The sequence below is a fragment of the Carassius auratus genome, unplaced genomic scaffold (assembly GCF_003368295.1).
Source record: "Carassius auratus strain Wakin unplaced genomic scaffold, ASM336829v1 scaf_tig00013840, whole genome shotgun sequence".
In the NCBI taxonomy this organism is placed as follows: Eukaryota; Metazoa; Chordata; class Actinopteri; order Cypriniformes; family Cyprinidae; genus Carassius; species Carassius auratus.
Genome location: NW_020524452.1, coordinates 15270 through 85627, shown reverse-complemented (window position 1 = coordinate 85627; position 70358 = coordinate 15270). Strand labels below are relative to the sequence as shown.

Below are 70358 nucleotides of genomic sequence, written 5' to 3'. Positions count from 1 at the left end.
TTTTCTATCAATGCAAACAAGTGTCATTTGGTCATGACTTGTCTTTTGAATATTTAGGGATTGTGCTAAAAGGGTGCTCAACACATTCTTTTTATTATTATTTACAGGCCTCCAAAATACTCTTCCAGCATTTGTTGAGGTAACAGAAATGTTATCAATGATTTCCTCAGAGTTTGACTGTTTTGCTAATGCAGGGGATTTTAATTTTCACATAGACAATGCAGAAAACAAAACTACAAATGAAATGATAACAGTTCTAAATACCTTTGACTTGATTCAGCATGTGCATGGACCCACACAAAGGTGGACACACTCTAGATGTAATCATCAGTAGGGCTCTAAACATTTCATTCATTGTTATTAAGGACGTAGTACTATCTGATCACTTCTGTATTTTCTTTGATATATTGATCTCTGCTACCACTTATATGGAATATGCAAGGATATGCTTTCAAATGTAGCCGCACTTAATAACCAGAGCCGTAGTTTGCTGACAAGTGGTGCATTATTGCGTTCAAAATCGCAGAAGAATCTCATGCGGTTATGAACGTGATATTGCGTAGCTTGTCAGCGAACTACGGCTCTGTCTATTAAGTGCGGCTCCATTTGAAAGCAGGTTATTGACATCAACCGCTAATCACCGCTAATCACAGAACCAGCTTTACTGACGAGACATGCATGACAATTGCATGCAATTAATAGTGCAGCCCTAACAAGAACACTAGTGTACTATTTACGGAGGCCATATCTTTAACACCAAGTATTTTTTGCCGACTCTGTTGATATTCTCCTTGATTCCTTCAACTCAAAAGTTAAGAATGTTATTAATGATATTGCTCCAATAAAGAAAACAAACAACATTTTGGAAGACATAGTGCAGCAACTAAAATCATCAACTTGCTATATTGACACACTTCCCACATCTTTTTTAAAAAGTGTGCTTAACTGTTTAGAAGTAAATCTCTTTCTGGGACTTTTCCAAACTCCCTGAAAACTGTTAAGCCCCTCCTGAAAAAGAGCAATCTTGATAACACCATTTTGAGCAATTACAGACCAATATCTAATCTTACTTTTATAGGCAAAATTATAGAAAAGGTAGTTTTTAATCAGCTGAATAAATACTTAAACATCTGGTTTCAGACCGCATCACAGCACAGAGACAGCACTCATTAAGATAATAAATGATATTAACTTAAATTGTGACTCTGGCAATATATCAGTGCTGGTATTGCTAGATCTCAGTGCTGCGTTTGACACTGTCGATCATAACATACTACTAGAGAGACTGGAAAACTGGGTCGGGCTTTCTGGGATGGTACTCAAATGGTTCAGGTCATACTTAAAAAGGAGCGATCATTATGTGAGTCTAGGAGAGCATAAGTCTAAGTAGACATCCATGATATGTGGAGACCCACAAGGTTCAATTCTTGCACCGCTCTTGTTTAGCCTGTATATGCTTCCTCTAAGTAAAATAATGAGAAAGAACCTAATTGCCTATTACAGCTATGCTGATGATACCCAGATTTACCTAGCCTTATCTCCAAATGAATACAGCCCCACTGACTCCCTCTGCCAATGCATTGATGAAATTAATAGCTGGATGTGCCAGAACTTTCTTCAGTTAAACAAGGAAAAAACTGAAGTCATTGCATTTGGAAACAAAGATGAAGTTTTTAAGGTGAATGCATACTTTGACTCTAGGGGTCTAACAACTAAAAATCAAGACAGGAAACGTGGTGTGATTCTGGAGACAGACCTTAGTTTCAGTAGTCATGTCAAAGCAGTAACTAAATCAGCATACTATCATTTAAAAAACATTGCAAGAATTAGATGTTTTGTTTCCAGCCAAGACTTGGAGAAACTTGTTCATGCTTTATCACCAGCAGGGTGGACTATTGTAATAGGCTCCACACCGGCCTTCCCAAAAAGACCATTAGACAGCTGCAGCTCATCCAGAACACTGCTGCCAGGATTCTGACTAGAACATCTGAGCATATCACACCAGTCCTCATTAACTTCCAGTTACATTTAAGATTGATTTTAAAGTACTTCTACTTGTCTAGAAGTCACTCAAAGACCTAGGACCAAAATACATTGCTTCCAGAATCAGCCTCCAGAAGAGATCAGATGTGCTAAAACACTAGTCACATTTAAATCTAGACTCAAAACTCATCTGTTTAGCTGTGCATTTATTGAATGAGCACTGTGCGATGTCCGACCTGATTGCACTGTATTTTATGTATTAACTGTAAGATCATTTTCTATTTCTAACTGTTTTAAATTCAAGTCAATTTTTAAATAATTTCCAAAGTTTTAAAATTGCTTGTTTTAGTTTTGTTCTTCATGATTATTTTACTTAATTTTATGTAAAGCACTTTGAATTACCATTTTGTTCGAAATTTGCTATATAAATAAACTTGCCTTGCCTTGCTACAGCAACCTCCCCCACCACACACACACACGCAAAATTGTAGAGGGCCTCGCACATCAACTTTGCACAGGGCCTCTCACCCTCCTTGCGACGGCTCTGCTGGGGCATATTTTAAACAAAAGGCAGTGGCTGCTGCAGTATTTGCCCCGTCTCTTTTGATGTTTTCTGGACACTCTCTGTAAGAAATATTTGAATAAGAAAATGTGTAAGTATAGGATATGATGCACTATAGTAATCACTGAATGTAATCATTAACCACTTTTTTATGCCTTCCACAGAATACATTTAGACCACTTACACTATTGATTTGGTTTCTTAGAAAAAAATAAAAATCTACCCTAGCTTTAAGAGCCATGAATGTAAATTACATGCTATAAGTCATCAAAATATATTTCAGCTTGTGATGCAATTGACAAACACTAAGCAGACAATCTAGCAAAAGAAAACCATGACAACAAAGACACATTGCAGTATTTTTTTGCAGAGTGTCTTAAGGTAAATTAACATTTAATGTCTAATACATTAAATGCAAAAACAATTGTTAGAGAATGCAAAAACAATTGTTAGAGTTCTGAACAATAAAGATAGGCTGGCAACAGGAATGACCTGCCAATCAATAAGAAGTGTATATATGGAAGTTTGTGTGATTTCTGTGTGACAGATGAGTACCTACAATACGAGGTTACTGGTTTTCACTAAACCAACTAAAACAGAAACTAAACAACGCTGAATGTCACAATGATATTATGCTAATATTTGTATTATATGTTAATTTTGTTTTACCTGTGACAACAGTGTACAGATTGATCTTGGTGAAAGCAAGCTTCCCCTTCCCCCACTTCATACTGAAACAGGCCATGACCTCATTTTTCATCAACCTGTGGATACAAGAGTAATGCCCAAATAATTAATTATACATGACACATTATGAGGCAGGTGTTATAGTTTCTGTTACGTGTTCATCATATCTAGTATAATGCAGATATCATACAGGTCCTCCAGTTGGTACTAGATTAAAAGTCATAGGCTCACCCAAACTGGCAGGTTTTTATCTTATTGCAAACAACTGATATTGTGCAATTTCAAAATTTAAAACCAACACTATTTCAACAACTTGGCCTGTAAATATTAATTTCATTCATTTTCTCCTTGCTAGCAACTGTAAAGTGCAAAATTATAGGATAACAGAAGAGCACACAAGAAAACCAGAAGAATCAGATTAACTACCTTCAATCTATTAATATTTTAATCTAATTAATGTAATATATTAAAGCAGATTGTTCTAGCGGCTCTTTTATAAATGAACAAAAAAACATACCTTACAACAATATGGCTTCTTCAGAACATGGCAAAGAGATAAATGCAAAACAAAGCAAAAACAAAACAAAAGTTATAACCTCATATAGTATAGCCCCTAAATTCACACTATATTAAATACTATACCTTAGTGATAAACTTGAACCCCAAATATAAAACTAGAGCTTGTAGAAGAAAAGGCTGTTTTTGCTTAAAATAAATAAAAAAGGAGCCTCTTTACATCGTGTGTAGAAATCTGACAGCTAAAGGAGATCCAAAATTTATTAAACACAGCAGAATATTAAGTTACTATAAACACCTGTATAACTAATTCGCATGACACAATTGAAGAAAAAAAAGCGATGAATCGAACAAATTTCATGATGAAAAGCTTAACGTTAAATTATTCGAAACAATAATAATAATAATATAATAATTAAAAACATATGTCTCAAGTTTAAACTTTATTTGAACTGTTTTTCAGCGCTAACAGTTAGATGGCTTTAATGACTCAGGCGTTTTTATTTCAGGGATATAACAGTTAACGTTACCATTTTTTATTAATTATCTCTACCCATCGGTCTTGCAGCTAAAACACTTCGATGTATTTGATACGTATTACAAGTAATATCATTATATAGGGGGGCATAAACACTTTTACGTTATACATGATCTAATATCCAGATATACTCACCACAGTTTGAGCTGTAAGTGCACCGCAGGCCGCCTGATAAACTGATGCCTGCCGATCCAAAAAAGACCGCCAAGTAGTCGCAAAATGGCGCAATAGCGCGATGTCACCGTGTTGCATTATGTTTGGGCGTGGGATTATGGGGGGGGTGGCAAAAAAAATAAAAAAAATACAAATAATAATCATAATAATAATAAAAATCCAAATAAAATAAACAATAATATACTTTAAATTAACTTGTATTATTCTGTAGTGCTTATTCACAAAATCCATACACAGAAAAAGTTGAAGCATATTCATCATTGATGGATGAGATCAACATTTAAATATGAAATTTGTAATTTTAAATTTTTAACTAGAATGTACTTTAAATATGAAAAATGCAAGTAAGAAGCAGCAATCAATCTGATCAATTATTTTATATATTAAAAAAAAACATATATAAGAACAGACTAAATTATAGCAAAGGAATTAGACATTTATATTGCATAATTATAAGACTGTACAATAAACAGTAATGCTTGCATTGTCTGCATGCACTCACTTTACTTTCCAACACAAAGATCAACAAGTTTATGTTTTGATAAACAATGTTTCCAGCCCAGAATTAAGTAAGCAATACTGTTTTGATCCTCCTAAATATGTCTTAAAATGTTTGAGAGTGTTTGAATTGCATTATATTGCAAACAAGATTGTGTCACGGGCCAGCAAAGAAAGAACAGGGTCTGGGTCTAAATGCAGGGAAGATTAACTTTAACCCTCTGGAGTCTAAGAACAAAAAAGCCAACACGGCAAAAACAAAACCAAGATGCAAAAAAACACGAGAACCAGTAACACTTACAAGACGTTGAGGTGACAAGGTGGGCGGGGTCAGAAAAGAGACAGGACAAAAGCACATGGCACCAAACAAACACAACACTCACAGAAGACTGTGACAGAAAGACATAAGACTGTGACAGAAAGACAGAAAACTGTGACAGATTGGATATCAATTTATATAAACTGTTATGGTTCATGAATGGTCATGGGTCAAATTAAAGTCATAACACTTTATTTTCATAGTCCCTTTTGAATATTCTATTGACAATATAAGTATTGCACTTACATGTCAACTAACTCTCATTATAGTACTAATAGACTGTCTGCTTAATTTCTAATTCTGATGCTCTCCCAGAATATGTTTGACTGACTACAAGTAACTTTGCAAGAACATCAACTTATTCTAACACTCTAATGAAAGCAGGTACAGTCGTGGCCCAAAATATTGGCACCCTTTGTAAAAGTGACCAAAGAAGGTTGTGAAAATTCATTGTTAATCCTTTTGATATTTTATTTAAAAAAATATTCACAAAAATGTATCCTTTCATTGGATAATAAGAAATGAAAAGTTTTTTCTCAAATGCTCATTGGACACAATTATTGGCCCCCCTAGAAATTTTTATGAGTAAAATATCTCTGAAGTATATTCCCATTCAAATTCACAATTTTGAGCACTCAAGCTTGATTATAAACATGAAATTATCCAGCTATGGCTATGGCTACCTGTTTCACAGAAATATAAAGAGGAGGGAAAACAAAGCCCAAATTCCCTTTATCATTCATCACAATGAGAAAAACCAAAGAATGTATTTCTGATGTGATAATTGAGATAATTGAGCTTAACAAATTGGTGAAGTGGCTTTAAGAAAAGAGCTAGAGCAGTGAAAATTCCCATTTCCACCATCAGGGCAATAATTAAGAATCTCCAATCAACATAAAATGTTACAAAACTGCTTGGAAGAGGACTTGTCTATATCGTCCTAATGTGTGGTGAGAAGGAGAGTTTGAGTAGCTAAAGACTCGCCAAAGGTCACAGCTGGAGAACTGCAGCAAATAGCGGAGTCTCTGGTTCAGAAAACCTTTTAAAAAAAGTCAAACAGAACCTACATCAACACATGTTGTTTGGGAGGGTTACAAGAAAAATTATCCTAGCTCATTCAAAAACAAACTAAAGCATAATTCAGTTATCAGCCAAGACTGGAACTTTAAATGTGAATGGCTTCTATGATCAGATGAAACCAAAAAAATGAGATTTTTTTAGCAGCAAACACTCAAGATGGGTTAGGTGAACACAGAGAGAAAAAAGTAACCCATGTGCACAATGAAATATACTGCTGTATTTGTTTTTTTCTGGGCCTATATTTCTGCTGGAGGCCCTAGACATCTTGTTTAGAAACATGGCATCATGGATTCTATCAAATACCAACAGATAAAAAATCAGCAAGTGACTGTTAGAAATCTTATAATGGTCCATGTTTTGATCTTTCAACCATACAATAATCCAAACACAAACCTCGAAAACAACACAGAAATGGGTCACTGAGCTCAAAACCAAGCTTCTGCTATAGCCATTCCAGTCCTCTGACCTGAACCTTACAGAACATGAGAGGAGTGAACTGAAGAAGCACCAACATGGAGCTGGGAATCTAAAGGGTCTGGAGTGATTCTGGATGAAAGAATGGTCTCTGATCTCTTGTCAGGTGTTCTCTAACCTCATCAGGCATTATAGAAAAAAAAATAGACCTGTTAATCTGGCAAATGGAGGTTTCAAAAAGTACTGAATAAAAGGGTGCCATTAATTGTGGCCAATGTGTATTAGAAAAAAAAAAAAAACATTTATTTCATAATGATATTTCCCCTGTTTTAAATTCTTATTATCCAATGAAAGGATACATTTTTGTGAATTTTTTATATAAAAGTGCAAAACGATTAAAGCAGATGAATTTTCACACCCTTCTTTGATCATATTTACCAAGGGTGCTGATATTTTTGGCCACGACTGTAGGTGCAACAACGCAACAACATAAATTTCAAAAGGAACCATAACAATAAAGTGAAACCACTATATTAAATAACAATTAAAAAAAATAAAATAAATTGATGTTATAATTTGACGTTGTTTGGATGTTACCATTATGACGCCTTGAAAACACTGGATTATGGTTGCCATACCTGATGACTAAATATCAGTATTTGATGTCAATCTGACGTTGGTTTAAGAGGTTGACTCGACGTTGGATTTTGATTTGCTAATGCCACAACCTAAAACTAACTACAGATAAACATCAAATGATGTTTTAATTTGAAGTTGTGTGGACGTTGCCATTATGACGTCTAGAAAACGTTGGATTATGGTTGCCATACCTGACGACTTAATATCAGTATTTGATGTCAATGTGACGTTGGCCTGAGACGTTGGCTCGACGTTGGGTTTAGGTTAGTTAATGTCACAACCTAAAAACAAACTAAAGATCAAAGTCAAATGGCGTTATAATTTGACGTTGTTTCGACATTAACATTATGACGTCTTGAAGACGTTGGATTTTGGTTGCCATACCTGACGACTAAACATCAGTTTTTGATGTCAATGTGACATTGGCTTGAGATGTTGGCTCGACGGTGGATTTTGGTTAGTTAATGTCACAACCTAAAACTAACTACAGATCAACGTCAAATTATGTTTTAATTTTACGTTGTTTGGACGTTGCCATTATGACGTCTAGAAAATGTTGGATTTTGGTTGCCATACCTGACGACTTAATATCAGTATTTGATGTCAGTGTGACGTTGGCTTGAGACGTTGGCTCGACGTTGGATTTTAGTTAGTTAATGCCACAACCTAAAACTAACTACAGATCAACGTCAAATGTATTTTAATTTGACGTTGTTTGGACGTTGCCATTATGACGTCTAGATAACGTTGGATTTTGGTTGCCATACATGACGACTTAATATCAGTATTTGATGTCAGTCTGACGTTGGCTTGAGACGTTGGCTCGACGTTGGATTTTGGTTAGTTAATGTCACAACCTAAAAACAAACTAAAGATCAAAGTCAAATGACGTTAGAATTTGACGTTGTTTGGACATTAACATTATGACTTTTGGTTGCCATACCTGGCGACTAAATATCAGTATTTGATGTCAACCTGACGTTGGCTTGAGACGTTGTCTTGACGCTGGATTTTGGTTGGTTAATGCCACAGCTTAAAACTAACTACAGATCAACGTCAAATGATGTTTTAATTTAACGTTGTTTGGACGTTGCCATTATGACGTCTAGAAAACGTTGGATTTTGGTTACCATACCTGACAACTTAATATCAGTTTTTGATGTCAATGTGACGTTGGCTTGAGACATTGGCTCGACGTTGGATTTTGGTTAGTTAATGCCACAACCTAAAACTAACTACAGATCAACATCAAATGATGTTTTAATTGGACGTTGTGTGGACGTTGCCATTATGACGTCTAGAAAACGTTGGATTATGGTTGCCATACCTGACGACTAAATATCAGTATTTGATGTCAATGTGACGTTGGCCTGAGACGTTGGCTTGACGTTGGGTTTAGGTTAGTTAATATCACAACACAACCTAAAAACAAACTAAAGATCAAAGTCAAACAATGTTTTAATTTTACGTTGTTTGGACGTTGCCATTATGATGCTTTGTAGACGTTGGATTTTGGTTGCCATACCTGACGACTAAATATCATTATTTGATGTCAATCTGACGTTGGCTTGAGACATTGTCTTGATGTTGGATTTTGGTTAGTTAATGCCACAACCTAAAACTAACTACAGATCAACGTCAAATGATGTTTTAATTTGACGTTGTTTGGACGTTGCAATTATGACGTCTAGAAAATTTTGGATTGTGGTTGCCATACCTGACGACTTAATATCAGTATTTGATGTCAGTGTGACGTTGGCTTGAGACGTTGGCTCGACGTTGGATTTTGGTTAGTTAATGTCACAACCTACAACTAACTACAGATCCACGTCAAATGATGTTTTAACTTGACGTTGTTTGGACGTTGTCATTATGACGTCTAGAAAACGTTGGATTTTGGTTGCCATACCTGACGACTTAAAATCAGTATTTGATGTCAGTGTGACATTGGCTTGAGACGTTGGCTCGACGTTGGATTTTGGTTAGTTAATGCCACAACCTAAAACTAACTACAGATCAACGTCAAATGATGTTTTAATTTGACGTTGTTTGGACGTTGCCATTATGACGTCTAGAAAACATTGGATTTTGGTTGCCATACCTGACGACTAAACATCAGTTTTTGATGTCAGTGTGACATTGGCTTGAGACGTTGGCTCGACGTTGGATTTTGGTTAATTAATGCCACAACCTAAAACTAACTACAGATCAACGTCAAATGATGTTTTAATTTGACGTTGTTTGGACGTTGCCATTATGAAGTCTAGAAAATTTTGGATTGTGGTTGCCATACCTGACGACTTAATATCAGTATTTGATGTCAGTGTGACGTTGGCTTGAGACGTTGGCTCGACGTTGGATTTTAGTTAGTTAATGCCACAACCTAAAACTAACTACAGATCAACGTCAAATGATGTTTTAATTTGACGTTGTTTGGACGTTGCCATTATGACTGCTAGAAAACGGTGGAGTTTGGTTGCCATCCCTGACGACTAAACATCAGTTTTTGATGTCAATGTGACGTTGGCCTGAGACGTTGGCTTGACGTTGGGTTTAGGTTAGTTAATATCACAACACAACCTAAAAACAAACTAAAGATCAAAGTCAAACAATGTTTTAATTTTACGTTGTTTGGACGTTGCCATTATGATGCTTTGTAGACGTTGGATTTTGGTTGCCATACCTGACGACTAAATATCATTATTTGATGTCAATCTGACGTTGGCTTGAGACATTGTCTTGATGTTGGATTTTGGTTAGTTAATGCCACAACCTAAAACTAACTACAGATCAACGTCAAATGATGTTTTAATTTGACGTTGTTTGGACGTTGCAATTATGACGTCTAGAAAATTTTGGATTGTGGTTGCCATACCTGACGACTTAATATCAGTATTTGATGTCAGTGTGACGTTGGCTTGAGACGTTGGCTCGACGTTGGATTTTGGTTAGTTAATGTCACAACCTACAACTAACTACAGATCCACGTCAAATGATGTTTTAACTTGACGTTGTTCGGACGTTGTCATTATGACGTCTAGAAAACGTTGGATTTTGGTTGCCATACCTGACGACTTAAAATCAGTATTTGATGTCAGTGTGACATTGGCTTGAGACGTTGGATTTTGGTTATTTAATGCCACAACCTAAAACTAACTACAGATCAACGTCAAATGATGTTTTAATTTGACGTTGTTTGGACGTTGCCATTATGACGTCTAGAAAACATTGGATTTTGGTTGCCATACCTGACGACTAAACATCAGTTTTTGATGTCAGTGTGACATTGGCTTGAGACGTTGGCTCGACGTTGGATTTTGGTTAGTTAATGCCACAACCTAAAACTAACTACAGATCAACGTCAAATGATGTTTTAATTTGACGTTGTTTGGACGTTGCCATTATGACTGCTAGAAAACTTTGGATTTTGGTTGCAATACCTGACATCTTAATATCAGTATTTGATGTCAGTGTGACATTGGCTTGAGACGTTGGCTCGACGTTGGATTTTGGTTAGTTAATGCCACAACCTAAAACTAACTACAGATCAACGTCAAATGATGTTTTAATTTGACGTTGTTTGGACGTTGCCATTATGACGTCTAGAAAACATTGGATTTTGGTTGCCATACCTGACGACTAAACATCAGTTTTTGATGTCAGTGTGACATTGGCTTGAGACGTTGGCTCGACGTTGGATTTTGGTTAATTAATGCCACAACCTAAAACTAACTACAGATCAACGTCAAATGATGTTTTAATTTGACGTTGTTTGGACGTTGCCATTATGAAGTCTAGAAAACGTTGGATTTTGGTTGCCATACCTGACGACTTAATATCAGTATTTGATGTCAGTGTGACGTTGGCTTGAGACGTTGGCTCGACGTTGGATTTTAGTTAGTTAATGCCACAACCTAAAACTAACTACAAATCACCGTCAAATGATGTTTTAATTTGACGTTTTTTGGACGTTGCCATTATGACTGCTAGAAAACGTTGGATTTTGGTTGCCATACCTGACATCTTAATATCAGTATTTGATGTCAGTGTGACATTGGCTTGAGACGTTGGCTCGACGTTGGATTTTGGTTAGTTAATGCCACAACCTAAAACTAACTACAGATCAACGTCAAATGATGTTTTAATTTGACGTTGTTTGGACGTTGCAATTATGACGTCTAGAAGATTTTGGATTGTGGTTGCCATACCTGACGACTTAATATCAGTATTTGATGTCAGTGTGACGTTGGCTTGAGACGTTGGCTCGACGTTGGATTTTAGTTAGTTAATGCCACAACCTAAAACTAACTACAGATCAACGTCAAATGATGTTTTAATTTGACGTTGTTTGGACGTTGCCATTATGACTGCTAGAAAACGGTGGAGTTTGGTTGCCATCCCTGACGACTAAACATCAGTTTTTGATGTCAATGTGACATTGGCTTAAGACGTTGGCTCGACGTTGGATTTTGGTTAGTTAATGCCACAACCTAAAACTAACTACAGATCAACGTCAAATGATGTTTTAATTTGACGTTGTTTGGATGTTGCCAATTTGACGTCTAAACAACGTTGGATTTTGGTTGCCATACCTGACGACTTAATATCAGTATTTGATGTCAATGTGACGTTGCCTTGAGACGTTGGATTTTAACTAACTAAAATCCAACGTCGAGCCAACGTCTCAAGCCAACGTCACACTGACATCAAATACTGATATTAAGTCGTCAGGTATGGCAACCAAAATCCAACGTTTTCTAGACGTCATAACGGCAACGTCGAAACAACGTCAAATTAAAACATCATTTGACGTTGATCTGTAGTTAGTTTTAGGTTGTGGCATTAAATTATGGTTGCCATACCTGACGACTAAACATCAGTATTTGATGTCAATGTGACGTTGGCTTGAGACGTTGGCTAGACGTTGGGTTTAGGTTAGTTAATGCCACAACCTAAAAAAAACTACAGATCAACGTCAAATGATGTTTTAATTTGACGTTGTTTGGACGTTGCCATTATGACGTCTAGATAACGTTGGATTTTGGTTGCCATACCTGACATCTTAATATCAGTATTTGATGTCAGTGTGACGTTGGCTTGAGACGTTGGCTCGACGTTGGATTTTGGTTAATTAATGCCACAACCTAAAACTAACTACAGATCAACGTCAAATGATGTTTTAATTTGACGTTGTTTGGACGTTGCCATTATGAAGTCTAGAAAACGTTGGATTTTGGTTGCCATACCTGACGACTTAATATCAGTATTTGATGTCAGTGTGACGTTGGCTTGAGACGTTGGCTCGACGTTGGATTTTAGTTAGTTAATGCCACAACCTAAAACTAACTACAAATCACCGTCAAATGATGTTTTAATTTGACGTTTTTTGGACGTTGCCATTATGACTGCTAGAAAACGTTGGATTTTGGTTGCCATACCTGACATCTTAATATCAGTATTTGATGTCAGTGTGACATTGGCTTGAGACGTTGGCTCGACGTTGGATTTTGGTTAGTTAATGCCACAACCTAAAACTAACTACAGATCAACGTCAAATGATGTTTTAATTTGACGTTGTTTGGACGTTGCAATTATGACGTCTAGAAGATTTTGGATTGTGGTTGCCATACCTGACGACTTAATATCAGTATTTGATGTCAGTGTGACGTTGGCTTGAGACGTTGGCTCGACGTTGGATTTTAGTTAGTTAATGCCACAACCTAAAACTAACTACAGATCAACGTCAAATGATGTTTTAATTTGACGTTGTTTGGACGTTGCCATTATGACTGCTAGAAAACGGTGGAGTTTGGTTGCCATCCCTGACGACTAAACATCAGTTTTTGATGTCAATGTGACATTGGCTTAAGACGTTGGCTCGACGTTGGATTTTGGTTAGTTAATGCCACAACCTAAAACTAACTACAGATCAACGTCAAATGATGTTTTAATTTGACGTTGTTTGGATGTTGCCAATTTGACGTCTAAACAACGTTGGATTTTGGTTGCCATACCTGACGACTTAATATCAGTATTTGATGTCAATGTGACGTTGCCTTGAGACGTTGGCTCGACGTTGGATTTTGGTTAGTTAATGCCACAACCTAAAACTAACTACAGATCAACGTCAAATGATGTTTTAATTTGACGTTGTTTCGACGTTGCCGTTATGACGTCTAGAAAACGTTGGATTTTGGTTGCCATACCTGACGACTTAATATCAGTATTTGATGTCAGTGTGACGTTGGCTTGAGACGTTGGCTCGACGTTGGATTTTAGTTAGTTAATGCCACAACCTAAAACTAACTACAGATCAACGTCAAATGATGTTTTAATTTGACGTTGTTTGGACGTTGCCATTATGACGTCTAGAAAACGTTGGATTATGGTTGCCATACCTGACGACTAAACATCAGTATTTGATGTCAATGTGACGTTGGCTTGAGACGTTGGCTAGACGTTGGGTTTAGGTTAGTTAATGCCACAACCTAAAAAAAACTACAGATCAACGTCAAATGATGTTTTAATTTGACGTTGTTTGGACGTTGCCATTATGACGTCTAGATAACGTTGGATTTTGGTTGCCATACCTGACATCTTAATATCAGTATTTGATGTCAGTGTGACGTTGGCTTGAGACGTTGGCTCGACGTTGGATTTTGGTTAGTTAATGCCACAACCTAAAACTAACTACAGATCAACGTCAAATGATGTTTTAATTTGACGTTGTTTGGACGTTGCCATTATGACTGCTAGAAAACGGTGGAGTTTGGTTGCCATCCCTGACGACTAAACATCAGTATTTGATGTCAATGTGACATTGGCTTGAGACGTTGGCTAGACGTTGGGTTTAGGTTAGTTAATGCCACAACCTAAAAAAAACTACAGATCAACGTCAAATGATGTTTTAATTTGACGTTGTTTGGACGTTGCCATTATGACGTCTAGATAACGTTGGATTTTGGTTGCCATACCTGACATCTTAATATCAGTATTTGATGTCAGTGTGACGTTGGCTTGAGACGTTGGCTCGACGTTGGATTTTGGTTAGTTAATGCCACAACCTAAAACTAACTACAGATCAACGTCAAATGATGTTTTAATTTGACGTTGTTTCGACGTTGCCATTATGACGTCTAGAAAACGTTGGATTTTGGTTGCCATACCTGACGACTTAAGATCAGTATTTGATGTCAGTGTGACATTGGCTTGAGACGTTGGCTCGACGTTGGATTTTGGTTAGTTAATGCCACAACCTAAAACTAACTACAGATCAACGTCAAATGATGTTTTAATTTGACGTTGTTTGGACGTTGCCATTATGACGTCTAGAAAACGTTGGATTATGGTTGCCATACCTGACGACTAAACATCAGTTTTTGATGTCAGTGTGACATTGGCTTGAGACGTTGGCTCGACGTTGGGTTTTGGTTAGTTAATGCCACAACCAAAACTAACTACAGATCAACGTCAAATGATGTTTTAATTTGACGTTGTTTGGACGTTGCCATTAGGACGTCTAGATAACGTTGGATTTTGGTTGCCATACCTGACGACTTAATATCAGTATTTGATGTCAGTGTGACATTGGCTTGAGACGTTGGCTCGACGTTGGATTTTGGTTAGTTAATGCCACAACCTAAAACTAACTACAGATCAACGTCAAATGATGTTTTAATTTGACGTTGTTTGGACGTTGCAATTATGACGTCTAGAAGATTTTGGATTGTGGTTGCCATACCTGACGACTTAATATCAGTATTTGATGTCAGTGTGACGTTGGCTTGAGACGTTGGCTCGACGTTGGATTTTAGTTAGTTAATGCCACAACCTAAAACTAACTACAGATCAACGTCAAATGATGTTTTAATTTGACGTTGTTTGGACGTTGCCATTATGACTGCTAGAAAACGGTGGAGTTTGGTTGCCATCCCTGACGACTAAACATCAGTTTTTGATGTCAATGTGACATTGGCTTAAGACGTTGGCTCGACGTTGGATTTTGGTTAGTTAATGCCACAACCTAAAACTAACTACAGATCAACGTCAAATGATGTTTTAATTTGACGTTGTTTCGATGTTGCCGTTATGACGTCTAGAAAACGTTGGATTTTGGTTGCCATACCTGACGACTTAATATCAGTATTTGATGTCAGTGTGACGTTGGCTTGAGACGTTGGCTCGACGTTGGATTTTAGTTAGTTAATGCCACAACCTAAAACTAACTACAGATCAACGTCAAATGATGTTTTAATTTGACGTTGTTTGGACGTTGCCATTATGACGTCTAGAAAACGTTGGATTATGGTTGCCATACCTGACGACTAAACATCAGTATTTGATGTCAATGTGACATTGGCTTGAGACGTTGGCTAGACGTTGGGTTTAGGTTAGTTAATGCCACAACCTAAAAAAAACTACAGATCAACGTCAAATGATGTTTTAATTTGACGTTGTTTGGACGTTGCCATTATGACGTCTAGATAACGTTGGATTTTGGTTGCCATACCTGACATCTTAATATCAGTATTTGATGTCAGTGTGACGTTGGCTTGAGACGTTGGCTCGACGTTGGATTTTGGTTAGTTAATGCCACAACCTAAAACTAACTACAGATCAACGTCAAATGATGTTTTAATTTGACGTTGTTTCGACGTTGCCATTATGACGTCTAGAAAACGTTGGATTTTGGTTGCCATACCTGACGACTTAAGATCAGTATTTGATGTCAGTGTGACATTGGCTTGAGACGTTGGCTCGACGTTGGATTTTGGTTAGTTAATGCCACAACCTAAAACTAACTACAGATCAACGTCAAATGATGTTTTAATTTGACGTTGTTTGGACGTTGCCATTATGACGTCTAGAAAACGTTGGATTATGGTTGCCATACCTGACGACTAAACATCAGTTTTTGATGTCAGTGTGACATTGGCTTGAGACGTTGGCTCGACGTTGGGTTTTGGTTAGTTAATGCCACAACCAAAACTAACTACAGATCAACGTCAAATGATGTTTTAATTTGACGTTGTTTGGACGTTGCCATTAGGACGTCTAGATAACGTTGGATTTTGGTTGCCATACCTGACGACTTAATATCAGTATTTGATGTCAGTGTGACGTTGGCTTGAGACGTTGGCTCGACGTTGGATTTTGGTTAGTTAATGCCACAACCTAAAACTAACTACAGATCAACGACAAATGATGTTTTAATTTGACGTTGTTTCGACGTTGCCATTATGACGTCTAGAAAACGTTGGATTTTGGTTGCCATACCTGACGACTTAAGATCAGTATTTGATGTCAGTGTGACATTGGCTTGAGACGTTGGCTCGACGTTGGATTTTGGTTAGTTAATGCCACAACCTAAAACTAACTACAGATCAACGTCAAATGATGTTTTAATTTGACGTTGTTTGGACGTTGCCATTATGACGTCTAGAAAACGTTGGATTATGGTTGCCATACCTGACGACTAAACATCAGTTTTTGATGTCAGTGTGACATTGGCTTGAGACGTTGGCTCGACGTTGGATTTTGGTTAGTTAATGCCACAACCAAAACTAACTACAGATCAACGTCAAATGATGTTTTAATTTGACGTTGTTTGGACGTTGCCATTAGGACGTCTAGAAAACGTTGGATTTTGGTTGCCATTCCTGACGACTTGATATCAGTATTTGATGTCAATGTGACGTTGGCTTGAGACGTTGGCTCGACGTTGGATTTTGGTTAGTTAATGCCACAACCTAAAACTAACTACAGATCAACGTCAAATGATGTTTTAATTTGACGTTGTTTCGACGTTGCCGTTATGACGTCTAGAAAACGTTGGATTTTGGTTGCCATACCTGACGACTTAAGATCAGTATTTGATGTCAGTGTGACATTGGCTTGAGACGTTGGCTCGACGTTGGATTTTGGTTAGTTAATGCCACAACCTAAAACTAACTACAGATCAACGTCAAATTATGTTTTAATTTGACGTTGTTTGGACGTTGCCATTATGACGTCTAGAAAACGTTGGATTATGGTTGCCATACCTGACGACTAAACATCAGTTTTTGATGTCAGTGTGACATTGGCTTGAGACGTTGGCTCGACGTTGGATTTTGGTTAGTTAATGCCACAACCAAAACTAACTACAGATCAACGTCAAATGATGTTTTAATTTGACGTTGTTTGGACGTTGCCATTAGGACGTCTAGAAAACGTTGGATTTTGGTTGCCATACCTGACGACTTAGTATCAGTATTTGATGTCAATGTGACGTTGGCTTGAGACGTTGGCTCGACGTTGGGTTTAGGTTAGTTAATGTCACAACCTAAAACAAACTACAGATCAACGTCAAATGATGTTTTAATTTGACGTTGTTTGGACGTTGCCATTATGACGTCTAGGTAACGTTGGATTTTGGTTGCCATACCTGACGACTAAATATCAGTATTCGATGTCAATGTGACGTTGGCTTGAGACGTTGGCTAGACGTTGGATTTTGGTTATTTTATAACACAACCTAAAAACAACCTAATATCATCGTCAGATGATGTTGGTCTTGGACGTCAATTTAACGTTGTCATTAGACGTTGGCTTGACATTGAATTTTGGTTACCTGACGTCGCGACCTAAATCTAATCTAATATTAACGTCATATGACGTTGTGTGCCTGCTGGGTATCCACTCTGCTGTTATTTCAGTTACTTTTTTGATCAAGTGAAGAGGATCTTTTTCATCTTTATGTGAATGCGTGTAAAGTACAAGTCTAGTTTACATCATAAATAATAGTTTAACATTCAGATACATTGCGAATATGGAAACAACGCCGAAGGAAGCGGTTCTCTGACTGCGCAGCACTGCCACACGAGCCACAGTTACATTTGGGATCATTTTATTTTAAATGCCATAATTTATTTTGAAAACTTTGCAATTGTGTTTTAAAATACAACAATGAGCACCAGGAAACCATTTAAAGAGGTGCTTTCAGCGGTCTCGGTGCCGGGATAGAGAACGGTCAACAAAGCTCTAAATACAGCTCGTTCTGGATCCATGGTAAGAAGTGACGTCACGGTGCGAAGTGACGTTCCAACCATTTGCATATGACCGCCTCCAGCACAAGACAACTACGCTCATTTCAGATCGTTGTCGCGCTGCGCGCCTCACAAGTGTTCAGTCGACGGACAGCGAGTGGGTCTGTGTACAGGAAAATTACAATGCCACGTAGATGTGCTGTTGTGGACAAACAACATCTTTGAATACGCTGCCGAAAGATCCTGACGTCAGGGAAAAATGGATGCAGTTTATTTGTATAAGAGAATCTTGAAAATATGTCGCCTTTCTAGTAGGCCTACATGTAATAGAAGATTAAAAATGTTGCCTTATCAATGCTGCATCTTCAAATATGGCCTGTGCATGCATTTTTGTCCGCAGTACACCCTATCATTTCATTGAAATTAGGTAAATAATGTTGAACTGTTAGAATATTAAACTATAGAATAATAATGCAACAATAATCCATTTTCAAGTGTCTCGGGTTACAATTTTTTTATTAATTCAAAATAGTTTCACTTTCCATGTGGACACGGGCTGATCCAGTCTTCGTTGTTGTGGTGGTGGTTCATTTTCCTCTGATTCCGGCTCAAACATATAAGGTTTTATCATTGCAAAAGCCATCGCTTCGAATGCATCACTCGCTACTAAACAGTTACGCTCAATCCGCAAATGTTCCGTCAAATGTCGTTAGCCAATCATAACAGTGGGCGTTAACACTGAACTCTTAAAGGGGAAACAACTCAAAACAGACTGTTTGAATCAAAGGATGAGAAACAGGGTGGGAAAATGTCATAATTCACTACAATTTAAAAGTTTTTTTTTTTTTACTATAGTAATACTATAATTGCACTTAGGGGACCATAATAATAAAATTAAAAAACCCATGTCATGACCCCATTAATACAAGTAAAAGGAGTTAAAAAAATATATATATATAATTCTGAGGTGGTTTTGCACATCCTGTCATACCGGTGACTGCGTGCTGTGTGCTGGTTAAGGTTAACAATTAATCAATTAATTGATCGTAATTTAAATGACGATCGATCATGAAAATTATCGAACATTTACATCCCTAGTAGGCATATGTTTTATCAGGGTTTTGTTAAAAGGCCTGTTTTATAAGGGTTGTTCAATAAATCCATGTAATTACTTGGTTTTGATACTTTATTTGAAACAATTATTATTGTTGTTTTTCACTTCGGCCTATTTGTATTACTAAAAAAAAGTCAGATTACTCAATTGTCAAAATAATCAGTAGATTACTTGATTACTAAAACAATTATTAGTTACAGCCCTAGATTACAATATTTGAAAATACAACTGCATTGTTTTGATTTGTGATTAAAAGACACATATTTTTTCATTTAAACAAAATCTTAAACATAGTATTAAAATATTGTCTCGTTCTAGTGAACAAAGTATCTGTATTTTGTCTTCTCACGAGCTAAGTGTATTGTAACACACCCTAGTGTTCATAAGTGGTAATATAGCTCATAAGTGTATAATACAGTTTTCATTCTTCAGGTCAATTATATTCATATGAAAAATCAGTGTGAATAAGGAAAGCGATAACCTTGCCATAATATCCTTTCAAGTTGCCACAGTAATTGCATGCTTTTGTGCTACACTTTATAGGTGCCATTTAGTTTTATTAATTTATTAGAATTTGAAAGAAAATAAAAAAATTGTTTGATTTGTAAGGTCTCTGATTTTAGTCCTTGAAAACCAAAACTTTGCTTAAATTCATTGAAACTCCTGGAATTTAATTTTGCAGTTTCTGTACGAACCCTGATAGGAGATTGAGGGGGGAAATACCTGTCATGATAATTGCTATGAGCTCTGTAAGCTCCATCCACAGAGAGAGACAAGTATCTGAGTGTGTGCGCTTACCTGCGTCTGTCCTTCTTCAGGTTAAGTCGTATATTCTTGAAACAGTTTGCCATCAGTTGTCAAAAAATGAAAGCAAAGGGCTGGAATGAAAGTGCTGATGCTGCTGAAATAACTGTAGTTTTGGAAAGTCTCTATATATAGCATAATAATATAGTTAATATTGATATTGATCCACTAAAAATCACTGCCAGCAAAGTTTCCTGATGAAAGTCCTCTGCAAACCGGTACAAGTGATGGCAGTACCTACCTCTGTGAGCAGATTTAGGCCTAATCCCAATTCTACCCCTTTGCCCTTCCCCTTTCATCTACCCCTCCATTTTGTGCGCTCATGTGAAGCGGTAGGGATGTCTCGTATAGCATTTTTCTCTAAGAAGGAATATAATTATAAGGATACCACATTTTCTAGTATCTTGGACAGAAAAGGGAGATTTGAGATTGGTCTATAATTAATTAGTTCTTTGGGGTCAAGTTGTGTTTTTTTGATGAGAGGCTTAATAACAGACAGTTTGAAGGTTTTGGGGACTATGTTCTGTGAGCACAGAGAGGAGAAATGCAACCTTCACAGAATACATAACCACCCAGTCATTAAACAAATTTGGCCCAGATTTGGCAGACATCTGGCACAGCTGGATTTCATCCGGCACTGGCATACAGCATGTGGGCCAAAGGTGGCCTGTGTTTGGCTGGGTTTGGCAGGGATGGCACTGGATTAAAGACAGCACCCAAGATGTCAAATGGAGTATTTGGCCGAGATGTCAAATATAGATATGTGGGCCACATAAGTATAGCCGATTTTGAGCTGCATTTCAAAATCCATTTAAAATATTTTAATATATGCACCAATATGAAAATTTTGGCCTATAAATGATAATTATTTAAATATGACAGCCGATAACCGATATGTTGGCCAATAAATATAAATCCACATTTTTACATATTTTTTGAGACCCTGATTACCAAAAAAGTCTAATCATTAAAATGCATTAAACACTTCAACATAAATCATAAAGCAGCCTGTTTATTCTACAGTACACATTTTTTTATATTTTATTCTTATATTTTTATTGTTTACTTTTATTTCAATCTTTCATAGCTATATTTATGTATATTTTCACCTGTGTTGTTTTCTTTGATAATTGCACTGTCCATGGAGCAGACCTCACTCACATTTCACTGCTGGTTATATATGCTGTATACAGTGGTGTCAAAAGTATTGGCATTCATTACTCAAGTAGAAGTATAGATACTAGGATTTAAAAAGACTTTTGTAGAAGTTGAAGTATCAACTCAAGCTTTTTACTCAAGTAAAAGTGTAAAAGTAATGGTTTAAAAAACTACTTAAAGTATAAAAGTAAAAGTAATGTAAGGGAAAAAATGCCATTAAGAACAAAAGCTTAGGCCGCGCCACAGGGGCCTATTGTGTACTACCCCACCTCCTCAAAAAAAAAAAAAATTCTAAAGGCCATAATGACTATAATGTTAAATTAAAATGTTCATGTTGAAAAATTTGCGATGCACTAGGCTACCTGTTTCAACCGTATATATGCCCATTGAAAATGAATGCATTTTAGTACAATGCAAATACATTAAAGAGCTAGAGATATGATGACTAGTTGCCTATAAGTATTGTTATGGTGCAAAAAGTCAAACTTCAGAGGCATGTCATCAATAACCTTTAATGGAATGTAAATGTACATCCAAGTTTAGCTGCAGGAATCTGTGCGGGCAATGGACAAGACAGGTGCAGGCTTAGTAACAATTACACTTGTATGGTTGTTTATATAAAACAATGGGTGGGTCATTAATGAACTGGTAGAGGATATGCAATTAAATGGGTATAGTGTGATCCCAGTGGTTACATTAGGAGTGAATCCGATCTGCATGTTACTGCAACCAGAGATAGATTTGTTCTTGCTGGAACAAAGAAAAGAAAAAGGTCAGGACATATCAGAAGCAGAATTTACAAAATATTATATAAGCAGTAAGTATGATCAGTATGTACAGGTGTATACAGATGCGTCCAAAGACCCACAAAGTGGCCAAGTGGGGGTTACATATGTCATCCCAGGAATGGAAGTGGAAAGGTGTGAAAGAATAACTAATCACGTGTCAGTGTTTACAGGAGAATTAACAGCAATAATGATAGCAATAAATAAAGTTAGTAAAATGGAAATAAATAAATCCCTAATATGTTCCGATTCAAGTTCTGTGCTGATATGTTTGGAGGCACAAAAGTCAGAAACAAGACAAGATCTGGTATTAGAAATCCTACAGGTTTTATTAACGATGCGAGAGACAAATAAGAGGGTTACGTTTTTGTGGGTTCCAGCACACACTGGAGTGTTAGGGAATGAAGAAGCTGACAAATTAGCAAAGCAAGCCATGGCAAAAGAAAATATAGATATGGACATTAAGCATAGTAAAGAAGAAATCAAATCAATCATTAAAAGGGAGATAAATAAAAAATGGCAAAATTATTGGGACAATGAAAGTAAAGGAAGACTGCTTCATTCAATTCAACCACTGGTAGGAAGGGTAAGGAGTTCGAGTAGGAAAAGGAAAGAGGATTGCATTATATCAAGATTGAGATTAGGGCATACAGGTCTTAACTCAACAATGCATTTAATAGGAAAACATCCTAATGGTATGTGTGACAAGTGTGGAGTAAGAGAAACAGTGGAACATGTAATTACAGACTGTAGTAAATATGGAGAAGAAGGAAAGACATTAATGGGAGAAATGCAGAAGGAAAGTGATCAACTGGTAGCATTAGAGGATATTCTGAATCCGGGAGGAGGATATAGTATATTAATACAATTTCTGAAGGCAACCAAGTTAATTCATAGAATATAGGAATACGTTTTTTTATTTTTATTTATTTATTTATTTATTTTTATTATTATTATAATTAGCGTGGGTGGAAGGGAATTGGGGTTTTCATGGAGGAGCTGAAACTCGCAGCAACATAAAGGGCAGGCACTCCCAACTAGCCACTATAGTGAGGAATTAAGTCTCTGATCCATTGCCTACAGTAGATGGCGGTAATGCTCTGAAAAAGAATGCGAACCGCCAATAAGCACGAAGAAGAAGAAGAAGAAGAAGAACTGCAAGCGCTGCGTTCAGCTGTGACGCGCGTGCACGCTAAGAGAGCGATTTGTCCGGGGAGTCAGATTTCGGAAATAGTATTAAAGATGGGCGTGGGCTGCCGTCTTGCCCAGACTTCAGAAACGACCATTTGCAGTGAACCAGGAAAGAGTTGGTAAGTGAAAACATGTACCATTTAAGTTTACTTGAGTAAAGTTACTTTTACGGACTTAATGATTAATTGATGTGTGCACGTGTGAAATGATAGTAAATCTTTATAATAAAAAGTTGCCCGCGAGTGACCATGTTTAAACACAGTTTAAATCTAGGTGTTGTGTTAAATATAATAAGCTAACATGTCCAAAAAGTCAGTCATTGTCTTATGTCACTGATATTGAATCGTCTTTGGCAGATTAAGCAAGTTAGGGTTGTAACCGTTGATGTTATGGTATTTGTGGTTGGAACAAATGTCTGTAAAACTATGTATTACATGTTAAAATAACAACTTTGTTTGACCAATATTTTGGAATTTCATTAGTGGTGTATGTCATGTTGAAATTAAGTAAAAGCTTGAATGTTATAAGCAATAATAAGTATTTGAAATTAACTAAACAATTTTTAAATCGATAATAAACCTTATACTGCATGGTCAATACAGTCCAAATGTTACAAGAATTAGTGTCAAAAGGTGGTATTAAGTCGTGACCAAAATGATCATAAAAACCAGTAAATAATTTCATGTTTAAAACAAACAAACAAAAAATTGAATTACTTTTTGTTTGCATAAACATAATCAGTAATGTGCACATATTTCATATCTAGCATATATGAAATGTTAAAAAAATAATTATAGATATTTTGTATGCTCCATAGATGACTATTATCAGTTTTCTTTAATCTGTAGAATTCACTTAAGGTTGTTTTTCTTAATGCATTTAAAATGTATAACTGGATAGAAACTAGATTACATTTTTGGCCTGACAACAACAGCGCACCGAGAGATTTCCAGGTAACCTCCATGAAAAAAGGAGCAGCATTTCACGTAGGGCTGGATGATTATGGTTAAAGTACAATTGTTTTGGTCCTGTTTAAATTTTCTTTTTTTATATGTACATTTTCCTAGCTCACGAAACAGTAACTATGGTGTTACTTATTTCATTCCATCTTATTAAATAATTTTTATGTCGTGTAGAATGTGTAAATCCTTGTGTTATCAAGCTGGCTGCATGGCAGACTCTCTCTGTCCTATTAAAGTCACGCACAGATCATTTGATAACTTGAATGTGATGTGATAGTGCTTATTTTGGGATTATTTATTTTTAAATTGTTCAAAACACAGAAATCTAAGGTGGTTTTAATGATAATTAACAGAGGGGTTACCAGGATGTCATGTTTGGGGGGGGGGGGGGGGGCAACATAAACAACTGAAAAAATATATCTATAGCCTACTACACACAATCTGTTTTAGTGCATATCTTTTTCTAAGCCAGGAACCCAGAGATGGGTACAGAGCCCCTATTAGACTATAAGGCTGTCACATAAAAGTTAGTTAAACCCGGTCAACAGTAATAATATGATGATGATATTATTATTATTATTCACAGATTCATATATAGAACAGATCACAGTGACTGCCTGATGATGAGTGACAGGTGTTTGCTTGTGAGAAGACTTGCTACACGAGTAGGCTTTTTAAAAATGAATCTGAAGTCACGTTTGTATAGACAAGATGTAAATTAATTTGTTTCTTCTAAGCTGTTCCAGACGTAGGTGCTACCATAAATTCGCCAGTTAGCCTCTTATAAGTTTCTTTGAGAATGCGGCCCCAGGTGAAAAAAAATAAAATAAAATGCATATGCTCATTTGAACAGTATGAGAACAGTATTTGAATGGTATTCTCTGGTTGTAAGTGGCTTTGGATAAAAGTGTCTGCTAAATGAATAAATGTAAACATGTAGGTCTAGATAAAAGGGAACATATTAGGCTACAGGGGGTAAGGAGACTTAGAGAGTTGAAATAAAAGATATTTTTGTGAAACTATAAGAATTGAATTTATGATCTCATTAGCAGAGGCAACATAACTATTTTTTAATATTTTTTAATTTTTATTTTATTTGTTTATTAAATTTTATTTATTATTAGTGGTGCTTGACATAGGCAAATATTATTACTATTTTACAGGGGTGTGGAGTCTGTATGGGTTTGTTCTCCCTCAGGGGGTGGGTGATATAATAAAAATCTAATAAATCAGTTTTTTTTTTTTGTTGTTTTTTTTTTTTTTTTTTAGAAATCATGATTTTATCCTGATTCTTTGTCATGTTGTTTTTTTTTATTTTGGAAGCTGTTTGAGCATCACAGCCAAACCAATTTCCCTATTATAAAGCATTTTAAGGTAACAAAATATGAAAAAGTATGGGGGATATTTAGGCCAAAATGCATGGGTGAAGATAAAAATCTTTGTAATTATTTTATCTTTGTTATTAAAAAATTAGAACAAAGATATACATTAATAATACAGATAATATACAAATAAAGTGTTTTATTTTCAGGTACAAGAGATGTATTTAGCAGGAGCATTAAAAAAATTAATGAACAAATATAAAAATAAAACACTATATACACTGATTCCTATTAAAGCAACTGTATTATTATTTTTTTTTTTTCAGTCAAGAGTATTGAGTGATTTTCCTCTGTGGGTTTGGTGTTTTATTAACATTAAAGGAATAATTCACCCTAAAATTTTAATAGTGAAGAAAAAAACCTGAATGAGTTTCTTTCTTCTGCTAAACATAAGCATTATTTTGAAGAAAACCAAACAGTTGCTGGTTCACATTGACTTCCAGAGTATGTTTTACTCAGGGTTTGAAATGAGGGGGGTCTGGGGGGGTCCCGGACCCACCATAAGTCGTTAGGGACCCCCCATAAGAATTTTTTTTTTGGATTTTGGGGGGGTCCCCGACAAATATATTTTAACATTAAAAATTATTGTGAAAATTATAGGTTTTCGTGACGTTTTGTATTTATAAAGATAATTAATTGATTTCTTATTAGCCGATGAGTTATTTACAGCGTCACAGATCGTTGTGGTGCTCCCGCAGACACATACTAGATGAACGCGGCAAAAAGAGACATCAAAAAGAGTGAAATCCTGAATGAAAATCCTGTAAGTGCTTCGATTGTGTTTATATCTCCATAATTGCTTATAGTAAAATATTAGGAGTTGGAGTCTCCATATCAAAAGTTGCATTAACTAAGCCCCTTTCACACTGCACGTCGGACCCGCAATATTCCCGTAACATTGCCTGGTCGCCTTCTGTGTGAAAGCAACCACGTCCCGGAATTGATTACCGAATCGAACCCGGGTTGAGGACATAGTAACATTGCGGTAATCGATCCGGAACGAGCGCTGTGTGAACAAAAGCCAGATCTAATTCCGTATCGAAGTGATGACTCTTTTACCGGCTGTTTTGAAGGAAGATCAACATTCGCGACGAAAACATATGTGAAAACTGTAATGAAGCAGAGATCAGTTAGTTCCTCACTTTACGCGCTGACGCAGAGATTGTTTGCTTGCTTCAGTTAAAGTATAACGTGCCAAGCGTTGTCGACTCGTACATTACACGTCACGCGCTGATGTCACGTGTCGTTACGGGATCTTCAAGGGTTGTGTGTGAAAGCACGCACATATACCGGGTCATCACTGGCAGTGTGAAAGTGCCATATCTAGCGTCCAGGGAACAATTACAGGAACACTTTACCCCTGTATTTGCCGGAATGGCAGTGTGAAAGGGGCTCTAGAGATACCCAGTGTAATGTAGAAGAGTACGTTTGTCAACATTTCTTGCTAGCTGTATTGCTAGCTGTATTTTATGTGTATGAAGCCAAATGATCTGCCAGCTAACAGCAGAACGAGCAGCTAGACTAGTTATTCAAAGCAAGCTTAACAACCTAACGTTACTCGTCCAGTCAGTTATTACGAAAGATAACCAGGAATTAATTAAAGTCTGTGAGTTGATTAAAGTGAATGTGATTTGAGCATGACTGCAAATAAGAGCTTGGTAAGCAATATAGGAAGCTAATATTCTTTTTCTTAATTTGGAATACTGCGCATGGAGAGGAAAATAGGAAAAGGAAAGATCACCGACTTTTTTCAAAAGTAAATTGCTGCATCAAATTCTCATCAAATTCGGCTTTAAAAAAAACTTCCTGTCAATGCTAAAACGAAATATGCTGTAGCCTATTTTTTTGCCGTCAATACTGCCGACGTTGTCTTTGCTGTATCTGTAGGCTTTATGTTAAACATCCAAATGTAGACTCGTCTGTCTGTCTGCGCACAAAGCCACGCAGTCGCAGACAGAAGTTCGTGAACACCGAACACCGTCTTTTCTTAAAAAAAAAATAAGTAAATAATAGAACGATGTGTTTGGAAAAATAAGTCTCAGTGCCCGTCTCAACGAGTTTCCCCGTAAACGCAGCCAGAGAAAGAAAACTAATGCGTGTCATTACCGGTATTAGATACATGCATTCGTCTTAAAGGGACAGCAACCCAATATATCTGCAGCTGTTTGTGTCACCAAAGTTAATCAAACGACAAAAGAGAAAGAGAAAATACACGTTTGAAGCTAAATATGAACTGTATTAATTATATGAATCTTATTTAATGTATACATTGAATGCAGTGTTATTTTACATTTGATTATTCGATTTCTGTAACCTAATACAGTTCATTTACCTGAAAAACCAAAAGCACTGCTTTATTTCACATGTATTTTTGTTCTATTGCGTTAATATATGCTTGTATTTTGTTTATTATTTTCTATGCAGAGGCACTAGGCCTGCCCTACAAAATTACACAAATCATCCTAGAACTTTACAAAAAGAGCTACTCAAATCATCAGATGAAATTGTTTTCGGGAAGTATTGGAAGGAGTAAAGCAAGAAGAAGTGATAGATAGTTTTTCAGAATTTCATTTTACCCTGTGTCTATATGGGTGGGCTGGGGATGTAAGTATCTAGATATTTGCAGCAGGGCGAGGGCTTCGATTACCTCTCTCTTTTTTGATCATACATTTGTTTGCTAATTAATTACATTTTTGGGGACCCCCCAAGAGTCCCAAGTCATTTCAAACCCTGGTTTTACTACTATCAAAGTCAATGTGAACCAGAAACAGTTTGGTTACACAGATTCTACAAAATATCTTCTTTTGTGTTCAGCACAAGAAAGAAGATAATATAGGTTTTGGACAACATGTGAGTGTATAAACAATGACAGAAATTAAATTTTAGGGTGAACTATCCCTTTAATTCACACGGCAGCATGTAGCCTACTGTCCCTTTAAGACCTGCATGCATACAGACATGCATCCTCTTTCAGTTGTTTACTTTCATTTTAGACATATCCAACTTAGTCTATACATAAAACTTGTGTGTTTTGACAGTATTAACACAGAACATAACTTAGAAATTAGGCACAGTTTTTTGTTTTCGTGCCGAGCTTTGTGCTTAGAAGAACCGAACGTCAGAAAAGCACACGAATGAAACTTTTAAATAAGCAGTAAGGATTTAAAGCAGATGCAAAAAAATAAGTGCAAAATAAGTGTGAATAAGTGCAGTATCCTGTTTGAGTAACTCTACCGCTTAGTTAACACTTATGTTAATGTATTATAATAATTCCGTGGCGCCAGCTGATAGAATATGCGCTGCTGCACAATGCACCAATATTTCTTCAAAACCAGATCGTGGAGACATTTTTATCGTCCACAACCAAAAACCCAGCAAACATGCCCCTTTGGGGCCCGCATGGGCCCACTGCGGGCAAAAAAATCTTGCCCGTGTGGGCAGCCCACTGTGGGCCCCAATACCGGCGTGAAATGTGGGGCACGTGTGGGGCCCGAGTGGGACAGCCCAAAAGTGTGGGTTGAGTGTGGGCTGGCCCACATAAATCTGAGTGGGCCCCCAATAGGACCAATTGTGTGCCCATAACATGACCACAGGTATGTACACAGTGTGGGCTGGGTGTGGGCACAGTGGGGTGAGTGTGGGGACAGTGTGGGCTGGGTGTGCGTCCAAAGTAGCGTCCCAGCTGAGAATGTGGACCTAGGGCCCCAGCAGTCCTCACAGTATGCCCACACTTTGGAGGGAAATGTGGACATAAATCTGTGTAGGGCCTTTGTGACCTAAACAAATAAAACTTTGTACCTGCAGAATGCTGCAATATTACTATTAAATCACATGAAGAATAATTGTTAGTAGAAGTCAAAGTAATAAATTAAAGAGTCATACATTTCAAATACTTTGATTTATTCACGGCCATGTAATAAATGAAGAAAAACACTGTTCAAAGTTAAGGATAGGTAAGATTTTTAAATGTTTTTGAAACAAGTCTCTTATGCTCACCAAAACATTTATTTGATAAGAAATACAGTTAAAGCAGTAACATTATGAAATATTTTTTTTTTAGAGAAATGAGTTCTGTTTTACTATGATGTTTAATTTTCACCAGCCATTACTCGTCTTCTGTGTCATACAATACAAAATAAATTATTAAAATATTCTGGTTTTGGTGCTCAATAAACTTTTTTTTTTTAGCATCTCAAAAACAGTTGTGCTGCTTCATTTCTGGAAACAGTAATATATATTTTTTTTCAGGTTACTTTAGAGGTTTTAAAAGAGCAGCATTTATTTTATTTTTTTTAATAGGATTTTTGTCCAACAATGTAAACGTTTTTACGGTTGCTTTTTATCAGTTTAATGCACCCTTGCTGAAAACAAGTAATATCTTAAAGAAAGAAAAAACTTTCTGACCCCAAACTATTGAACACTAGAAAATATTGAATAGATTTCTAAAACAGAATAATGACCAATTATAACTTCATTAGAAAATTAAGTAGATATTATAGATAATTATAGATAAATCAATCCTCTAAGGGGCATCAGTAGAGCTCTGCCTGATCTCTGATCTTCTGCTCCTTCCACTGTCCCAAGTCTCTTATGTTACAGAGCCACTTTAATAGAAGTCTCCATTTTAGATGCTGTAGCCTGGCTGCTTTTTATCCCAGCATCTACCTGAGAAAGAAAACAACATTTAAAATGTAAATATGTGTGTGTGTGTGTGTGTATATATATATATATATATATATATATATATATATATATATATATATATATATATATATATATATATATATATATATATATATATATATATTAGTGCTGTCAATCGATTAAAAAAAATTAACTAATTAATCGCACAATTTTTTTAAATTAATCGCAATTAAAAGACTGAAACTTTTTGGATATGTAAATGTAAAATGTAAATAATTAATGTAAACTCAAGACAAAGAAACTATTTAAATTCAAAATATGATTGTTTATTGGAATTTTTGTTTAACTTGTAACACAGATTTTCTCATGTAAACAACATACTTGCAATAAACCATCAATATCCTCCAAATTAACTGTTGCCTTGAAAGCCATATTTATTACAGAAATAAAAACACAGGCATGTAAGTACCATTTGAATTTCAAAACAACCAATGCCAATAAAAAACAAAAATGATTTCCATGTTGAATTCTAAGTGGACTGCAAAAAAATTCCAAAGTATAGTCATTGCCAGTGCTTTAAGTGGGCCGGTACGCACTGGTACTCAGTACCGCCACTTCCAAATATAGCTCTTGAGCGTACCGCCACCTCTCCATGCGCCCAGAACGTGCTTGTAGCGTACCGGTACGCTCATTTGGACATCTGTTTTAATAGAGGTTTTAATCTTTTACCTGCACTGCCGATTTTCAGAGCGCCCTTCGCAATGCAAGCTTCCTAATTCATCCCACCCAGAGCAGAAACTACATTACCCATTCACCCTTAAGTTATACAAGTGAATAGCGCATGTGTCGCTTTTCCCACTGTTAAGTGTCAACAACTCAACGTGGCCGGAGAAGGTGTGTGAAACTCGTTGTGAGTTATACTAAAGCAAAATCTTGAGTATTTATTGTCTGATAAACATTAAACACTGTCTGCGGAGGTTGAGTCGTCGTCCTGCAGCCCCCGCTGGCTGTTCATTGGATGCAGCATCTTTTTTCTAAGTTCTAAAAAAATACCGTAGACGGCAAGGCACAAATTTAGATATTCATTTATCTAATTAATCTATAGCCCATGCACAAAGACAATATGATCTTTTTGTCCCCTTTTTGTTTTAAAGCTTGATGAAGAGAGAGAGCGCAAGTTGCTGCAGCTGCGAGGAGGACAGTGATACACGTGTACAGGAGTGATTGACAGTTCGCGGCACTGTGTACAAAAAATACTCCGCTACACAATTATTTCGTTATTTTCTTTTAAGCTTATTAACGTTAGCGTTACAGAAAGGTCTGATTTACGCACTGTTACAGTCATTGTTTTTTTTTTTTTTTAAACAATGACATTTGAGTTCATGATTTTAATGTTGCTGTTTCTTGTGGCAGACTGAAGAGTAATCCGGCAGAGTTTTATACTGAAACTTTCCATCTAAAAGTCCTTCCTTGGTCTTATCCATATTTCTTTGCACGTTGAACACACATAGGCCACAACTGGAAATAAAAAAAAACTGCAACCGCGTTAATTGCGTTATTTTTTTTTTAACACGTTAAATATTTCAAATTAATCGAATGCGTTAACGCGCTAATTTTGACAGCACTAATATATATATATATATATATATTAGGGCTGTCAAATGATTAATTTTTTTTTATCAAATTAATCAGAATTTTCAGTGGATTAATCACTATTTGCAATTACACCTGAATCCTAACCATTTTTTTTTCTGAAATGCATACCAAAAGATAAATAAAAGGACACAGATACATAATTTTCATGTATTGAATCATCAATATGTGGTTCTTTTTTTCTGAATTTCAAAAGTTTAACATTTACTTAATCAAATTTACCTTAGCACTATATCAAACCATGCCATTTAAATACAGATAGTGTAAGAGTTTTAGGTGAACCAGTGGTTAAATATAGCCACATATCTATGAAATTATGCATAGAGCAACTCGAAAGAATGAACTCAGAAACCCAAACATGCGCCCTCTGCACTCTGGGCACTCTTGTTTTTGGGAGGTGTTCATTTGCTCTGCCACAATACTTTAGGATCGATATTTTCACGTTCAGAAGGCTTCAAGTGCCAGTAAAACCAAGTAAAAATGCATATGCTTTTCCAAACAGCTGTAATTTTCGCTGCATTGCATGTATGCGTTGTGCATGCACAGTGTGAAACACAGGACGCTATAACAGGAAGAAGCTCCAGCGTATCAACTACCAAAGTCGTCTCTGTTTATCGAGCTTGGCATGAATGTATTTGAGAGTAACTGGGGTAAAACCTTAAGCTTCTTCTGTGTTTTCGTCGCGGCGCTCGCCGCTGTTTTTTTACTATCTTGAGAATTCAGAGATCGACGAGACTTTCCTGACCTGAATAATTTGTCACACTGCGCATGCGTGAAATGCGTTAAAAAAATTGACGTAATTAACGACAAACAACTAATTAACATTATACAGGTATAAGTAAATGACAGACCTTTCATTTTTGGAAAAATGAGCGCTTTAAAAATTAACTAATGACTTTAACTTGATGCATGAATATGCAGCTTTAAACAAATTAAAGTGTACTTACATTACAAAAGATGCAGTGACCTGTTCCTAGTGACTCTTTATCTGCATCTGACACAAACTAAATGGAGAAAAAGAGGAAACATCAATGAATATCAGTGAAATATTGCATATGTCAATACAGATTAAAAGTTATTTTTATTTTGACAACATTGAGAAGAGACGCAGGATGACTGCTAAGTTGATCACTTACAACAGTGATGTCCTGGAGGATCCTGCAGAGTTTATCTCCAGTGTGTCCACACACCTGTCTGAAGTGTGTGATAACCCTGAAGACCTCAGCTGCTTCATCAGTACAGGATTGAGACATGACCTTAACTCTGCGATCAGGACTAGAATATGGTGTATGGTTTAATGTCTGAGAAAGGATAAGGGAGAAAAAAGAAATTTTCACTTAAATATTACATAGGTTTGTATGAATGAATGTACATACAAATTAACTATACAGTCAAGAGAAAACTATCAGTTATGAACAGCCATACATTAATGATAACGAGATTTGATAAGCATGTGTAGCCGAGGTATTGTATTATGCTATATTAATCTTCGTTTATGTTGCTAGTAAGAACTTTATAAGAGACATTATACGGACTTAACCTAACTCCATTACACTACGTTATGTACGTTAGGCCTAACGTTACTGCTCGCTGTCGAACAACAAGAATACAGAAAAGGAAATGAAACCCAATAAACACTGCAATGGTCGTAAATAAATGTTAATTTAATGAATTCATGTGCAATTTGAAAGGATATATTACCAGAGATTACGTTACCTCAGAAAACGATCGGAAGTCTGCCGTTAAAACCGTTGGTCATTTAAAAAAGGCACTAGCAACATTGTTAATCCAAATTAAAATGTGTAAATTAATTCCTATTAAATAATTAATTCACAACTATTTTGACTAATTTTACAAATTGTAAAGAAAAATTAAGAAATTAACCGAGAAATTTAAAAAGCTTACCTAGTTGAGCGGAGCTGGGCGGTATCAGTTGAAGTCGGAATGACAGCTCATTAACTATGCAGAGTTCCGGCAGTTCCTGCTCTCATTGGCTAGAATTAATCACGTGCTGAAGAGCTGACGCAAATTTGATATATTATTAAATATTACTTTTTCCTTTTTTTCCTTTCAGAAATATTTAATTAAACGATTGATCATGAATTGTATCCAAAATAAATAAATAAATTTATTTAACATTTTTTCTTTTTTTTACATAATATATGAGTGTGTTGTGTATATGTTTATCAATTTGCACTGGCTACAAATTGCTGCTCACATTAAATTCAAGGTATTGATGTTTGCATACAAAACCAACACTGGCTCTGCACCCCTTTACCTAAATGCATTACTTCAGACTTATGTGCTTCTAGAAACTTGCGTGTCACTTTTACAGACTTTTAAATTAAATGTTCCCTCCTGGTTGAATGACCTCTCAATCCGAGCAGCTCAGTCCTTAGTCATCTTCAAGAATCAGCTTAAAACACATCTATTCCATCTTTATTTGACCCTCTAACTTTAGCACTCACAATTCTAATTCTATTCTTAAAAAAAGTTCCCCATTTACACTTAAACTCTATTAATTTACTTACTTGTTTTCTCTTGTTTTCCCACAGTGGGCTTGCCCACAGAAAACCATCATGGGGCCCACAAGGGCAAACCCGCTGTGGGCCCGCATGGGCTAACCCACAAGGGGCCCAAAGCGGGTTTCGTGTGGGCAAGCCCACAGTGGGCAAACCCACACGAAACCCGGTTGGGGCCCCCTGTGGGCAAAACTGCTGTGGGCCCCGCATGGGCTAACCCAAATTGAGGACTGGGGGCAGACCGGACTGCGAGGGCACTTTATCGTTGGACCTCAAAGTCATAGTCGCAAGTCGCAGAATTCTCTGACTTTCAAAAAACCCTGTTTCAGTAAAAATCACGATGTTTCACTCTCAATGCACTTCGATCCCATACGCTGTTTTGGGGTGGCAACTGGAGTGGCTAAGCTCATTTGTGCCACCCTTGTGGACACGCCACTGCTCTAAGGCTCTGCCAGGTAAACATTTAATTGGCGTTCTATTCTCAGATGATGCACTTTTTCTGAGCCCGTAAGCCTGAAGCGCGCGCGCACTGTCAAACAGCGCCAAACTGGATTTTTGTTAGGTCAGACTCATCTGCTACTGATGGAAAAATATGCACAAAACAATCAACTTTTAAATGTTTATTTATCATCAGAGGGACAGTCCGTTTCTCGGGGAGGCAGGGCTTATCCTAGGGGAGGCACTGCCTCCCCCAGCCTCACCCTAGACACGCCCCGGATAATTAACCTCACAAAGGTTCTCGCTCTCCTTACTGAAATGCTTAAAGCATGAATGGGAAAAAACAGATCTGGAACCAGCATGGTTTAGCATGAATGCACTCTATTAAAGATTAAGAAAGTGAAGGAAGGAGAGAACGTTTTATGAGCCTCAACACATGCTCAAAGTTAAAAAAGTACAAATAAACAACGTCTTAAGTACTATTGATTTATAATACATATTGAACATAGTCATTTTAAGCTGAAACTTGAAAATAGATGGAAAAAAATGTACTACAAGAGAAAGCGGTAGTTTTCCTGGGATTTGTAAATTTATTTTTCAACTATAGTAGACAGTCAGAATTTGGGAGCTGACAAAAAGCTAGGGCTGGGGGAAGGAAGAAACAATTAAAAATGGAGTACAGGTAGATGGGAAAAGACAATACAGGTTGTTGTTATTTTTGATATATATATATATATATATATATATATATACATACATATATTGCATTTTAATCCATAGCCACAATACCTGATGATGCATTAGTTATAGCTGCTGTGAGGTGTAACCGTCTGGCCGAAAAGAAAGGTTGAAGAACGAAGGGCATGAGGACAGTATGACTAGTCTTTTGAAGAGTGCTACTTGTTCCTGACCATAAACGTGGACGTTCAAGTGTTACGTGAAGTGAAACTTGATGACTAGAAACATCTTGTTCCTTACCGTAAACACGGACATTCAAGTGTTACGTGAAGTGAAACTTGATGACTAGAAACATCTTGTTCCTGACCGTAAACACGGACGTTCAAGCATTAGCCAAAGCAATGAAACTTGATGACCAGAAACATGGGTGAATAAAGCCCTATTCGGACGGGACTAGTTTTACAGGGGGTCGTTAGAGAAATCTGTGTTTCACAGACGTACTTGGTGATTTTAATCCCGTCCGAATCTGCCACGTCTGTGTTTTTCTCACACAACCTCTGTGATAATTCCAGAGCAAATGACCTACTGTTTTTCAGCAAACTCAGTGATCCTCTGAGAAAACTAATCCCGTCCGAATGCGAATGTCTGTGATTGCCGGTGATGTTTTATTCCACAACGCGTTTCCTTGTGTGTTTTGGCCAGCGTGAATTACCGTAGATGCTCTTACCGTGCGGATGTTTGATATATTTGCTTAGCAGCAAATAAATAATAAAAAAACTAATAATAAAATCAAGAGCAAGATCACATAAACTCTTAATACCGGCTATTATAATATCAGCATCAGGTAAGATTATTCACATTCATTTAAGTACTCAGTTACAGAATGTTTTAATTAAATTTAATAAAAAAAAAAAAAAAAAAAAAAAAAAAAAAACGGAAAACAAGTTAAACTAAAGGAACCACACATTAACATGGTTTTGCTATACTAGCCATTTAGTATTTCTTTTGTAATAATACTAAGGCAATCATTCTGAATGAATGCAATGCACGCATACGGAGCGCGTGATCTCTGTGACACCCAGATTTACAAATCAGACCCTCCCACCTCTGTAATAAACACGGAAATGTTAGTCCCGTCCGAATTGGTACATGAAAATCACAGAAGTCAGGTGGTAAGAATCGAAACTCAAACGTAGTTTAGAAAACTAGTCCCGTCCGAATAGTGCTTAAGTTACATTTAAAGTACATCATAAACCATTTATTTATTTTTTGCTGAACCGACAGAGGAGTATTGTAGAGAGTTGTTTGTACAACTGAAAAAATGTCAGATGCTTATGTGTTTAACAGTAATTAATAATAATTAAATATTTGTTCAGAATTCTGTCTTGTTGTGACCGTTCATCTGGGAGGGGTGTGTAAGTGGCTTGGTTATGGTATTGTTGAGGCTGACATGTGGAAGTCATCATTTTGATCTGGCCAAATTCAGGGCCGGTTATGGGTAATTTATTCGGAATGTTCAAATTGTCATCGCCTGGCAATGCAAGTTCATGATCCAATTCATGAACAGATGATTATTTTGAGTCAATCTTTTAAAATAATAATTTATTTTTGTTTAATGACAAATGCTTCTTCTGTTTAAATTTTTAATCCATTTCAGGCAATGACTTGACCTTTGGACCCAATTTCTCCAGTCTCCTGTATTTTCATCTGTTTCACAGATCATTCTCATCTATTTAGTTGGCCTTCAGGGGTTGGGTCTGCAAGATGAACGTTAATGCTGAGTCTGAGAAGCTTAAAAACATGGAGGAAAGGATACAAAAATTAGAAGAAACCCTTACCAAAGTATTGTGTGAGAATGCAGGTAAGGTTGAAGGTTATATGTAATTAGTTGTCATTATGGAAAATCTTATTTTTGTAATTGTTTACTGATATTAAATTATCGTATATGTATTCCGAACAGCTTTAAAAAGCACAGTGCTTGACTCACAAAATAAGATTGAATACTTACAGAAAGAAAATGAAGGCAAGTAAAAAGCAACATTGGTTTCTGTAGTTAATATTTATTTATTTACCTTACACATTTGAATGGTTTTTATTAAAAATAACAAGTCAATATTGTTCACAGCCAAAAAAGTTGCCTTCTCAGCTGGACTTCTGTCATCTGGATTAGGACACACTGGGCCCATTGGTACTGCGAAAACTCTAGTCTACAGCAAAGTTTTCAGTAATGTTGGAAGTGCCTATGACTCAAATACTGGTAAGCACCGCAAAGATACATGACAAAGAGTGACATGCAGTTCTTAATCCTGTTTACATATAATGACATTTTCTGTGGCAATGTACATGTATCTTACAGGTGTCTTCAAAGCACCAATTAAAGGAGTCTATTACTTCAGATTTTATGCTCATTGTCACAGTGGAACCAAAATGGCAGTCAGTCTCCTGAAGAATGGTCAAACTCAATGCTCTGTGTTTTCTTGGAAGCCTGTCACCAATGGTAATGCCAGCAATGGTATTGTTCTCCAACTGGAGTCTGGTGATGAAATGTCTACTCAACTTTGGGAGAACACCTGGGTTTATGATGATGAAAACAGTTACACCAGTTTCAGTGGTTTTCTTATTTTCCCCTTGTGAATGGATTGTTTTATAACCTATATTCAGTGCAGGATGTGATGTATGATTATTTTATGGAAATTGTTTGTTCCTGTGCTAAGTAAACAATGTTTGAGTAAATTAGATAATTAAAACCATCGAAAAGAACCAAAAGGAGAACATTGTTTATGCTTCAAAGTGAAAATATTAGTGTGTGCTTTCCAGATCACAAATAGTTTTCAGACATTACATCAGCGTAAAATTAAAAAATATAATCTATGTTTTTAAATTGTATGAATTGTGACTTGTTTATGCATATTCAATGAATCACTGCCTCTCTCAAAGTGCTCTTACAAACAGATTCTGGTTTTGTTTTAATTATACTTAATTGCTTGTCTCATGTGTCTAATTTAATGACATGTTGCCATCAAACACATGTACCTGCTATGAAATGTGCAGCAAAAAAAAATCGTACCCCTTTTGTTTAGTAGAAATAAATAATAATTTAGGTTTCTATCTGAAAGCTGTCTTGTTGTGAACTGTGCGAATTAAATTACTGCTACTTTCTACAGATATAATGTGAGGAAACCTAAGAGTTTTCCCTCAATATACTACTAATTTGCAGCTTATTAATTGTAATGTAGTGGGTAAGTTTAGGTATTGGGTCAGGTTAGGGGATCTAAAACATGGTCATACAGAATGAGGCATTAATAATATGTGCTTATATAGATATATATATTTGCTGTTGAATTATTAGAAAAATAATGCACACGAGGTTGCGTTACACCTTGGGGTGCATTATTTTTCTAATAAATTCAACAGCCCGGAGTCAATTATTCTGCTTGTACTACAGCTACCACACCTCAAGACATCAATCAGATGATATATTTAAAGGGATTCATTTGGTTTTTGTATTAAATTTCTATTGTGAGTAGGACTTTTCTTCTGCATTTCATCCAACGCCTCTTTTGCTAGTACCAAAATGTTGTTTTAAAGCTAGTAACAGAGGCTTAAGCCGTTGATAGCATTCTAATGCATTTATTAATGAAGTTGTTAAAAAGAGAGCGAAAGAGCTTGTGTAAATTAGGTTACCTCAGTGCATCTCTAAACAGTGCTGTTATTGCCTCGCTAGTGACAAAATGGCACATGTACAAGTTGCTACACTATATATGCTAACTGATAAATTCATCAGGGCCGTGGTGACAACACCTTTTTGTGCAAAATGTAGTGTACGTGTGCAAGCATGTGTGATTGCAGTAATGAGACAGAAATGCTTGTGAATGTATGTTTATTTAATTATTCGTTTGTTGCATTTTTCGGTTTCGATTTTTTTTTTTTTACATTTTATTTTATTATTATTTTTTTATTTTTTTTGCAATAATAAATTGAACACAAAAGTCCTTAGGCATAGGTTATCTATATTATCTGTTGTACTTGCAATTAAAACGGGAAAAAATCATGCAGCAGGCCTACCAGCTGTATTATATTTACTTTTTGTTTCATGTTACAACTTGATTTATCTAGACCTACGTATTTTATTTACTGAAATTAAACTGCACACTTCTGTTAATTGTAAAATTAGACCTTGAAAATGGCAGATCAAGTGCAGGGAGCTGTGCGTTAGAGGAGATTGTCTTTTCCTGTTGGTCCCAGGCTTGATTTTCTGTGGCGTTTGAAGTTTTATTTTCCTGAGAGGGTCAGGCTCCATTGTTTTCTTTCTTCTGCTGAAGGTGCCCAATAGGTTCTCGGGCTTGTTTCACACATGATTTGCCAGCTCTCCAGCCCTACTTCAGACAGTATTTGAACTGTAGTGCTTCTCAATGAATGGTTGGCGTATCTTCTGGATAACCCCACTGCCTCGCAGATGCAAGCAAGCATATTTCTGAGGTAGTTCACACCCATGGGTTCGTGGGAATACCAGAACTCTCACCTGTCAAGCTCCTCCTGTGTCGCTTTCAGTGGATGAAGATAGAAGGATGTGGCATCAGGTGGGTATTTAGTGAAGTTTTGTTTCTGCATTATAAGACAAGCAAACATATTCACCTCCATTTTCATATTTTTAAATAACGAATTAATGCTGTCTTAACTCTCGATTTCCCTCACATCCCCTCCTCGCCAGGTTCAGCTGAATGTCAAACCAGACCTTGCGAACGAGTCCGGCTGCTGTGTCTAGTGACAGATACGGAGAGTGACAAATGCGCTGTATTTCTGCAGTGGAGATGGGAGGATGATGAGTACTGACAACTTTACCAGCCTTTCGAAATTTTTGAGGACCGCCCTGAATACGTTGTTGGATGATTCCGATTGACCTATGATGTTGTATTTTGGATAAATAGCAGCTCAGTCCAGCTCTTAGGGAAATTAAAACTTGACACTGAATACTCTGTGCCACATGCAAAAACTAAAACAATCATTAACTTGTTCTTGGATTAAGATGCTAATTTTAAAATAAGAGTCCATCTCCGTGCTCTGATCATTCTGAGGCCCCATTCATGCATGTTACATCTTTCTTCAGAGGATATACACACAGTATATGTATCATAGCTAGCTATATGTTTTATTGTATCTCAGATATTCACCCTGAAGCATTTTTAACTGTTGTTACAGATTCAGTGTGACCGGTGGTACCACGTGCAATGTGTACAAGAGCCTGACCCCATGACACACACACACACACAAAAGGCACATGGAAGGACAGTTATGTTGATAGCTGAAATGGTTTGAGTGTTGTGTCAGGAATTTACCTGTCAGGAAATACTGTACATAACAATGGGGTCACATATTCTGATGACCCCTATAAAATTTTGTGACATTGGCTTCATGAACATTGTTAAACATTTACGTTGCATACAAACTGCAAAAATAAGCTACTCCGCAAACAACAGGATTGTGTTCATTCTCTTTAATTTTTGAATTGGTTTAATAAGTCTGTTGAATAATGAACATTTCTGAACAAACATTCCACACAGTCTCTTTAATTTGTGTTTTTATGAAGTGGTTAAGATTTTGTACAAACATATTCTAAAACCTTCAAGAGTATTTACATTAGCTTCCATGATAACGTAAGGCTAAAACATAAGCAGAGGATTTTTTTCTTATTACAAAATAAAGTTGATTTTTATCCATTTAAAAGTATTTAAAAAATAAATCCAAATCATGTAATGTAACAGCTGTATTGTTCATATTAGACCAAGCTTCTTTCCTGGATAGGCTATACAATATTGAATTGAATACAGACTGTATAGACGTGCTCATTCAATGTGCACGGGTGCTTGTTTGTGTACCAAATGCTGCTGAGTGATCCAGTTCAAGCCAAACAGTGACAACTGCGTCTACTAGGGTCACAGAATACGATGCTCACAGAATTTGGTGCAAGACAGAGTGCCTTTGATGTCCGCTTCCATTTATGTTGTTTTTCATCTGGACTGTCTAATACTGCTGCTGCCCAGTGGTTGAAAATTTTATATTCACTGTAAATATTAAAATTTACTTTAGGAAAATCATCTGTCATGTTGTTTTTGTTAGTCCTGTAATTTCCGTTATTACGGTTCACTATGTGAAGTGATATGGAACTGTAATGCAGTCAAGAGAGATGCCTGGAACTACGTTCACTGTGCGTTTCCCAGAAAATAATTGAACACCTCAGAACGTTTGTCAGCCAATCAGATTCAAGCATTCAACATACCCGTAGTATAAATGAGTTGCAGATCTGTTGAGTAATCCAAGATTTTATCTGGGAAAAAATAAATAAATACTTACCAACAGAATTAAATCATACAAATTTCATATTCAAAGGCTGGTAAATCCATGTGTGTGCGTTCTCAAAATTCCTATCTCAAAAAATTAGCATATTTCATCCGACCAATAAAAGAAAAGTGTTTTTAATACAAAAAAAGTCAACCTTCAAATAATTATGTTCAGTTATGCACTCAATACTTGGTCGGGAATCCTTTTGCAGAAATGTCTGCTTCAATGCGGTGTGGGATGGAGGCAATCAGCCTGTGGCACTGCTGAGGTGTTCTGGAGGCCCAGGATGCTTCGATAGGGGCCTTAAGCTCATCCTGAGTGTTGGGTCTTGCATCTCTCAACTTTCTCTTCACAATGTCCCACAGATTCTCTATGGGGTCCAGGTCAGGAGAGTTGGCAGGCCAATTGAGCACAGTAATACCATGTTCAGTAAACCATTTACCAGTGGTTTTGGCACTGTGAGCAGGTGCCAGGATGTGCTGAAAAACGAAATCTTCATCTCCATAAAGCTTTTCAGCAGATGGAAGCATGAAGTGCTCCAAAATCTCCTGATAGCTAGCTGCATTGACCCTTCCCTTGATCAAACACAGTGGACCAACACCAGCAGCTGACATGGCACCCCAGACCATCACTGACTGTGGGTACTTGACACTGCACTTCAGGCATTTTGGCATTTCCTTCTCCCCAGTCTTACTCCAGACTCTGGCACCTTGATCTCCGAATGACATGCAAAATTTGCTTTCATCCGAAAAAAGTACTTTGGACCACTGAGCAACAGTCCAGAGCTGCTTCTCTGTAGCCCATTTCCTGCACACGCCTGTGCACGGTGGCTCTGGATGTTTCTACTCCAGACTCAGTCCACTCCTTCCGCAGGTCCCCCAAGGTCTGGAATCGGTTCTTCTCCACAATCTTCCTCAGGGTCCGGTCACCTCGTTATGCAGCGTTTTTTGCCACACTTTTTCCTTCCCACAGACTTCCCACTGAGGTGCCTTGATACAGCACTCTGGGAACAGCCTATTCGTTCAGAAATTTATTTCTGTGTCTTACCCTCTCGCTTGAGGGTGTCAATGATGGCCTTCTGGACAGCAGTCAGGTCGGCAGTCTTACCCATGATTGCGGTTTTGAGTAATGAACCAGGCTGGGAGTTTTTAAAAGCCTCAGGAATATTTTGCAGGTGCTTAGAGTTAATTAGTTGATTCAGATGATTAGGTTAATAGCTCGTTTAGAGAACCTATTCATGATATGTTAATTTTTTGAGATAGGAATTTTGGGTTTTCATGAGGTGTATGCCAAAATCATCATTATTAAATCAATAAAAGACCTGAAATATTTCAGTTGGTGTGCAATGAATCTAAAATATGTGAAAGTTTAATTTTTATCGTTACATTATGGAAAATAATGAACTTTTATCACAATATGCAAATTTTTTTTAGAAGGACCTGTATACACACAAACACACACACAACACACACTCACGGTGGATATTAAAAGAATACTTACAGATGGACAGAGTTTTTGTTTATCAAGTTGTATTAACTGTATTTACTTTAATTTCAGAAGAAAAAAACTAAACGACCAGAATCACTGAGTTATAAAAAGGATTATCCCCTTGTGTCAGTATTTTTTTTAAATTACCTTTTGCTTTAATTACTGCCTTAAGTCTGCTGGGATTTTTTTCTACTAACTTTGCACATCTAGACTTTGCAATATTTGCCCACTCTTCTTTGCAGTCATGCTACAAATACAAATAATATGATGTCACGCAAATCAATGCAGTTTCAAAGCATTGCGCATCTCAGTTGAAGAACAGGGTCTTATCTAGTGAAATGATAGGTCTATTTTTTAAACAAACATTTGGTTGAAATAATTTAAATAATAAATTAAAACAAATATATCATGACTTTAAGTTGGAGGAGAAAATGAGATGGAATTTTTCACCCTTCCCTGCCTTTTTGAACCGGAGTACACCGACTAATAACTTAGATGACGTGATGACATAATGCTTGTCACATCACAGACCAGCACAAGACAAAGAATAATTATTATTATTTAAATTACCAATTGTTTCACTAGATAAGACCCTATTCCTCAGCTGAGATCATGCAAAGCCATTTGAAACTGCATTGATTTGGACTTCAACATTTTGGTTGTCATTAAAGTCCATTATGTGGAAAAAAACCTACGACGTTTGCATCTGATTCCAGATCGCTTAACGGATCAATCTCTTGATTCTCACTGTACCGAGTGGTGGTTAGATATGGTTTACTCTGGAAAAATCTTGTGCTCAAAGTTAGAGATTCTGTAACAACGTCCTTGAATAAGCTTTCCAATCAAGCTCTCCCACAGCTGTACTTTCATTTTACCAGTTAAGTCTTCTATGTAGCATGTCTGTGTCTCGACAAGCACTCCATTGCAGTCAACACTTTCAATTCCACTGCTTGCATGGATCACTCTAGCTTCAATAGCACCCACCTACAATTAAAAGACAAAATTCATTAGTCACTAACCCAACCAAAACAAACTCCAAACCATTAAGAGGTAGCATATTGAGTGAACCACAAATGTTAAATATAAGGAAACAAGTATTTGGTTTGTCATTTCCATAATAGTAAAAAATTCTAAAGACATATAAATTATGTTCAATTATGCGTCCGACCACCCACAGCGGTTTCTGGGGTTCGCCAATTTCTATCGACGTTTCATTCGTAATTTCAGCCAACTAGCCTCATGTCTGACAGCCTTGACCTCTCCCAGTACTCCGTTCAGGTGGTCGGACGCAGCTGAGGCTGCGTTCACTAACCTCAAGAACTGCTTCGTTTCGGCTCCCATCCTTGTGGCCCCTGATCCCACACGGCAGTGCGTGGTGGAGGTTGACGCGTCAGAGGTGGGGGTAGGAGCAGTGTTGTCCCAACGTGCTGCTTCGGACGATAAGGTACACCCTTGAGCATTTTTCTCACATCGACTATCTCCTGCCAAACGTAATTATGACATTGGCAATAGAGAGTTGTTGGCGGTCAAATTAGCGTTAGAGGAATGGCGCCACTGGTTAGAGGGTTCAGGGGTTCCCTTTATTGTTTTGACCGATCACAAGAATTTAGAATACATTAGAACTGCCAAAAGATTCAATTCCAGGCAGGCTCGGTGGGCACTTTTTTTCGGTCGTTTTGAATTTACCCTATCGTACCGCCCGTGTTCCAAAAATGTCAAACCCGATTCTTTGTCACATCTTTTTGATCCCTCCGCCCATCCGGTGACTCCCGAGTGTATTTTGCCTGAGAAATTAGTGGTCTCAGCACTCGTATGGGAGGTCGAGTCGAAGGTCAAGACGGCCTTAGAAGGGGTAACGCCTCTGTCCAGTTGCCCACCGAACCGTTTATTTGTGCTGGAGGAGTTAAGGTCCGAAGCTGTTCAGTGGGGTCATTTTTCTAATGTGGCTTGTCACCCAGGGATAAGTAGAACTAATGGGTTGGTTAGACAACGATTCTGGTGGCCACTTATGGCTCGCGATGTTCGCGATTTTGTTTTGGCTTGCTCAGTTTGTGCCAGTGTTAAGTCATATAACCGACCTCCTGATGGGCTCCTTCAACCGCTGTCTGTCCCTTCGAGACCCTGGTCCCATATCACTCTAGATTTTGTTAACGCCCTCCCGCCCTCTAATGGCATGATGGTCGTTTTGACCGTAGTGGACCGGTTCTCGAAGGGGGCACATTTCATTCCCTTGCCCAAATTACCGACAGCCAAGGAGACGGTGGTCACTGTTCTAGATCACGTCTTCCGGCTTCATGGCCTCCCGGTAGACGTGGTTTCGGACAAGGGATCTCAGTTTATATCCAAATTTTAGAAAGAGTTTTGCAAATTGTTAGGAGCGTCAGTTAGCTTGTCTTCAGGTTATCATCCCCAAAGCAACGGACAATCTGAGCGAGCCAACCAAGATTTAGAGAGGACGTTGCCATGTTTGGTCTCCAAGAATCTTTCTTCCTGGAGTCAACAACTCTCTATGGTGGAGTATGCCCACAATTCGTTGCCAGTGTCAGCTACGGGCCTCTCTCTGTTTCAGTGTAGTGCAGGGTATCAGCCACCAGCGTTTGCCAGTCTGGAATCTGAAGTCGCGGTGCCCTCCGCTCACGCGTTTGTCCAGAGTTGTCACCGCAGCTGGAGCGCAATAAGGCCAAGGCCGATCGCCAGCAGTCAAAGCCTCCCGTCTACGTCGTGGGTCAAAAAGTGTGGCTTTCTACCAGGAACATTCCTCTGCGATCCATTTCTAATTAATTAGCTCCAAAATTTATCGTCCCGTTCACTATCACCAAAATCATTAGTCCGGTGACAGTCCGCCTCAAACTACCTCCTGTGTACAAGAGGATACACCCCGCCTTTCATGTGTCCAAAATTAAACCCATGTTTAATGTATTAATCCGCCTACTCCTGTTCCCCCGCCGCCGCGTCTTGTAGATGGGGAACCGACATATTCGGTTAATTGTATTCTGGACTCGAGACAGAGGGGATGAGGATTCCAGTATCTGGTGGACTGGGAAGGTTACGGGCCGGAGGAGAGGAGTTGGGTACCTGCAAGGGACATATTGGATCACTCCCTTATTAATGACTACAATCAGCAGGTAGGCCCTTCTGGGAACTCCAGGAGGAGTTCTTAGGGGGGAGAGGGGGTACTGTCACGGTTGGTCGGGGTGTTTGCACTTTGTGGTGAATTCTGTGTGTTCCGTGTCTGCACTGATTAGCTTGTGGGCGTCTCCGTTAATTGTCATCAGCAACAGCTGCCACTTTTTTTATTGCATCTGAAAATGACTTTGTTCATCACATTCACTTCACGCGCTCTGGCGCAGATCAGCCTCCCGCGATGCTCAGCTGTGGACGATTTAAAAATGTTTGATATAAAGGTTGCTGTCCCATTTTATACAGGAATTGTTCATTTAAAAAAATCGAATTATATTGTTAGTTCTAATTATATTATTAACACGAGTTTATTTAGAGTATTTAACATGCCCTGTGACATTTTATCCTTTTTTACTTATAAACTCCTTGAGAATTTCAAGTTAGTTTAATAGCATTTAAATTCAAGTTAAAAAAAGGTTTTAATTGCTTAAATTATTTTTTATTAATTAATTGTATGTTATCATGTTTATTCTTGTAGAAAATATGTGTTTATTCTTTAAGAAAATAATGGAAAAAATAAGAGATTATCCAAATATTTGTTTTGCTTCACCTATTTATGAAGGCTACAGTTATTAAAATAGTAATAATAATAATAAAATAATGTCATTAAAAATACCATTGGCCTGAGTAATTTTGACCATTATAGAATTGAGACTTTAAAGATTAGTGATTTAGGTGGTAAAAATACTGTGAAATTAATAATGGCATGGATTTTAGAGCATAACAACTGAAGGTTTATGAAACATTAGCCAATAAATTTTTTTTTTAAACAACGGAACTTAAAGTTTCGAAATATTAGAAATAAAGAAATATTATTTCAACCATACAGCATGCAGCAGCCTCCGCCATTCTTTCAAATTGACTCTCTGGCAAGAGACCCGCCCTCCTCTGATTCTGATTGGCCGTGAACGTGAAACAAACCAATCATCCAACGATGGCAGCTAATTTTACCCAAACGGGCCGAATAGGACAAGTCTTCACAGTATTCTGGTGGGATGATTTGCATGAGATGCCGCATTGAAGACAACTCCGAAAATATGGGACAAACCCCATCCCGTGTTGATTCAAAATGGGACGCGCTATTTTATTTTCAAATACAGGACGATTCCGTATTTTAATGGACGGGTGGCAACCCTACTGGCTATGGATGCTCAATGATGTAAGAGAAGAGAATATATGGGGGAACATAAATGGGAAAATTGTACATTGTGGACTAAACTGGACAATATGGAGATTTTTTTATGTGATTTTAAACAAAATAGGGATGGAGTAAAGTGCCACATGTAAAGTATGCCAGGATGCAGACGAAGGGTTTTTACACTTGTTTTTCTATTGTAATGAGCTGAAATATTTTAATGAGAGATGTAAAAGCATGATTTCAGTTATGAGAGGAGAGGAAAATGGGAACTTTGAGTGGGAAAATATGTTTATGTTGGGCATTAATGAGAAATGTAAAAATAAGAAGCTCATTAATTTACTTGTGATGTTGATGAAAAGTGTGGTATGGGAAAGAAGAGTGGTGGTGAAAAAGGAAAATGCTGTTACTGAATGTAAACTGGAAACTGATGTATGGAATATGTTTAAGAGAAAAGTTGAGAAATATGTTGAATGTCTGTTTTATTATTTAAAGTTGTAGGAAATGATGCAGGTTTTTAATTATGTTTTTACTCAGGAAGTCTTAAAGGTTTTAAATAGCCTGGGGATGGAATTGTTATTTTTAAAAGATTAAACTATTTAATGACTTCATTTTTTAAATGTAAGATGTCTGTAAACTCAAAATTTCAGGAATTTTCATGTCAAAGAAAGCATCTTATGTATTTCAATATGTTATTTATTAATATGTATGTTTGAATTGATTAATTTCTCCAATAAAAAAAAAAAGAAAAAATATGCATGATCTCGTGTGATCTATGATCTATGAAGCTAAGCAGGTTTGGGCCTGGTTAGTTTTTGGGAATACGAGATGCTGTAAGCTTTTGGATTTTTTCACTAATTATCTAACAAGATTGCGAGAGTCTCGTCACATCTCAGCTGAACTTCTAGAGTCTTGTCACATCTCAGCCAAACTTCCAGAGTTTCGTCACGTCTCAGCTGAACTTCCAGAGTCTAGTCACAACTCAGCTGAACTTCCAGAGTCTCATCATGTCTTGTCTGTTGCACCCAGAGCCTGGAGGTCAGCTCTTCAGTATCCCAGACTGGCATCCAGCATGGAGGATCCACCGCTGCTGTCAGTAAGAGCAGCTGGTATCCCAAAACCAACGTGCTCAACCTGTTCAGGAACTAATTCCCCAGTCTGAAGTGCTTCCCATGATGTGGATTGCTTTATGTTGCGTTTGGGCTGCGTACACCAATACTGACACTTCAGAGGCAATGGCATCCACTGCAGTTTCTCCAGAAGTGGTGGCACATGCTGCAGAACTTTCTGAAGCAGCGGTCCTTGTATGGTGGTGAGGCGCAGCAATGTTCTCTCAGCCTGTTGTGTTGCTGTCAAAGAGACTTTTACTGCTGTGGAACCTCCAGAAGTGGTGAAAACTGCTGCAGAACCTTCGGAGGTGTTGGTAGTATCCACTCCTAAATCCTCATCCTGTCCTGGCTATGGAGGCCATTTATGAACTCTCGTTATGTCCTGCCACAGCTATTGAGACCATTTATGAACTCTCGTTCTCTCCTGTCATGGCTATGAAGACCATCTGCGAATCCTCATTCTGCCCTATGGAGGCCATTTATGAACTCTCTGTGTTCCCTGCCTCGGTCTCTGAGACCATGTATGCACTGCCGGTTTTGTCTGTCTCTGCATCCTCTTGGCCCCAGTCTCAGCAATGGGTCCTGGCCCCATCTGCTATGCCCTGGTGGGCTCCAGTTCTGTCTGCTCCGCACTGGTTGGCTCCAGTTCTGTCTGCTCCGCACTGGTTGGCTCCAGTTCCATCTGCTGATCTGTGGTGGTCCTCTGCTCTGCCCTGATGGGCTCCAGTTCCGTCTGCTCTGCACTGGCGGATTCCAGTTCTGTCTGCTCTGGCCTGGTGGACTCCTGTTCCATCGGCTCCACCCGGGCTTCCTGATCTGCTGGCTCTGCCCCGGTCCCCAGCTACTCCACTTCCACTTGGGCTTGGCCCTCCATCCCTCTCCTTGTTACTTCTCTGCTCCACCACCCTCTTAGATTGTATAGAGCGTCAGTGAGCCGCTCTTTTAGGTGGGGTGGGGGGGTCATTCCAGAGGTCATCATCCACACCACAGACCAGACTCTCACACTACACAGTAAACCGTGGGCTACATGTTCCATTGCGCCAATCACATTCACCTGATAAAAATCACACACACACAGCACTATCATCAGACATGCTTTATAAGCATTGGACTCCCCCTCACATACTGCCAAGTATTCTTCTGCACATACACCCCCCCCCCCCCCCCCCAGCGATAGCTGCGTTACCAAGCCATTCCTTGTTTGTTTTTTAAGTCTTGTTTAAGTTTCTAGTTTTCTTAGTCTTGTCTCTGTTTCAGATTATAGTTTTCATAGTATAGTCTTTTTCTTGCTTTTCCCCTGTTCCTGATCATGTTTGGGGTCCAGACACACTCTCTCTGTTTAAATCTAGATTAAAAACACATCTCTTTCGCCAAGCATTCAAATAATGCAGTTCATAATTTGTGACTGCAGTTGTATCTGATTAAATGTGCATTCTTATTCTTTAGCTTGGGTTAAATTAATTTTACTTTGTTGAAACTGCAGCTATGCTAATTATGTCTCTATTTGTTTTTCTGTTTTGGTAACTAGGATTTATACAAGCTCCAGTCTGGATCCAGAACACCTGAGAAGAGATGAAGTCAACCCCTCAAGGACCTCAGATGGTGCTAACCCTGAAACAACATACAGAACAAACAAATATTGCTACTTACTATACATCCATCTATCCATTCATCATCTTCTGCTTATCTGGGGCCGGTTCGCGGGGGCAACAGTCTAAGCAGAGACGCCCAGACTTCCCTCTCCCTAGTCACTTCCTCCAGCTCTTCCCCGAGGCGTTCTCAGGCCAGTCGGGAGACATAGTACCTCCAGCATGTCCTAAGTCTTTCCCGGGGCCTCCTCCTGGTGGGACATGCCTGGAACACCTCCCTGGGAAGGCGTCCAGGAGGCATCCGTAATAGATGCCCAAGCCACTTCAGCTGGTTCCTCTCGGTGTGGAGGAGCAACGGCTCTACTCTGAGCTCCTCGAGTGACCAAGCTTCTCACCCTATCTCTAAGGGCCACCCTACGGAGAAAGCTCATTTTCGGCCGTCGGTATCCAGGATCTTGTCCTTTCAGTCATGCCCCACAGCTCACGACCATAGGTGAGATTAGGAATGTAGATTGACCAGTAAATCGAGAGCTTTGCCTTACAGCTCAGCTCCTTCTTCACCACAACAGACTGGTACAGCAACCGCATTACTGCAGAAGCTGCACCGATCCGTCTGTCAATCTCCCGTTCCATCCTTCCCTTACTCTTGAACAGGACCCCAAGACACCTGAACTCCTCCACTTGAGGCAGGAACTCTCCACCAACCTGAAGTGGGCAATCCACCCTTTTCCGACTGAGAACCATGGCCTTGGACTTGGAGGTGCTGATTCTCATCCCAGCTGCTTCACACTTGGCTGCAAACCATCCCAGTGCACGCTGGAGGTCCTGGTCTGAGGAAGCCAACACAACAACATCATCCACAAAAAGCAGCGACGAAATCGTATGGTCCCCAAACTGGAAACTCTCCGGCCTTTGTCTGCGCCTAGAATTCAATTCAATTCAATTCAATTCAAGTTTATTTGTATAGCGCTTTTTACAAAACAAATCGTTACAAAGCAACTTTACAGAAAATTATGTTTCTACAATATTTAGTAGTAGCTAGTAGTTTGTGCACATTTGACAGGATTTTAGAAAAACTAAAAAATAATAATAATACAAGACGTAGTCAGCTAGACGATGAACTATCAATATTATTAATTAAGTTATTATATGATTAAGTCACACATTTAGGAATAATTGTTAGTTCTGTTTGTTCATTCAGGGTTAGCATCATCTGAGGTCCTCTGAGGGTCAGCATCATCTCTTCTCAGGTGTTCTGGATCCAGACTGGAGCTTGTGTAAATCCTAGTTACCACGGGATGTGAATCCCGTGGCAAAACATAGAAACAAATACAGACATCATTAGCATAGCTGCTGATCCAACAAAGTAAAATTAGTTTAACCCAAGCTAATGAATAAAAATGCACCTTTGATCAGATGCAACTACACTCACAATTAAAAAGATACATTATTCGAATGCTTGGCGAAAGAGATGTGTTTTTAATCTAGATTTAAACAAAGAGAGTGTGTCTGAACCCCGAACATTATCAGGAAGGCTATTCCAGAGTTTGGGAGCCAAATGTGAGAAGGCTCTACCTCCTTTAGTGGACTTTGCTATCCTAGGAACTACCAAAAGTCCAGCGTTTTGTGACCTTAGGGTGCGTGATGGGTTGTAACGTGGTAGAAGGCTAGTTAGGTACGCTGGAGCTAAACCATTTAGGGCCTTATAGGTAAGTAATGATAATTTGTAACTGATGCGGAACTTAATAGGTAGCCAGTGCAGAGACTGTAAAATTGGGGTAATATGATCATATTTTCTTGACCTCGTAAGGACTCTAGCTGCTGCATTTTGGACGACCTGTAGCTTGTTTATTGAAGAAGCAGGACAACCACCTAGAAGTGCATTACAATAGTCCAGTCTAGAGGTCATGAATGCATGAACTAGCTTTTCTGCATCAGAAACAGATAACATGTTTCGTAGCTTGGCAATGTTTCTAAGATGGAAGAATGCAATTTTTGTAACATTGGAAATATGATTTTCAAAAGACAAATTGCTGTCTAATATAACACCCAGATTTCTGACTGTAGAGGAAGTTACAGTACATCCGTCTAGTTGCAGATTGTAATCTACAAGATTCTGTGTAGTGTTTTTTGGTCCAATAATTAATATCTCCGTCTTATCCGAATTTAATTGGAGAAAATTCTTTGTCATCCAATCTTTTACATTTTTAACACAATCTGTTAGCTTAGATAATTGGGAAGTTTCATCTGGTCTCGTTGATATATATAGCTGAGTATCATCAGCATAACAGTGGAAGCTAATTCCGTATTTTCTAATAATATTACCAAGGGGCAACATGTATATTGAAAATAGAAGGGGACCTAGGACGGATCCTTGTGGCACTCCATATTTTACTGATGATAAATGAGATGACTCCCCATTTAAGTAAACAAAATGGTAGCGATCGGACAGGTAGGATCTAAACCATCTTAGAGCCTGCCCTTGAATACCTGTATAGTTTTGTAATCGATCTATGAGTATGTCATGATCTATGGTGTCGAACGCAGCACTAAGATCAAGTAAGACTAGAAATGAGATGCAGCCTTGGTCTGACGCAAGGAGCAGGTCATTTGTAATTTTAACAAGTGCAGTTTCTGTGCTATGGTGGGGCCTAAAACCTGACTGAAATTCTTCATACAGATCATTTTTATGCAGGAAGGTGCTCAATTGAGCAGACACAACTTTTTCTAAAATTTTAGACATAAATGGAAGATTTGAAATAGGCCTATAATTTGCCAGTACACTAGGATCTAGTTTTGGTTTCTTAATAAGAGGCTTGATAACCGCCAGCTTGAATGGTTTTGGGACGTGTCCTAAAGATAACGACGAGTTTATGATATTGAGAAGCGGTTCTTCGGCTACAGGTAACAGCTCTTTCAGTAATTTAGTGGGTACAGGATCTAATAAACATGTTGTTGGTTTAGATACAGTGATAAGTTTATTTAGCTCCTCCTGTCCTATGGTTGTAAAGCACTGCAGTTTATGTTTGGGTGCGATGGATGAAACTGAAGTGTTAGATGCTGTAGAATCTACATTCGCTATTGTATTTCTAATGTTATCTATTTTATCAGTGAAGAAATTCATAAAGTCATTACTATTTAACGTTGGTGGAATATTTGAATCAGGTGGCATCTGGTAATTTGTTAACTTAGCCACTGTGTTAAATAAAAACCTTGGATTGTTTTGGTTATTTTCAATGAGTTTGTGTATATGCTCTGCCCTAGCAGTTTTTAGAGCCTGTCTATAGCTGGACATACTGTTTTTCCATGCAATTCTAAAAACTTCTAAGTTAGTTTTTCTCCATTTGCGTTCAAGACTACGAGTTACTTTCTTGAGAGAGTGAGTATTACTGTTATACCATGGTACAGTACGTTTTTCTCTAACTTTTTTCAATTTGATTGGGGCAACAGCTTCTAATGTATTAGAGAAAATAGTGCCCATGTTGTCAGTAATTTCGTCTAATTCGTGTGTTTTTTTGGGTACAAATAGCAGTTGAGATAGATCAGGCAGGTTATTTGCGAATCTGTCTTTGGTGGCTGGAACAATAGTTCTGCCCAGACGGTATCGCTGCGACATATAGTTAATATCAGTTATACGCAGCATGCACGATACGAGGAAATGGTCTGTAATATCAACACTTTGAGGTACAATATCTATAGCAGTAAGATCGATGCCATGCGATATAATTAAATCTAGTGTATGATTAAAACGATGAGTGGGCCCGGTGACATTTTGCTTGACTCCAAAGGAGTTTATTAGGTCAGTAAACGCAAGTCCTAATGTATCATTTGTATTATCAACGTGAATATTAAAATCTCCCATGATTAGCGCCTTATCAACTGTAACTAGAAGGTCTGAGAGGAAATCTGCAAATTCTTTTAGGAATTCTGTATACGGCCCTGGTGGTCTATACACAGTAGCCAGAGCAAGAGATACATTATATTTCTTTTGCATGTCTGACAGAGTAACATTTAGCATTAGTATTTCAAAAGAGTTAAACCTGTATCCTGTTTTCTGGGTAACATTGAGAATATCACTATATATTGTTGCAACACCCCCGCCACGACCAGTCTGACGGGGCTCATGCTTATAACAGTAGTTTGGTGGAGTAGACTCATTTAGACCAAAATAATCATTTGGTTTTAGCCAGGTTTCAGTCAAGCAGAGTAAATCAAAACTATTATCTGTGATCATTTCATTTACAATAACTGCTTTTGGTGTGAGTGATCTAATATTTATGAGCCCAAACTTTAAAAATTGTTTTTGTTCATTTACTTTACATTTTTCTGGTTTAATTACGATAAGATTTTTTCTAGAAATTCTGTCCATAAAAATTATGGCCCTGCCGGAGTCCAACATGCACCAGGAACAGGTCTGACTTACTGCCGGCAATGCAAACCAAGCTCTTGCTCCGGTCATACAGGGACTGAACAGCCCTAAGCTGGGGGCCATGGACCCCATACTCACAGAGCACCCTCCACAGGATGCCACGAAGAACACAGTCAAATGCCTTCTCAAAATCCACAAAACACATGTGGACTGGTTGGGCAAACTCCCATGAACCCTCCAGCACCATGGAAAGGCTATAGAGCTGGTCCAGTGTTCCACGACTGGGATGAAAACCACACTGGTCCTCTAGAATCCGACGTTCCACTATCGGCCGAATTCTCCTCTCCAGTAACCTGGCATAGACTTTCCCGGGGAGGCTGAGAAGTGTGATCCCCCTATAGTTGGAACACACTCTCTGGTCCCCTTTCTTGAAAAGTGGGACAACCACTCCGGTCTGTCAGTCCAGAGGTACTTTCCCCAACTGCCATGCGATGTTGCAGAGGCGTGTCAGCCAAGACAGCCCCACAACATCCAGAGATTTGAGGTACTCAGGGCGGATCTCATCCACCCCTGGTGCCTTGCCACTGAGGAGCTTTTTAACTTCAGCCCGGGTGATGGACGAGTCCTCCTCCGAGTCCCCAGCCACTGCTTCCTCAACTTCCTCAGGCCCGATTTTTTGCCTCCATGACTACCCGGGCTGCAGTCCGCTTGGCCTGCCGGTACCTGCCTCTGGAGTCCCACAAGCCATCCAGGCCCGACAGGACTCCTTCTTCAGCTTGACGGCATCCCTTACTTCCGGTGTCCACCACCGGGTTCTGGGATTGCCGCCTCGACAGGCACAGGAGACCTTACGGCTTCAGCTCTGAGCAGCCGTAGCGACAATGGAGGTGGAGAACTCAATATCTCCAGACTCCCTCGGGATCCGGTCGAAGCTCTGCCGGAGGTGGGAGTTGAAGATCTCTCTGACAAGGGGCTCGGCCAAACGTTCCCAACATACCCTCACAGTACGTTTGTGTCTGCCAAGTCTGTCCAGCTTCTTCCTCCACCATCGGATCCAACTCACCACCAGGTGGTGATCAGTTGACAGCTCCGCCCCTCTCTTCACCCGAGTGTCCAAGACATGGCGGAAGGTCTGATGACACGACCACAAAGTCAATCATCGACCTCCGGCCTAGGGTGTCCTGGTGCCACGTGCACTGATGGACACCCTTATGCTTGAACATGGTGTACGTTATGGACAAACCGTGGTTAGCACAGAAATCCAATAACAGAACACCACTCAAGTTCAGATCAGGGGGGCCGTTCCTCCCAGTCACGCCCCTCCAGGTGTCACTGTCACTGCCCACGTGGGTGTTGAAGTCCCCCAGTATAACGACGGACTCTCAGTCGGAGTACTTTCCAGCACCCCTCCCAGAGACTCCAAGAGGGCCAGGTAGTCTGCACTGCCATTCGGCCCGTAGGCACAAACAACAGTGAGAGACCTATTCCCGACTCGAAGGCGCAGGGAAGCGACCCTCTCGTTCACCGGGGTGAACTCCAACACATGGCGGCTGAGCTGGGGGGCTATAAGCAAACCCACTCCAGCCCTCCGCCTCTCACCACTGGGAACTCCAGAGGTTCCAGAGCCCAAGCTGTGCATGGAGGTGAGCCTGACTATCTCTAGTCGGTACCTCTCGACCTCCTGCACAAGCTCAGGCTCCTTCCCCGCCAATGAGGTGACATTCCACGTCCCTAAAGCCAGATTCCGTGTCCAGAGATCGGGTCGTCGAGGGGTCTCGCCTTTGACTGTCGCCCAATCTACTACGCTGTAAATGTTAGTACTGTAAATATGATTGATTATTAAAGGTGTGATATTTTTTCCTATTGAGCTAAGTGCGATCTGACATAATAGCTCACCATCAATATCAGCAGTTATTTTTTAACAGTTATGTTCGTAAAATTTCTTACAGATTATTGCTTGGTGTAAGAGACAAATAATAATCAGATAAAGATAAATTAGCACAGAACCAGTACGAGTGATTGCGTGTGAATTAGTCATACCGTCTCTATATTATTGTGAAGCTGTGGGTTGTAAATAGCCTAGTTCCTTCAGAAATAGAAAAATATGCTATAAGTTTTGAGATTCTAAGCTACTTTAGTGATAACTCGCAGGACAGCGCTGACAACTAGTTTCTGCGTTCCTCTGTGCCCATTATTTTCACAGCTACTGTTTATACATGTTCGTGCCACAATGCAGCTGTGCAAACTAGGGCTGTCAAAATGACTGAAAAACTAAATTCGAATTTGCAATTAAATTAATTATCTAAATTCGAAATATATTCAAATTTAAATTGCATAATTTTAGTTAGGGTGAAGAAAAGCTTTTGGCTTCTCTTCTGAGGCCACAAGAGGGCGCATTGGACAAAATATTACTAATGCACATTTATTCAAATCATAAGAAAATATGACTGTGAAAAAAGTGCATAATATTTAAAATGATGTTTATAAACCAATTATAATTAAGTAGCTTAAAGAACTATAAACAAAACAGCACCATGTGTGCATGCATAGTTTAATTCAAAGGGGTGAAAGCCAATAACACAGAATACATTTTATATTTAAACATGAGATGCAGTAGGATGGGTAAAACCCACCATAAAGTCTCAAGAAATGTTTTTTAAAAAAGCTGAACCCACCTTAATTTTACATGGCTTTCTAAACATGCGGTTCTATTGTGCTCTATTGAGACGTGAGTGCAAGGGTAATAAAAGACATCCCTCTCTAGAAATTGTGTGAAATATGCGTTTTGTGTGTCACTGCGGGTGTTTGCCCCACTGCCTGAGGTGGGGGCTTCGTCCAGTGCAGCATCAGCAACACCTGAAGAGGAAGGAGAAATGGAAGAGTTGATGAGTAAGGATAAAATTATAATCATATTTCTTATAATATCGAGGTTAATGGTAGACTAATCTGATGGTTTGTTTTACAAACAAATTTGACGTTAACAAATATTAGTGATTTTTTACAAACATTTCTTTGAGTAACATGACCATTAATATGAACTCACAATTAAATGTAATATAAAACAAATGATTACTTTTTGTTAAAATCTTTATTTATGCCAAAAAAGCTTACATTTATGTATCTTTTTGTTCGCTGTAGCAGCTATGTTGCCGAGATAATTCAAACCCCTTCGTGTGAAGTGTGGTCCCAAAAAATCTTAGTTTGAAGGGCTATCTGGCCCTTCCCCTTACCCCTACCCCTCCAACCAAATGAGAATTGAGACAACCCTACCCCTTCATGTGAACGCGCGAAACAAAGGCCTAAGGCGTAGGATTGGGATTGGGCCTTATTATGCAGAAAGGCACCTGCCCTGTCCCAGGGTGCAAGAACACCAACGGCTTGGACCGCCACTTGAACAGCCGCACCGAGCTAACCAAGGTGGCTCGACATAACACTATGCAGGCCTGCAAAAGAAAAAAAATAATCGAAGACCTGGCAAGCTTGAGGGCCTCCAACCCGAGGGAGCCAATGGTCTCAACCCTGGACCTTGATGATGCCCAGGACATCTGGGATGTTCTTCCAGTCCCAGAGGAGGGGGAGCAGGAGGAGATATACCGAAACATGAAAAAGAAGGTTTTGAACTGACATTCATTAATAAGGGTGTAATGACACCCTCATTTCATGATTCAATACATATAGATTTATTTTATACGAATATGTTTCCACTCTGTCACATGGCAAAAATGGAAGAATGTTTTTATAAATAAATATATATATATATATATATATATATATATATATATATATATATATATATATATATATATATATATATATATAAGTTTAATGTACTGACACTAAAAGTCTTTAAACTGGATTTTTTTTTATCCAGTAATTTTCATTTTGGGTGAACTATAGACAAAACAGGTATTCACGATCCACGTTAAATATTGTTGTTGTTTTTTTTTTATTATTATTGCAAATTAAAATGTTGGATCTTATACAAGGTAAAATGTCAATATCATACATACACATACAGAAGACAAAGTAACATACAAAACACACAAAAAAACAAACACTAGATATCAATATAGTGATGTATGCAGGTACATTGGTATGTTTAAACAATGAAAAATTTTAGTGATATAGATGGAGGCAATTTAGGGAATTCATAATAATTGTGACAGTGTTGTAGCTTATAGAACACAATATAAACACACTCAGGTATATGTATACATGATTGATGTCCTTAATAATACTTAGAGATTATTTATTATAAAAATAATTTGTAATTATGCATATTGCACTTCTTTATTATTAATCCGTTTAGTATACCCAAGATTTAGGTTGAGGCATCGACTACCTAGCTAGTTTTGATCAATATTTAAGGGTGAGAGCAATGGACTGAAAATGTTATTAAATTTGTATAGATGATTTTTATTTGCTAACATTTGCTTCTCTTTAATAATGTGATCCCTTAATAGATGTAGCCATTGTGTCATTGATATTTGGTATTTATTTTTCCGATTGAGTAGTATTGTTTTTTTTTGGCAATAGCTAGAGATATGAGCAGAGGTTTTGAATGTTCAAAGGGAGGGTTAATTTGAGATGTCACCTAAAAGACATAATAATGGGAGTGCATTAATTGTAATTTTAAAGAAATTTGATAGTTTATTAGCGACATTTATCCAGAACTGATGAACTGGAGGGCATAGCCAGAATGCATGAAGGAAAGTGTCTGGTGTATTTACACTGCAGTTAGTGACTATCAGAAGTTACTAGTCCCATTTTAAACATCTTACACTGTGTTATGTGTGTTCTGTGTATAATTTTATACTGAATTAACTGGATGTTTATGTTTGTACTTATGATAAAAGTGTTTCTAAAAATTATTTTCCAAAATTCATCATTTGTGTTGATATTGAGATCTTTTTCCCATTGTTTAACTGGTGCTACTATTTTAGAGTCTGTAGATGAAATTAGGGTGTATAATTTACTAAGTGTTTTTGATGAATTACTAATTGTGGTATGTTTTAGAATTGGGGGAGGTTGTGCAATGTCTTCGTTTCCAATTGTGGTTCTAATAGAATTCCTGATTTGTAAGTAATAGTAGTACTGTTCTTTTCCTAAGTTAAATTTCTGTGTTAGTTCTATAAATGTAGCGAAGGTGTTGCCAGTAAACAGGTGATGTAGATGTGTGATACCTTTCTCTTTCCATTTAATATTGTAAAACGGATTTTTGTTGATAGTAAAATCAGGATTATACCATATAGGTGAATTGATGTGTGGCATCAGTTCATGTTTTGTCAATGTATTAATTTGCCACCAAGCAGTGAGAGTTGTTTTAATCATTACGTTCTTAAAAAGATTGTTCTGTTTGATTTTTTTTTTGTGACGGATGGGAGATCAGATATGGTTATTTCTTATTTCTGTTTGTTCTAACTCTAGCCATGGGTTTTGGGGGTTGTCCCCTTTGATCCATTTGCAAAAATATTGTAGTTGGGATGCTAAGTAATAGTGCCGAAAATTTGGTGCTGCTAGACCACCATGAGCTTTATTTTTTTTAAGTGTTTGTAAACTAATTTTAGGATTCTTTTTTTTTTTCAGTAAAATTTGTTGATTATTTTTTGATTTAATGATGTAAACCATTTCTTAGTTGGTTGTACTGGAGTCATGGTGAATAAATAAAGAAGTTTTGGTAGAATACACATTTTTACTGTTGCAATACGACCTATAATGGAAAGCGGTAGGTTCATCCATCGAGTTAAATCATCTTCTATGATATGACTGATTCGAGTCATGTAGGTAAAGCTTTACTAATAATTTTTAAGTCCCTATTTAAAAGAGATAATGGGCAATAACTAGAGCATAAAGTTGGATCTTTGTTTGGTTTAAGTAAGACTGAAATTAGTGCTGTGTTCATGTGAGGCGAAATAAAAGAAGTGTTTTTAATTTCTGTCGTCATTCGCAAAAATAATGGTGATATAGTTGACCATATATGTTTGTAGTATTCTGGTGGGTATCCATCTAAACCTGGGGCTTTATTGTTTGATAGTGATTCAAGAACTTGTTTATATTCAGTTGCTGTTATGGATTCTTCTAATGATTCTCTTTGTGCTGTGGTTAGAGTGGGTAAAAATATATTGTTAAGAAATGATTTAGTGTCATTACTTTGTGGCTCCTTTGTATTACTGTATAGATGTTTATAAAATGTATGGAAAGTATCATTGATGTCTTGTGAGGTGTGAAGAGTCTTTCCTTCTGGACTATTGATCACCGGGATAAGTGTCTTTTCTTTATTACGTTTGAGTAGATTAGCAAGGTATTTATCTGATTTGTCATTATGTTCAAAGTGTGTATGTCGTAGGCATTGTTTTTGGAATTTTATCTTTTTATGTATTATTTCTTTATGTTCATCTTTTGTTTTATTCAGTTTAGAGCTGCAACTAACGATTATTTGTTCTGTCGACTAATCTAATGATTATTTTTTTGATTAGTCGACTAATCTAATGATTATTTTTATTATAATAAATAATTAATCTAATGTTCTTTTTTTTAAATTAGCTAATGAATCCTTTGGATAACTTAAAACTATGAAGTACAACTTCTAATATAATATTTCAACCTTTATTCATTTTCAACCAATGTGGTTGAAGTTTTTACAGTATAAAATAATAAAGAGGCAAAAAAAATTATTTTACTATGGTAAATATGATAGCGTTTATAATTAAACCACAGTAGCCATAAATTTACAGTTGTCTGAGACATCATAAAATGTTCTTTAGCATCACAAACCATAAAATGTCAGGGTTCTGCTATGGTTTAGCATGGTTTCCAGAGATCTGGAGCTGGTAGCTCGGTGGTTTGTGACTGTTGTCTCTCTTTTAAGGGGCCGTTTGCATATCACGTCTTTTGCGCGCTCAAGTTCGTTATTTCCAATGTAGGCGCTCGTTTTTTCCAGACGCGTCCGCACCGCATCGAGTTAAAAACATCTCAACTTTTCAGAATGCCGCAAGCGCAAGAATATCAGACCCGAACCAGGAAGTTGGTCACCAGATCACACGGTAACCAGTTAAACCCTAACACCGGAGAGCACCAAGATGTTTTCCTCTGAGGTGGTTGCGCAACTGCTGCCGTGGTACACCATGTTGGTTTTGCAAAGGGAACAAAGGGCCATATTATTTGTCCTCTGTTTAAAGTATTCTCATACTTTTGTTAACAGTGGTCTCTGTTTTTGTGATAGAATGCAACTTTCTCCATTCCCAGTATGCCATTACGCGAGATATAAACAAACAGTATGACGCATCGACGCATTTCACGCACGTTGACGTATTTTTGTAGTCGACATAATCGATGACGTCGACACGTCGTTGCAGCACTAATTATTTCCTTTAAGATCTGTTCATTGGGAGTATGAGGGTAAATATTGTGTAATGAATGTATTTTATTTTCTAATTCTTTTTCTCGACTTTGTTCCTTTTTGTATTTATATGTAGAGTATGATATGATCTTTCCTCTTAGTACAACTTTAGCGGTTTCCCATAGAGTTGAAGCAGATGTGTCTGGTGTGCCGTTTGTTTCCATGAAGAATGCCCATTCTTTTTTAAAGTATTCATTAAAGTTATACTGTACTCAATGGCGCCGCACATGGCTGCTTCAGTGCTTGGCTCTCCAGTGTTTGTGTTGTTTTTGTTTTGTTTTTCCTGTTTTTTGTTTAACAAACACAATCAGTTTCACCAGGGATGAGCTGCTGAACATTCGGCAGAACACACCACAAGATCTTTTACCAGATTTAAGTTATTCAGACGTTTTACTGAACGTTGTTATCGGAGGAGCGGCGGCGCTGATCAAGCGCTTCAGGACGCGCAGACGGGGGAAGCGTGTGGGAGCGCTCGTCAGACTCAGGAAGCGCGGATTTCGAACGCCGTTGCCTAGCATCCATCTGGCAAATCTCCGCTCTCTACCCAACAAAACAGACGAACTCCTTCTGCTCTCTCGGACAAATAAGGATTTCTCTCACTCTGCTGCTCTGTGTTTCACGGAAACCTGGCTGAATGACGCCATACCGGACAGCGCGCTCCATCTGCTGGGCTTTCAGCTGTTCAGAGCGGGTCGCGAATCAGAATCAACTGGGAAATTGCGCGGCGGCGGGACATGCTTTTACATCAATAAACGGTGGTGTACAGATGTAACTGTGTTAAAGAAGATGTGCTGTCCTGATCTAGAAATGCAGTTTGTCAACTGCAAGCCGTTCTATTCGCTGCGGGAGTTTCATTCGTTCATTCTGGTCAGTGTTTACATCCATCCTCAAGCGCATGTGAGCTCGGCTTTACAGAAACTCGCTGATCAGATTACAGAAACAGAACAACAACACCCGGACTCTGTTTTAATCATTCTTGGGGACTTCAACCAAGCCAATCTCTCCCGTGAACTGCCAAAATACAGACAGCATGTTACATGTCCCACCAGAGACAGTAATATATTGGATCACTGTTACACTACAATAAAGGATGCATATCACTCTGTTCCACGAGCAGCTTTGGGACGTTCTGATCACTGTCTGGTTCATCTTATACCGTCCTACAAGCAGAAACTTAAATCTGCTAAACCTGTAGTAAGGACTGTGAAGAGATGGACCAGCGAAACAGAGCAGGATTTACAATCTTGTTTTGACCTCACTGATTGGAGTGTTTTTGAAGCTGCTGCCACCGATCTGGATGAACTCACAGAGACCATAACATCCTATATTAGTTTCTGTGAGGATATATGCATTCCTACCAGGACTTATTTAACATTCAACAATGATAAGCCATGGTTTACAGTAAAACTCAGACATCTTCGTCAGGCCAAAGAGGATGCCTACAGAAATGGGGACAGGGTCTTGTACAATCAGGCCAGGAACACACTGAACAAAGAGATTAGAGCGGCTAAAAAGACCTACGCTAAAAAGTTGGAAGACCAGTTTACTTCCAACGACTCAACTTCAGTGTGGAGAGGTCTAAGAGCCATCACGAACTACAAGACACCATCCCCTTGCACTGAGGCTAATCAACGACTTGCTAATGACCTGAATGAGTTTTATTGCAGATTTGAAACCCCCAACACCCATTCTGACCATCTCCCTACACAACCATTAACACATCCTGCAATCCCACCCTCCACACCTCCTGCTCTTCAAATCTGTGAAGATGATGTGCACCAGGTTTTCAAGAAGAACAAAAGAAGAAAGTTGTGTGAAGTGCCTTCCTGCTTCAAACGCTCCACCATCATCCCCATCCCAAAGAAACCCAAGATAGCAGAACTTAACGTCTGTCGTCATGAAGTCGTTTGAAAAACTGGTTCTGGCTTATCTGAAGGACATCACTGGACCCTTAATGGACCCCCTGCAGTTTGCTTACCGAGCAAACAGGTCCGTGGATGATGCAATCAACATGGGATTGCACTTCATCCTGCAACATCTGGACAAAACAGGGACTTATGTGATGATCCTGTTTGTGGACTTCAGTTCGGCTTTCAACACCATCATCCCAACAACCCTTCAGACCAAATTGACCCAGCTCTCTGTTCCTAGCTCTATCTGTCAGTGGATCACCAGCTTTCTGACAGATAGGCAACAGTTAGTGAGACTGGGGAAATTCACATCAAACAGCTGCTCCACCAACACTGGTGCCCCTCAGGGATGTGTTCTCTCCCCTCTGCTCTTCTCCCTGTACACCAATGACTGCACCTCTAAAGACCCCTCTGTCAAGCTCCTAAAGTTTGCAGACGACACTACAGTCATCGGCCTCATCCAGGACGGTGATGAGTCTGCTTACAGACAAGAGGTTGAGCAGCTGGCTGTCTGGTGCAGTCTTAACAACCTGGAGCTGAACACGCTCAAAACAGTGGAGATGACCGTGGACTTTAGGAGAAACCCCCCTGCACTTTCCCCACTCACCATCATGAACAGCACTGTGACTGCAGTGGAGTCATTCAGATTCCTGGGAACCACCATCTCTCAGGACCTGAAGTGGGACAATCACATTGACTCCATTGTGAAAAAGGCCCAGCAAAGGTTGTATTTCCTTCGACAGCTGAGGAAGTTTAACTTGCCACAGGAGCTGCTGAAACAGTTCTACTCAGCCATCATTGAGTCTGTCCTGTGTACTTCAATAACTGTCTGGTTTGGTTCAGCAACAAAATCAGACATCAGAAGACTGCAGAGAACTGTTCGGACTGCTGAAAGGATTTTTGGTGCTCCTCTACCCACCCTTCAAGAACTGTATACATCCAGAGTGAGGAAAAGGGCTCAGAAAATCACTCTGGATCCCACACATCCAAGTCATCCCATCTTTGAACTTTTGCCATCTGGCCGGCGCCTCAGAGCCGCAAATACCAGAACAGCAAGGCACAAGAACAGTTTCTTCCCCCAGGCAATCTACCTCATGAACAGTTAAATGTCCCCTACTTATGCTTATAAACATGCAATATCCTTATATTTATTTGTTAACCCTCCATCCTAGAACATTCCTGCATCTCACTCAATCCTATTCCATTATCATTTATAGCACAATTGTTTATACACTTATTTATTTGCCAATTTGTAAATCTCTTTTTTTTTTTTTTTGTCTGTGTGTTGTTGTCTCTGTGTACTGGAAGCTTATGTCACTAAAACAAATTCCTTTTATGCGTAAGTGTACTTGGCAATAAAGCTCATTCTGATTCTGATTAAACTCATTATCTTGAAGTAATGAAGTATTCATCTTCCATCTAAGTGATTTTTAGTATCATTCCTGTTGTCAATAGTTATAGTAATTGGTGCATGGTCAGAAATAATAATAGGGTGTATTGTTGTATTTAAAATGTCAGAGATGAGAGAATTGCTTGTTAGGAAATAATCAATACGTGAATATGATTTATTAACTGCTGAAAAATAACTGTTTTCTCTTGAGTTTGGGTTTGTAAGTCTCCAGCTATCGCCAAGACCAAGGTCAATCATGTATTGCTTAATGGTTTCTGTAGATTGCCATGGTTTAAAGTGTGATTGATATATTCGATTTGTCTTGAGTTGGATCAATAACTGTATTAAAATCTATTAAAATCTCCTCCGATTATGATGGCTGATTGGGGAATGTTGGCTATTGAAGAAAACAAAATATGGAAAAATTGGGGGTCATCTGTGTTTGGTCCATAGATATTAGCGATGGTCAGTATTTTATTGTTAAAGGTTATATTGGCAATAACATATTGTCCTTCTGGATCACATATAGTTGATTGATTAATAACAGTTATGTTTTTATTGATTAATATAGCTACACCTCTTTTCTTGGAGTTGTAGGATGCGGAGTATATTTGTGTTAGTTGTGTATTTGTTAATTTCTTGTGTTCTGATTCTGAAAGATGCGTTTCTTGCAATAAACATATATCTGCCTTGAGTTTTTTAATGTGGTTTAAAATTTTGGATCTTTTAGCTGCTGAGTTAATGCCTCGTACATTCCTGCTAACTAATTTAAGGTGTGACATTCTATGTTATGATACTACTGTATAGTTTGGTTCGATATTTATTACAATTATCTGTACACTATTATATGATGTGAATATAAAACATACATGCAATACATAATCAATGAAAAACAAACGAATAATAAGAAATGAAAATATAATGCAACAATGAGAGCAATTTTTTTTCAAATGAGTATAGAGTTGACATTATAAATACTTGAAGTAGGTGATTATAGCTGATCTTATAATGAGTACGTTGGCGGCATGTTTTTTCTATTTTTTTTCCCCTCTTTTTTTTTCCTTCCCCCTGTTCTCTATGGTGTCATTCCTGTAAAGTTTGCCATCAAAATATAGTCTGTCTACTGTGAGAACGGCTTTCCTTCCATTTTGCCGAAATTGTTTCAAGAACGGGAACCAATATTCTCCGTCTATCCTGAATCTCCCGTGGGAATTGATCGTTAAGTCCAAAGGTAGTTCCACGCAATTATTTTCCCTTGCTCTTAACCAGTTCTTTCTGTTTGTAATACTCAAATTTTGCAATGATGGGACGCGGTCGTTTAGTGTCGGCGTTTTTGTTGTTGGATCCAAGGCGGTGTACATGGTGGAAGGTGATATTGTTGACAGTCTCTTTTGGGAGTTTGAGAGAAGAATGCATGAAATCTTTGATCGCTTGTTCCGGGTTATCTTGTATTTGTTCTGGTATACCCGAAAAGATCAGGTTGTCTCGCATATTGCGGCATTGGATGTCTAATAAGGATTCTTTCTATAGTTTATTTTCATTTGAGAGACAATCTATTGTTGTTGTGATTTCTGATATTTTTGTATGCATTTCGTTTTTGGCTTTTTGCAAGGACTCTATCTGGGATTGACTGAATTCGAGGCTGGTTTTAAGATCCTTGATATCTTGATGGAGTAGTTCAAGAATTGTCAGTTTATTGTTTATGTATTCTAGAAGACCCACCTCAATTGTTGTAGTAGATTCATCCTGGGACTCTGCTGAGTATTCCCGTCACGGCTGTTTCTTTTGTGGTTGTGGCATGATGGTCAAATTGTTGAAGTAGTGATCTATAAACTTTTCCAAGGTTTCCACATCGTCTCCTGATCCAGTCCCGATGTTTAAGTTGATGCAAGTTGTAATAGTAGATAACTGGGGAACAGATTGGTTTGCTTTGGTATTAGCTGCGTTCAGGGCGCTGCCATGTTAGATCGCACCCGATGTCTCGTGAGATCATCACATCATCTGAGAGTCTGTCTCCACGATAGTCTCCACTGGAGGTTACATATTGTTGTTGCATTTTTTACTCATTAAACTCATCTTCCCCAGAAACTGCTGCCGATCGATGAGTTCTTCCTCTTCCTCACATACCTGTCCACTGGCTGTACCCAGAGAGAGTAGGGTCATAGAGTCAACATCCACAGAGCAACAGTCAGCCGGATCATTGTGACCTGGGACAACTTCCTCTACAGCTTACTGGGCTCGGTCTGTAAATGGATGTCTCCTGCAGCTGTGAAGGCCAGTCTTCCGCCCGACTTCAATGGCAGCTACAGCCACACTCAAATAGTGCTTGATTGTAGAGAGCTACGGTTTCAAACACCTTCTTCCCTTCTCCTTCAGAGTGAAGTTTTTTCAAATTACAAGTCCCACTGCACCGTTAAGGCTATGGTGGGCATGTCCCCTCACGGAGCCCTAACTTCTGTGTCAGCACTCTTTGAAGGTTCCATGAGCGAAAGGGAGGTGTTTCGTCTGTCAGGGATTACATCACTCTTAATACCTGACATGGCCATAATGGTTGACAAGGGATTCTTGGTGGATGACCTTGTACCTGGGCCTGTTCATTGTCCTGCCTTCCTTTCCAAGAGGGCCCAAATGTCAGAGGCGGATGTTCTGAAGACGCAGCCCATTGCCCGGTTGAGGGTGCACATTGAAAGGTTAATCAGAAGAGTAAAAGAGAATAAACTGTTTGATACCACTAACCCTCTCTCCATTGCAGGGAGCATGAACCAAATCTTCACAGTAGTTGTCTCCTCTCAAACTACCAGAATGGACCTCTGGTCAAGAAATGGAGATTATGAAATGAGATACTGTAACTGTAGCCATATCTTCTCCCAAAGAGACCAATATTAACTATTTTTGTGTTCAACATACAATACTCATAAAAATAACATTATCACTTTGTAAATTGTCTCTGATATAATTTGTAAACATATTTATAAATTGTAAGAACTGGAAGGTGCAACAATAAAAAAAAACACCTAAAATTCACAGGCATGGTCATGTAATAATTTGCAGTTTACAGTTGTTAAAGAGGCAGTTGTAGTGCCAGAGACGTCTACCTTCTCTTGAGTGCACAGTGTTAAAATACATTTATTGTGCTTAATCATACAAATTATGTTTAATTTTCACATTTAATGGTAACACAGAAGAACATACAATATTTAACTGGAAACACTACTAACACCTACTCCTGAAGCATTCAACATTTCTGTATGTAGACAAGACATCACTGTCTCTGTAAACTATTTGGATGAGCATGTCTTCCTCGGCTGAAATTACAAAATCACACCAATCCATTCCCGTAATTAGCATCTGCCCCTATATTTGCCAGTAGTAATTTGGGGTTCTAATTTTGGGATTGATTACTTGATTATGGTCCACCTGTGTTGATTAGGCTAAGTATCTGACGCGCTCTTCCCGAATCTTGTTAATAAAACATAATTCATCTCAATCAGCCCAAACGGACATGGATCTGAGGAGTCCAGATTATCCCGTCTGGAGATTCCCCCAACCAAGGAGTGTCAGGGTGAATGACCAAACCACAGGGGCAGTGGTTGACCCTTTTTATTCAACAATAATCACAGATAGCGTCTGCCTCTAATTCGAGCCCCCTCTTCATAGCTGCTGTTTGACGGGTCCCTTGCAGTATCCGGTTATCCGGCTAGACCTTCTTCTGTCTTCTCTTTAACCTGGCAGATCTCTGTCAATTGTGAAGCAGTCAAGTCTATGCCTCCTTAGCTGATGCCATTCATTACACAAACTTGAGAGAAGAGTAGGAGAGAGTAGGGTCATAGATTCAACATCCACAGAGCAACAGTCAGCCGGATCATTGTGACCTGGGGCAACTTCCTCTACAGCTTACTGGGCTCGGTCTGTAAATGGATGTCTCCTGCAGCTGTGAAGGCCAGTCTTCCACCCGACATCAATGACAGCTACAGCGACACTCAGGTAGTGCTTGATTGTAGAGAGCTACGGTTTCAAACACCTTCTTCCCTTCTCCTTCAGAGTGAAGTTTTTTTAAATTACAAGTCCCACTGCACCGTTAAGGCTATGGTGGGCATGTCCCCTCACGGAGCCCTAACTTCTGTGTCAGCACTCTTTGAAGGTTCCATGAGCGAGAGGGAGGTGTTTCGTCTGTCAGGGATTACATCACTCTTAATACCTGACATGGCCATAATGGTTGACAAGGGATTCTTGGTGGATGACCTTGTACCTGGGCCTGTTCATTGTCCTGCCTTCCTTTCCAAGAGGGCCCAAATGTCAGAGGCGGATGTTCTGAAGACGCAGCCCATTGCCCGGTTGAGGGTGCACATTGAAAGGTTAATCAGAAGAGTAAAAGAGAATAAACTGTTTGATACCACTATCCCTCTCTCCATTGCAGGGAGCATAAACCAAATCTTCACAGTAGTTGTCTCCTCTCAAACTACCAGAATGGACCTCTGGTCAAGAAATGGAGATTATGAAATGAGATACTGTAACTGTAGCCATATCTTCTCCCAAAGAGACCAATATTAACTATTTTTGTGTTCAACATACAATATTCATAAAAATAACATTATCACTTTGTAAATTGTCTCTGATATAATTTGTAAACATGTTTATAAATTGTAAGAACTGGAAGGTGCAACAATAAAAAAAAACACCTA

At 38.3% G+C, this 70358-nt stretch overlaps 1 protein-coding gene and 2 long non-coding RNA genes across 5 annotated transcripts; 1 reads left to right on the top strand and 2 right to left on the bottom strand.

Moving 5' to 3' along the window:
• Positions 1-2362: 2362 nt before the first annotated feature.
• LOC113074197 (uncharacterized) lies at positions 2363-4826 on the bottom strand. Its single transcript, XR_003280607.1, has 4 exons — positions 4422-4826; positions 3750-3767; positions 3215-3309; positions 2363-2607 (listed from the first exon to the last, which is right to left on the bottom strand). It is a non-coding gene; the product is annotated as an uncharacterized LOC113074197 (long non-coding RNA).
• An 18649-nt stretch (positions 4827-23475) lies between these two features.
• Positions 23476-38883, top strand: LOC113074195 (complement C1q-like protein 2). 3 transcript variants are annotated; one of them, XM_026246949.1, is made up of 5 exons: positions 23476-23608; positions 37487-37629; positions 37729-37791; positions 37894-38025; positions 38125-38883. In XM_026246949.1, exons 2-5 carry the CDS (start codon positions 37533-37535, stop codon positions 38400-38402), a joined length of 570 nt encoding a protein of 189 aa, XP_026102734.1. In that variant the 5' UTR covers positions 23476-23608; positions 37487-37532; the 3' UTR covers positions 38403-38883. The 3 variants fall into 3 exon arrangements, with proteins under 3 accessions (XP_026102734.1, XP_026102736.1, XP_026102735.1); XM_026246950.1 differs by having other exon boundaries at positions 23507-23608; positions 37426-37629; XM_026246951.1 differs by lacking the exon at positions 37729-37791.
• Positions 30048-33958, bottom strand: LOC113074196 (uncharacterized). Its single transcript, XR_003280606.1, has 3 exons — positions 33267-33958; positions 33078-33134; positions 30048-30498 (listed from the first exon to the last, which is right to left on the bottom strand). It is a non-coding gene; the product is annotated as an uncharacterized LOC113074196 (long non-coding RNA).
• Positions 38884-70358: the final 31475 nt, after the last annotated feature.

What these genes read in the sequence shown, in the direction of transcription:
- LOC113074195 (XM_026246949.1), top strand. Translation starts at nt 37,533, where the DNA reads ATGAACGTTAATGCTGAGTCTGAGAAGCTTAAAAACATGGAGGAAAGG. An exon ending in AGTATTGTGTGAGAATGCAG is followed by an intron (nt 37,630 to 37,728) that starts GTAAGGTTGAAG and finishes TATTCCGAACAG; the next exon opens with CTTTAAAAAGCACAGTGCTT. An exon ending in TGCCTATGACTCAAATACTG is followed by an intron (nt 38,026 to 38,124) that starts GTAAGCACCGCA and finishes TGTATCTTACAG; the next exon opens with GTGTCTTCAAAGCACCAATT.